Source organism: Mustela nigripes, chromosome 2, assembly GCF_022355385.1.
Source record: "Mustela nigripes isolate SB6536 chromosome 2, MUSNIG.SB6536, whole genome shotgun sequence".
Lineage (NCBI taxonomy): Eukaryota > Metazoa > Chordata > Mammalia > Carnivora > Mustelidae > Mustela > Mustela nigripes.
This window is the reverse complement of record NC_081558.1, coordinates 93,415,832-93,487,920: the sequence shown is the minus strand read 5'-3', so window position 1 is coordinate 93,487,920 and position 72,089 is coordinate 93,415,832. Positions and strand designations below refer to the sequence as shown.

The following is a 72,089-nucleotide window of genomic DNA, read 5'->3' as shown; positions in this document are numbered from 1 at the left end:
AATTGCCTATGTACCTATCCATAGAAATCAACAAATAAAGAGCCAATATTTACAGATTTACTTTGAGTATCTACAGATACAAAGGAGCTTTCTGTCAATAATAAAAATAACTGGTCCAAAGTGAGTTCAAAATTAAATTCCTAGCTGCCTCTTATTCTACTGGATAAGGATAGCAAGTCACCTTGGGACCCTCGGGTGACCCTTCTTAGTTATGCAAATTAAGGCTTTATATAATATTTCATATTTTGGAAGAGGACACTGAGGCCCCATAGGGATAAAAGGGATAACTGATGCCCTGGAGGAGTGTAACAGGGCCGTATAGGCCATGAGGTCATGCCTTTGCCGGAGACCCCTAGATCTGCAGAGTTCAGAAGGAAGATGACTCACAGACTAGGTAGAAACACTAAAGCAAGAGGATAACATTTTTATTTCAGGATGGTAATCGGGTGGACCATGAAAGAGGCTTGACATGTGCTGCAAGAGAGAAGTAAGCCTATTTTATTGGCAACCCTTAGGGTGGGGGTCAGCGGTAGAAATGGGGATCCACCAGCTCCCTCAAGAGCTTCCTACCAGCCCTGAACTCACTGTCCTTAGAGGTCTATTGCAGAGAACTTCTAGGGAGACCACATTCCAGAGTGCCAGCCTACTCCTCCGTTTACTCTTATCGCTGCATAAAGACCTGGATTGAAGAGCTACCCTACATAAGTTTAATACTGATTCAGTCAAGATACTGGAGTCCAGAGTAGCCCTCTCTTGGCAGCGCCTCTGCCCCACTGACTTGAGCCAGGACTGAGGTGAAATGCTCCCCGGAGTCTGGCTCCAGTTATGCCCCAGGGAGAGGCCCAGTCCCTGGCTGCTGAGAAGGAACTGAGAGAATTTCTGGCCTTCCATGGCAGTCCTGGTCCCTGGCGGCCCCCATCTCACCCCTCTCTCCCCACCCCACCCCCTCGTCAGCATGTGAAGCGACCATCTCTGCTACGCCAGGCCTCACAATTCACACAGGAATGCACTTCGCAATCCAGCGCACAGCATCCTCGGTCTGCATTACCTCTCCATAATAATCTCATATATCAAAGCTGGGAGAGACCCTCGCTCTGCCTGTGAGCGACTCCGTTAGACGCTGAATATCATTATCAGAGCCCCTCGCTCCCTCGGCTTCGTATGCAAACTCCTGAGCTCCCTGGAGTCCTTCCCGAGGAAAGTGCCCTGCTCCACGGACATTTGTTATTTTGCGAGTGAGGACTCTGAGGGTCCACCGAGACCCAATCAAATTAACAGCGCCGCGAACTGGCCGCAACCAAGACCTACATTGACACCTAGTGGCCTCTCTGGGAACTACAGGCGCTCTCGGAAAAGGAACAATGCCACTGGTCTAGATACTAATATCCAGCAAGAGGACTGAATGGCAAACAAATATTCACTTCGACACTACTTTGGTGATAGACAAACCCACATATCATGTTTAAATATCTTAACTTGACAAGGAGAGAGAGAAGTTGAAGCCCTAACTCTCATTCCATCTCAGGATAAAGCCAGGTCATTGAGAAAGAGAAATGGAGGAATTGAATCAAACTTGTAAATGGAATCCAATTTTACATTGCATAGCCCTCCAACTTGGGAATCTGTCCTACATATACTCACATAAATGTGCAAAGATAATCATTGCAGCAGTGCAATCATTTAAAGTGGACTTTAAAAAGAGGGGTGCTTGGGTGGTTCAGTCCGTTAAGCATCTGCCTTTCAGCAGGGGTCATAATTTCACAGTCCTGGGATGGAGCCCCAAGTCGGGGCTCTGAGGTCTGCAGAGGGCCTACTTCTCTCTCTCTCTCTCTCTCTCTGTAGCTCCCCCTGCTTGGGCTCTTTCTCTCTCTCACTGTCAAAGAAGTAAATAAAATCTTTTTAAAATAAACAAAAACAAAAAAAAAAAGAAAAAAGAACAGAACCTAATAAGGCCATATACATATATAACACAATATGTATGTAACATACATGAATGTGTGTATATGTGTTTGTGTATATACATGTGTATATGTGTGTATATCATGTATACAGTATACATGATATGACTTTTTTGTTATTGTTACATAATTCAATTTTATTTGAAGTTTCCTTTCCTCCCATGCAAAAAATAGAATCGTGGTCTGTCCAGGTTGAAGTCAGGAATTTTTTATTTAAACTTAGTCAATGCATAAGTTTTCTTTCCTTACCTCGGCCCTTAGATTTAGGGGCCTATCTCATATCACATTTTATTTTTTTTTAAGATTTTATTCATTTATTTGACACAGAGAGAGAGAGAGAAATATCACAAGGAGGTAGAGCAGCAGGCAGAGAAAGAGAGAGGGGAAAGCACCTGAGCTTAAGGCAGAGGCTTAAACCACTGAGCCACCCAGGCACCCCTCGTATCACGTTTTAAAGGGAAGGTGCCCGTTCTTCACATCTCCAAACGAAGGTTTATCACTGATTCCTTCGTTCCTAAGTCCCCAAACTTTATCTCAAGAGTTCTATAACAACTTGATATTTGATATCTAACCCCCCTGTTCATATTTAATAATCTCTTGGTATCATTGTAAAGATGCTATTCCCTCTTTTTCTCTTCAATATGAAACATGATGTAAACTTAAAAGTAATATCCAAATATTACAACTGTCACCCATCGAGAGCCTATTAATTTTGTTAGACATTCCAAAGGATTTGTGAGGAGGATGTCTCTGGAGAGTTGCTGGAGTGCTCTGAGTTTCCCTGCTGGGGAAAAGTGAAGTGAGGGCTTTAGGGTTCCATGCAGAGAGCCCAAAATGTGCTTCCTGCTGTGGGGAATGAAGAGGGTAGGTGTCTGGCTCACTCTGGAGACAAAAGGGCCTGTGAAAGCAGATTAAATGGCAACATCTGGGAACACTAGATGCTAAAGAAGAAAGTAGAGCTATGTACTAGTTTGGGTTCTCCAGAGAAACAGAACTAGATAGATGATAGATAGATAGATAGATAGATAGATAGATAACAAGGAAATCAGTTCTCGTAATTATGGAGGAAATAAAGTCCCAAGATCTGCAGTTGGCAGGAGAGCAGTGGTGTCATTTGTAGTCTGAATCCCAGCCTGAAGGCAAGAGGAGACTGGCATCCCCACTTCAAGACAGGTAAAGAGAGAATGCTTTCTTACTCAGCTTTCTTATTCTATTCAGGCCTACAGTGGATTAGGTAAGGCTCACATACTCTGGAGAGGGCAATCTGCCTTCTCCAGCTGGAGATGAAACACCTTCACAAACACACCCAGAATAATGTTTATCAAAATATCTGGGTACCCCATGGCCCAGCCAAGTTGACACAAAATTAACCATCACAAGACCACTCCTTGTCAATTTGGCATTCATATGCCTCTCCTTAAAACACATTCTATCTCCAAATAAAGATAATAACAAGGTCATAATGCCACCCAACATGATATAACTATCCTGCATACAATTAAAACTGCACTCTTTCCCCAGAAGAGGAGATAAGGTCCTTGAATACTGTTTACTTCTGATATCCCATAACTGAAATACTATGATGTAAAGTTAACAATGTTTAAATACTATGATATAAAGTCAATATATCTTATGTTGCATGATAATGGAATAAGAGAGAGAAGAAAACAAAGATACTTGCTTTATATACTCACACACACCTATAAACAATTCCTATCACAATAAGGAGGAATACCTGTGACAGACTCCTCATTTCTGTATCTGGTCTTATGATATTTATAACCATCTTCTGTCTTTGCCTTCAACAAGCACCTCAGCTGGTTCTTTGCCTGCTGAGGTGACTTAAACCTTCATTCTGAAAGGTCTGGGCCATTAGTGGTCCTGCCTGGGTTGGACTATTATAATTTTCCATTGAACTTAATCACAGCACATGGTAATAGTAGGAGATGCCCTAAGGGATCTCCTATATTCCATATATAGGATATATATACTTTGTTACCTCCACTGTGGAGTAGGAGTCTAGTTTCCCTTATTGGTCAAGATCAATCACCCCATCCAGCACAGTCACTCCTTTCTCTGCCTATTGATTCAGAGACATGAGGACTATAAAGTAGCCACATGGCTACTGGTCTTAAGTTCCAGTTCAGTGGAATGTGTCTCTTGATGGAGGCTTTCTTCCCTCTGTAACTAAGACCTCTAGGCCAGCAGAGCATAAGTTCATGAGAACAGGAAGCCCAAAAATTTTGCTAGTGGGTCACTAGAGGTAATAACGAGTTGTGCCATTCCCATTTCCACCTCTTGACTCTTGGACCCATGAATCTTGGTTTGGGGAAAAGGGTACTATGTTATTTGCACCTTTGATTCAGAGCATAAACAGTCTTATGAAGAGCCTTGCCCTAGTCCTGAAAAGGTACTGCCATCTAAGTGGTACCATAAATGGTCTTCAAAAGACCATTCCATAGTTCCATCAAGCCATGTGCTTTGGGATGTTGTGGAATATGGTAAGATCAATGAATTCCACATAAGCATGGGTTCATTGCAACACTTCCTTTGCTGTAAAGTTCCTTGATCAGAAGCAGTTCTGGGGGCACCTGGGTGACTCAGTCTATTAAGTGTCTGACTCTTTATTTCAGCTCAGGTCATGATCTCAGGGAAGTGAGATGGATCTCCAAGTCAGGCTCCTCACTCAGCACAGAGTCTGCTTGAGATTCTCTCTCTCCTTCTCCTCTGACCCTCCCCTGCTCATTCTCTCTCTCAAATAGATAAATAAATAAAATATTTAAAGAAGAAGAAGAAGAGAAGAATCAACAACACAGTGTGGAATACCATGACCGTGGATAAAGCATTCTGTAGGCCCATGGGTGGTGGTTTTCGCAGAAGCTCTGTATACAGGGAAGGCAAATCCATAAGCAGAATAAGAGTCTATTTCGGGGGGGGAGGGGGAACACCTCTGCCCCTTCCATCATGGAAGTGATCTGATGTAATCAACCTGCCAACCTGCCACCAGGTCACAAGCTAATCACCCCAGGGAATAGTGCTATACGGGGATCCAGTGTTGGTCTCTGCTGGAAGACTGAGCACTAGCAGTGGCTACAGCAAGGTTGACCTTGGTGAGAGAAATCCATGTTACTGAGTCTATGCATAACCTCTATCCCTGCCACCATGACCACCTTATACATGAGTCAACTGAATGATGAGAGGAATGACTGGGGAAAGAGGCTAAACTGAATCAACCTAATGGATAGTCCTATCAACTTGATTATTAAAATCCTCCTTTTCTAAAGTCACCATTTAGTGAGCATTCAATGGGACACAAATATCTTCATGTTTCTTACCCATTCAGAGGCAGGAAACACATATCCACATATCTCTTCCCCAAATTTTTTGTCACCAATTTTTCAATCATATTTCTTCCAAGTCCCTAACCATCCAGCCAAACCATTGGCCACAGCCCATGAGTTAGCATATAATTGCACATCTAGCCTTTCCTCCTTTCCAAGGAAAGTGAACCACAAGGCATACTGCTCAAAGTTCTGCCCCCTGGGAGGGTTTCCCTTCACCACTGTCCATCAGGGATGTCCCAGAGAAGAGCTATTTCCCACCCTCTGGCACACACATATTTTACCAATACATCTAGAGTAGTTGCTTCTTCTTGTTCACTGTAGCCAATTGGCATAATGTCATCAGTGTAACGGACCAGTGTGATACATTATAGAAGAGAAAAGTGATCAAGATTGCTGTGAATTAAATTATGACACAGGGCTAGAGAGTTCATATACCCCTGAGGTAGGACAGTGAAGGTGTATTGCTGGCCTTCCCAGACAAAAGCAACCTGCTTTGGTGATCTTTACTAACAGGTATTGAGGAAAAGGCAATAGGAAGATCAATAGCTGCATGCTAGGCACCAGAGGATGGGTTGGTTTGCCCAAGCAATGAAACCATATCTGTTACAGCAGCTGCAACTGGAGTCACCGCCTGGTTAAGCTTACAGTAATCCATAATCCACTGTCATTCTCCAAGATCCATCTGTCTTCCAAATGGGTCAAATAGATGAGTAAAATGGGGATATAGTAGGAATCACTACCCCTGCTTCTTTCAAGTCCTTGATGGTAGCACTAACCTCTGCAATCCCTTCAGGAACTTCAGGTATTGCTTTTGAACTGCTCCTTCCTATGTAGGAGCAGTTCTACTTGACCTTTCCCATCCTGATAGTCTTCATTCCACCAATCAGGGAACCAGTATGGGGATTCTGCCAGCTGCTAAGTATATCTATTCCAATTATTCATTCTAGAACAAGGGAGATAAACACAGGATGTGTTCAGAGTCCCAGTGGACCCCATATGAGTCAAAACTAAATTAAAACTCCATTAATCACCTGACCTCCAGGGATGCCTGAGTGGCTCGGTTGGTTAAGCATCTGCCTTCAGCTCAGGTTAGGTTCTAGGATTGAGTTTCACATGCTGCTCCTTGCTTATTGGGGAGCCTGCTGCTCCCTCTGCCTGCTGCTCCCTCTGCTTGTGCTCATTATTTCTTTCAGTCTCTCTCTCTCTATCTCTATCTCTATCTCTATCTCTATCTGACAAATAAATAAATAAATAAAATCTTAAAAAAAAAAAAATCAACTGACCTCCATAACTGACCACTCTTGACTGGTGGACCACCATGACATTTTGGGGCCCCTGGAGTTAATGTCAATTCAGAGTCAGTGTCCTGTAGTCCCTAATGACTCTATTTCTTTCACCCCAGTGTACAGCTACCCTCAAAAAGGCTATAAGTCTCCTTGGGGAAGAAGAGGGGAAGATTAATAGTGTAAATTTTTGGCTGTGTACCAGAGTCCTTCCTAAAGGGGATCTAGCCTTCACTTCATTCAAGGGGTTCTGGGTTTATAATTTGGCTCAAGCTTTGGAATTGATTGAGGAGCTATGACTCTGTTTTTTGATTCAGGTTAAACTTGTTCACTTGACTTAGAACTTCTCTTATACAAATCAATGAAAAATTTAGTAGGATTCCTATCTACTTTCACTTCTAGGAACACCATGAGCAACTAGCCAATGCCACAGATCAGCTGAATGCCACCACTTTACCCCTGTCAACCCAAGAGCCAATTATTCCTATTGTATTTTGGTTTCCCAATTCAATGACTGCAGCTCTCACTATAAGGTCTGGTCTACAGAGAAGAGCAATCATAGTCTCTTCAAGTATATTGGGACTCCCCTCTCAAATTTACTTCTCACAGCAACAGTAAAGTGTATGTCTTCTGTACTTTCCCAGTATAGGTGAGTAAATCTTAAATGATAAATTCATTCCAACATTCTAGTTTCCCTAAGCCTTTGAATCCCTTCCTCTACATGAAGCCAAGGCAGGTCTATCATTTCTAATTTGCTCACTCTAATTTGCTCACCTTTTAGTCCATGCTTGTGTTAACCAAACAAATTGTTAAAGCCCTTCCTAACTCCTTGAGCTTGCAACATAAATGCAGAATCTCTGCTTAGTGAGCCTATATCAATAAATTCAACATGATCCAAATTAATGTTCCTTCCACTATTACCTCACACCCTCAATATCCATTCCCAAGTCTTCCCAAGATTTCTGTCTACACAAATTAGAAAATTCAAGTAATCTTTTAGAGTATAGTGCATCTCTTCATGGGTCACACTTGGTACTTCACCTTTAGGGACTGCTGGGATTTGAGTCTAGTTATAGGTCTGGAGGGAAAGATGGCTATGGGACTCGAAGAAATGCACCTTTGTCCTGCATGGAAGTGCGGGGCTGGGGTGCATTATAGCTTCCTCAGCCAAAACAGAGTTAATTCTCTCATTAAGGAATCACTACCACTGGGATGGGAAGGCAGCTTCTACTGGGGGTAAGGACGCCTCTTCCACAGTGAAAAAAGATTCATCAACATTTGGGGGCTCAAGGTCCCCAGCTTCATCAGGAACTTCCTACACACCTCCAGTTCAACCTACAGGGTCCCATTCTTTCCCAATCTATGACCTTACTGTAATACCCTGCAAGGCTGGGTATTCAATTTACATGATAATTCAGCCAATTGCAGGGTAAGATTCTGCATTTGATTTTCAGCAATTTGAACTCTTCAGCTATAGTAGATAAGAGCCTCTCCTTCAGGGCACACATAGAAGCTTTCAGGTGATTTATGTGGCATTTGAGATGGGAATTCAAATCCCTGAGCTCATCCTTTTCTTTTCACACTTTGTCCAGCAACATTAGAAGCAACCAGCCAACTTCATTAGATTTGTTATTTTTCAAAAAATGTTAGAAAATATTAAATACACAGTTACCCAACTCCTTGCTTATTAGTGGTTGAATAAGAATGTCCAATAATGATATTTTGCACATCTTTATTGCCAAATTTTGCCATGGATTATCATTGTTCTCTTTACTATAAGAAATAAAAGTCATTAGCATGTTTAAATTTAATTAGAGAACCAATTCCAGAAACCCCAAACCAATTCAGAAAATTCATCCTTAAAATTCTGCTCCTCTAGAACCACTCTTAGCACCAAAATCTGTATTAGTCTGGGAGTTAGAAATGGATGGATAGATGGATAATAAGGAATTGGCTCATGTGATTATGGAGAATAAGAAGTCCCAGGATCTGTACTTGGCAAACTAGAGACCCAGGAGAGCAATGGTATAAGTTCTAGTCGGAGTCTGAAGTCAGGAGAAGACTGATATCCCAACTTGAAAACAGTCAAGCAGAAAGAGAATTCTTTCTCACTCGGTCTTCTTATTCTGTTCAGGACTTCACTGGATTGGATGAGGCTCACCCACATTGGAGAGGGCAATCTGCTTTACTCTGTCTACCAATTCAAATGCTAATCTCAGGGGGTATAGCTCCATGGTAGAGCATTTGACTGCAAATGCTAATCTCATTCAGAAAAACCCTCATTGACACAACCGGAATAATTTTTTTTTTTAAGATTTTATTTATTTATTTGACAGACAGAGATCACAAGTAGGCAGAGAGGCAGGCAGAGAGAGAAGGGGAAGCAGGCTCCCCACTGAGCAGAGAGCCTGATGCGGGGCTCGATCCCAGGACCCTGGGATCATGACCTATGCCGAAGGCAGAGGCTTTAAGCCACTGAGCCACCTAGGTGCCCCAAAGTTTATCCAAATATCTGGGCATTCCCATGTCCCAGTCAAGTTGACACACAAAACCATCAAAAGCGTTGCCTACATCATGGACTTAAATTCTGAGAATTTCAACAGAAAAGCTTACAAAGAGCTCATGAAAGTATCCATAGGAGAAGAAAATCAGCTTTAAACCTCAGCCAGCGCCAGGGAAGCCAAACTGAGCTTTCAAGTGTTCCAGTCAAGAAAGTCCCTTCCTGAGCCACCTTTCCACTCTATCCTTCTTGAAATCCAATCTCAAATGGGCCCACAATGGCAACAGGTGAAGGAGGAGGAGGTAAAAAAAGAGATGGGAACAGATCACATACTTCCCTGAATTAAGGAAGCCAATCTGCTAAAGACAGAAGAAGCTTTCTTATAAGAGTTCAATGTTTTTATTACTATCTGGGAATATGCAGTTTTAATTATGAACTGAATTAAGGTGACTGAGTTAAAGTGACTACAGAGCTTTCCATCACCTAGGAGTGATCTGAAAAGTCATCAACTGAAAAGGAGAAAAACTGCTCCATCAGGTAAATTTTAAGGGAGGATGGAGACACCCTATGAGTCAGTAGACTTTCAAAGTATCCATTATTTCCATCTCTTGTGTTACAAATTTTTCTAGTTGCTGAGTCTGAAATATGTCCTTTGTCATTTTTCTTTTATAGAGAGTTTTCCATGAACAAGTCCTTCTCTGGTAGATACTTTTGCAGCTGTCTTAGCCTAGGCCTCCTAGTTTACATACTCAGGACTATGTCTTATGGAGTTTCAAGCATCTTCTCTAAGCCAACAAAACTCCTGATGCTGTCTCCCTGTGCAGGACCAACCCAGACAAAGATGCCTATTTCTCTTCTGCACCGTGGGCAAACAGCACACTTCTGGAGTATTTTCTGTCCCCATTCATGAAATGGACAAGACAACCAGCCCAACGCCAGCTTCATGCAGTGAGCATGGGTCCATTCTCTTGCCAGGCTTGGTATACACTCATTTCCATTCCCACATGAGCTTTGAAGCCATGTGTGTGTTGGGGCGGGGGGTGTCTCCAGTTCCTTTTACCCTTGGGCTACCCTTCATCAGCTTACTCTATAGGTTTAGTCTTCACTATTGTTCCACAAAGATTGTGTGTGTGTGTCTATGTGAGTGTGATCTACCATTCCTCTGTGTTTGGAGGAGGTTAGAGAGGGTTTGATGTGTGCTCACTCCATCATCTTGGTCAGATTCTTCCAGTTATGCTTCAGACACTACTGAGCTAGACAAGCAGGATATATACCCCAGCCCCACGTCACCTCAGTTTTGCAAGCCCATCTCTACAGTTAACTACATTTTCCCTTAGTGATGGGAAGAACTTGCTTGATTATTACTGGATTTGGCAGAAATTCCTCCCTCTCTTGTCCTGCCTGCCCAGAAGAGGGGACACCTCTTCATAAGAGCTGATGTAGGACAGAGTATTCCACATTCTGGAGAGCCCCAGTGCCAAAGCTTCCCTAAGCCCTCCCTCTCACAGTAAGGACTTCAGAGGTGATTCAGGACTTTCAGATGAAATCTCAGATGCTGATATCACATAGGTCAGCCTCCTACTCCAACAGTCTCAGAGACCCAAAACTGCCAATGTGCTGCTCAGGCTCTTGTTCTTGCCTGGGGCAGCATCATCAGCTGAGCCTGGCTGATCAGCCCATACCCTGAATCTCCAACAACCAATTAAGGTAAGAAAAACAAGAAGAGGGGCTTGAGCTCTCCCACTGGGGCAGTGGAGAGTCCAGACCCAGAGAGGCAACATGGATGGCTCAGGAACTACATTTGCTTAGCATATAGAAACATCCCATACAGCCACACCCCTCAGACCTCAGCAGCCATACATCACCTTCTCCAAGAGCTGAGTAACTGACCAATCAGCAAGAAGTTCAGTTGACTAGAACCATCGCATGCCAACTGTGCACCAGACACTGCACCAAAAACTTCACTTTTCTCATTTACTCATCTACTCATCCTGATGTGGGAAATAATGTCACCCCATTTCTCACATAAGTAACTGAAGCTCAGAGAGGTTAAGTAATTTGCCAAAGATCACATAGCTATTAAGTGATAGAGTCATAATTCAAACCCAGCCAGTCTGAAGGCAGAAGGAGCCTCTGGCAGTGGGGTTCTCCAGGATGTTAAGCTGGTCCATCCCACATCAGCTATCACAGAGTGGAGTCCACCTTTCTGGGAGGGATAAGAAGAGCACGGACCTCAGTCCAGGCATTAGGGAGTGAAGGTAGGCTGTACCATGGAAGGAGAGAGCAATCCCCCAACCCCACAGAGCCAGAACAAGAGGACCCTCAAGGACTCCCTTTGGACTTGCTGTCTGATGGGTTCCCAGAGTTCACCTAAAATCAAAGTTCCCAGGCGGCTCTTATTGGAGGGCAGCCCAACGGTCAAGTACAGCACCACTCTGGAAAGGCAGTCCTGATGCCTTCAACTCTGTCGTCAGGGAGAATATAGGCATTTGTGTCATTTATGGTTTGGCATTAGGCAGATACAAAGTAACCCCAGTAGCATGCTTCTGTGACCCAGCCTCTCCTTACAGTGGCCTGGTTGCAGGTCCCTCACTCCTCTGACCTGCAGTGGTATATGCACAGCCTGCACTGGGCCAGACAGCCTCTGGGTGCTGAGGCCTCCAGGCCTTTTGGGTTCAGACCAGTCCCAAAGAGGAAGGCGTGGCTGTAAGGGCTATTTCTGTGCCAAGCAAATGTCGTTCCTGAGCCACCCATGTTGCCTGCATAGCCCTGGGTGTAGAGAGTGCCCGCTCCCCAAAAATCTTTGCTCGGTAGTAGCTTTATACCAGCAACAGTCAGTCCCCACTCAGAATGGCTACCTGATGTGGTTACGGCTTCTCCAGAAAACAAGGCTCCCAGGTGTCTGTCATTGAAGGGTCCCTAACCAGCCGGTATGGGGCCCCACCCTGGCAAAGCAGCCTACATGCCTTCAGCTCCACGCCCCAGGGAAATATTCACATTTGTGTAGGTGAAGGCGTGAAATCAGGCAGATGCTATGGAGTCTATGAAATCCATTCCTGTAAGCAGACCTCACCTGATATTTTTCTGTACCAGGGCCCTGGCTCCCGTTCTGTCCCCACATGCACGGTCCCAAGCTCACACAGTACACCTTGTCAGCAGGCCTTGGGCTACAGGGGGCACCCCCAGGCCCTTGGGACAGTGGCAGGACCCCACCAACTTAATGGCCCCAGGGTGTAGAAGGCCCATACCCCGAAGATATTTCTGACACTCCATTTAAAACTGGGGACTGCCAGGCTCTGTTTGGACCAGCTGCCTGATGGTGTCCCGGGCTCTCAGTCAAGGTGCCCAGGTGTCTCTTATTGGAAGATATACTGACTTTCCCCACCCAGCCACACCCTGATAAGGCAGCCCATACTCCTCCAGCCCTGCCCCAGGGGAATATGTGCATTTGTGTAGGTGAGAACTTGGAGCCCTGAACCGCCCCCCACACCTCACCACAACTTTGTAGGGCATCTCTGGGCACATTCCCGGACCAGGTCCCTGGCTCCCCTGACATGCCCGGCTCATACATGTCCAGCATACACCCTGTCAGCCTGCCCGGGGCAGCCTGGGCCCTCCAGGCCTATGAGCTCAGTTCAATCCCAAATCACCTGCACAGCCTCCTGGGTGAAGGAAGTCCAAACCCCAAAGTTTCTCTGAGTCAGCTTCTTTAAAGGGGCGATAGTCAGTCCTCATTTGGACAGCTGCCTGCTTGGGTCCCCAGCTTACCCGTCATTGGAGCTCCCAGATGTCTCTTAGGTAACAGTAGTAGCTGGGCAGCCCAGCAGGTCTCATCCTGGCCAGGCAGTCCAGATTCCCCCAGCTTCTCTTTGGCAGGGCGAAGTCGGGGTGCGGGGGAGGGTGGAATATGTGCATTTCTGTAGCTAGGGCTTGGAATTTGGCAGATACCAGATAACCCAGGAGTTGCCTCATGGAACCCAGCCTCTTCCTACAGCTGCTGTGTTTGCAGCACAGGCTCCCAGGACCTGTGCAGCTAACGCCTGTGCAGTGCTCGCCCCATCAGCCCACCCGATGCAGCTGGGGCCCTGCAGGCCTGTGGAGCCCAGTCAGGACCCAAACCACCTGGACAGCTTCCTGCATGGGTGGATCCCACCCTCAAACAGCTTTCAGAGGCAGTAGCCTTTAACTTGCAACAGTTAGACCCCGTTTGGTCTGCCTGATGGGGCCCAATGGTTTTCCCACATTCAAGGCTTGCCCCTAACCTACACATGACCCTAAGTACCTGCTCCTGTGATCCAGCCTCTCCCTGCAGCCGCCCTGTTCCGGAGGCCTGGCTTCCCGCACCTGCAAGGCCTTGCCTGCTCATTCCAACCCCATCAGCTTTGGGTAGCCTGGGCACTCTAGGCCTGTGGCACTAGGGCCAGTCCTCAACCCCTGTGTCCAAGGTCATAGCAAGGAAGCAGCTACATTAGGACAAAAATGTACCTCTAAAGAGGAGCAGGCTTCAGCTCATTGTTCTGAATCACAGCGAGCTTCTGAAAAACTGCAGCGTTTTGTTCTCCTTTTCTTTTGTGGTTGTTGCATCTGCCCTTCATTCAGGTCATGATCCCAGGGTCCTGGAATTGAGCCCCATATCAGGCTCCATGCTCAGTGGAGAGCCTGCCTCTCCCTCTCCCTCTGCCTGCTGCTCCCCCTGCTTGTGCTCTCTTTCTCTATCAAATAAATAAATAAAATCTTTTTTAAAAAAATAAATAAATAAAATCTTTTAAAAGAGGCTTCTGTTGTTATTTGTTCATTTGTTTCCTGAACAGCGGATTACCACCACCCCCCAACCTGTTCCAGGAGATCCTTCTTCAAGTAGTCTGAGGACCACAAATGTGTCCTTGTTAGCATTCCCCAAGTGACCCTGGCATGCTGGCATCTGCTATACTCCAGACTTTCTTTCCTTGATTCTTTCCTCCTAGACCCATACTTTTGGAAGGAGTAGGCTGCCTCTTCCACTCCTTCCAGTTCCATTCAAATCTCTGGGCAGTGGAAAGCTCAACCCCCATATTTGACACAGCCCTCCTGCCAAACCCAATGGCCTCTTCTCTGCACAGCACAGGATACTGAAGCTCAAACCCCCCCCCCCCCCCCCCCCAGCCCTTGCAGTTCAGCTCCATTGAGTTCCAGGAAACCGCAAAGATAAAGAGACAGAACAAACTGATTGACTTCAATTCTCTGTGCACACCTTCAGACCTCCCTCCACACAGCCAGCCCCTCATGCTCTGGGACTGCAGCTCCCACTGCCTTCTGGACATGTGGCACCCCAAACCTCACACATTCCAAAACAAAATCATTATCCTTGCCCCAACCACAGGCCACTCTGCCCTCCCAGTCTGTCATTCTCCCAGTTTCTCAGGCCCAGGACTCCAGAGTAATTCCCCACCTCCTCTGTCTCCTTCATCGGCTATGCACACTGACTACAAACAGGGTCAACTGCATAATTTGTGGGGTCCCTTGTGCATGAAGAAGAAAAAATGTCATTAAAGACACATAATAATCTTTTCCCTTACTTCTGTGATCTTCTTCTATGCTTGTCAGGGTGGTTTTTATTTGCTGTTCAATGTGTTCTAAGTAAAAAAGAAAAAAAAGTCAAAATTTAAATCAGTACAAATTTTACCTCTCATTTTTACGTTGCAAATATCAGAACATGTAGCTGTTCCATGGAGTCAACAGAATTACATAATGCCTATTTCCTGCCTTGTTCCCAGAGGGACCCAAGAGTTGGCCAGAAAAGGCAAACTCAATCCAGACTCAGGAAGTTTGGAAGGCCAGAAGCCATTAAAGCTTAACTCCTAAGCCTCAACTTTATGGGTTTTCTTAATACATGAGTATCATCAAAGATACTTCCATTGAATTTTGATATTTTTATGTGACCCTGTCTGACTCCAGCTTACAATTTACAGGGTGAATCCACTTCCATTCCCTTGAAACAGAAAAATTCCTTCTGACTGAGGTACTCCTGTTTACTAGTTTCTGTTTACTACATCTGTGCAATCAAGAAGACAGTAATCCAACAAAACATACTTTTTTTTGAACCTTCTCTTAGTCTACATGATTTAGATGCACTCTGCATTCCATTTTAGACTTAAGACTTCAGGTTTACTATGTGTCAATAGACCCCTGGCAATAATACTTAAGTTCAAGTTGTCTCAACTTTGTTGGTGGGAACCCCTTCTAAATTGGCTCCTATGTTCTTTTGATTCCATTAATCTGTTTAAATTCTCCTGCTTCCTGACTTATTTAGTTGTTCAGGTTCATTTTGAACTTTCAGCTCAAAATACGGAACCTGCCATTTCTCCCAAGGTGCTTTCAGTAGGAAAAGAGAACTACAGACCAGAATGAGCAAGCTGATGTGCTGTCAGGTGACAGACACATCTCTCTGGCCACTTCAAAAGACGAAGGGACAAAACATGTTTTCAGATTACTATTTTTGTTCTTTTAAAAGCATGAGTTCATATGGATGTTTCCAGTTCAGTACTAACAATACAGAATTCCTACTCAAATTCTTGATTCTACAATGGTATTTCCTTTTCTCCTATGCGAAAAAAAAAAAAATCTAGATTCCTAACAAAATAAATATAATTACTTATTTTCTTTGTCTGAAAAGAAAATAATTCTAAAATAGCTTTATAACATTAATGCAAACTATCTAATTACCTAACAAAGTCCAGTTTTTCTAATGTTTTTTTTTTTTTCTTCTTAGGCTGCATTCCACTAAGGATTTGCAAAACAAACGAACAAAAAAAAAGTCTTTGCTCAAGAGTCACTTATAATCTCTCACTCTGGCTCTATGAGTCCTTAACTGGCATAGAGTTTTGCTTCAACCATTTTCCTTCATTTTCAGTCTGAGAGCCATAGCATTTCAACAGCCGACCAACCAAAGCTCTTAGGAGCTGAAGACTGGCAGCCACTAGAAGAAAAAAGTTCCTGGGGCACCTGGGTGGCTCAGTGGGTTAAAGCCTCTGCCTTCGGCTCAGGTCATGATCTCAGGGTTCTGGGATCGAGCCCTACATAGGGCTCTCGCAGAGAGCCTGCTTCTTCCCTTCTCTCTCTGCCTGCCTATCTGCCTACTTGTGATCTCTGTCTGTCAAATAAATAAATAAAATCTTTTAAAAAAAAAAGAAAAAAAAAAGAAAGAAGTTCCTCTCTGACACAAGATGATGGAGAGACCTCCAACAGTATAGTGGCCGAAATTCTGCACCATGGTTGCATTTCACCATTATCTGCTCATCTACAGTGGCTTAGCCCATAGGTATAATATCAAGATTTGTACACAGGATTTCTGGCTGAAAGAACCAGTTCTGCCTGCTATTAACCAACCTATCCAGTCTCGATTACTTTCACACATTCAGGGTTTTTTCTTTTTTTTGTAAAATCCTGTTCTGATCTAAGCTTTTTATTTATCTTGCTCCTCTTATGAACTATGAATCCGCCCTTCTTTTATAATGTTCAGCATTCCCTTACCAGCTTAATATACCGTGTTATGTATTGTTACCTCAAGTTGGCAGTGAAGAATCAAAATCAATTAGCAGTATCTTAAGTCCAGTCAAAGCTTTTAATTTTCTCACAAGGGGGTCAAATTCTTTACAATTATCCAAGAACAGTACCTATAAATACATTATCTTTAGAGTTTAACTGAAATCTCTATTGATTCATGGGTCAAAATTCAGACTTTGCTTCATGTACATTATTATTGCCCTTATTTTAATTATGGATCAACAGAGAGTAAAACTCCAAGTTCTCTGAAGTCTTTGGAAAACACAATTACCAATTCCCTTCATTCTATACAAAATTCAAACTTGCCAAAGCCAAATAAGTATGTCATAAAATACAAGATATACTTCAATACATTTTCAGTTAAAAATACATGTATGTGTGTATATATATATATATATATCCACTTTATATATATATCCACTTTATATACATATCCACTTTAAATACGGGATGCCTGGATGGCTCAGTGGGTTAAGCCTCTGTCTTCGGCTCCTGGGATCGAGCCGCGAGTCGGGGTGGAGGAACCTGCTTCCTCCTCTCTCTCTGCCTACTGCTCTGCTTACTTGTGATCTCTCTTTCTCTCTGTGTCCAATAAATAAATAAAATCTTCTAAAAAAAAAAAAAAAAGAGGACAACCACTCAGAATGCTTTATAAAATTAAATTAAGTTGAAATAATTAAATAATATTAAATTAAATAATTTAATATTAATATTAAATTAAATAAAGTTGAAACAATCAGAGTCTTCAAAAAAAAGAAAGATAATTTAGGTGTGCCTGGGTGGCTCAGTGGGTTAAATCCTCTGCCTTCGGCTCGGGTCATGATCCCAGGGTGCCTGGATTGAGCCTCGCATAGGCTCTCTGCTCAGCAGGGAGCCTGCTTCCCTTCCTCTCTCTCTGCCTGCCTCTCTGCCTACTTGTGATCTCTCTCTCTCTCTGTCAAATAAATAAATAAAATCTTTTAAAAAAGAGAGAGAGAGAGAATTTAAATACATATCCACCCATGGATGTCTGGGTGGCACAGTCAGTTAAGCATCTGACTCTTGGTTTAGGCTCACGTCACCATCTCAGGGTTGGGAGATCCAGCACTGTGCCTGGCTCTGTGTTCAGCGTGGCAATGCTCAGGACTTCACTCTCTCCCTCTGCCTTCCCCCACGTCCCCACTTTCTCTCTCTCTAAAATAAATTTTAAAATCTTTAAAAAGTTAAAAATATATTACCAGATATATCAAATAATATTATAACCTTTTAATAACTGAAAAAATGTTATCAGATTATTTCACCTTTAAAAAGAAAGTTAAAGAAGAAAATTTTACAAATTCATAAAATTTCCAGATTTTGTGGGTTCTCATAGAATCCGTTCATAAAATCTATCAGTGTTTAGAAACCATAGCATACTGCCTCATGGGGCACAACTAGTTAATGTTAGAGGAGATATCTGGATTCTGTCCCAGAATCAAAAAAGCTGTGCCCTAAATCCCTGACTTTGCATTCCGTAGGAATCACATTTATGACTTCAAGATAATTTTAAAAACTACATTCTTTGAATTTAAGATAAAAAGATACATTATCTGGTTTGAATTATCAATATAATTAATACCTTTTTAAAGTTTTAAATGGTATCTAATTCAAAAGCTCTGATTTGGGAATAAATGTTTTTTTGGGGGGATGTGATTTTTTTTTAAACAAGTCATTAGCCAAAGGAAAGAGTGGGCCCCAGCTCTAGCCCACGTCCTGCTGGTACTGTCCACATCCCCAGCACCTGCACAGTTAGAACCACACCTCAGACCCAAATGCTGACTGTCAGTTCTTCAACTTGCAGCTTGTCTATGCCAACCCCAAACTAAACATCTCCTTTAGAGTTTAAAACTTTGTTAGAAAAAAGAATAAAAGAAAAAAGAGGGAGGGAGGGAAGGAAGGAAGGAAGGAAGAAAGAAAGAAAGAAAGAAAGAAGAGAAAAAAATGAGGGGAAAGGAAGAAAAGAGACAAATCCTTTTTTCTGACAAACATTTTCTCTCAGGGACTGAAACAGAACTGCTTACAATTACACATATTTAAACTGCAATATCTGCTTGCTGCCATCTGCTAACTTAAGACTCTTCATTTAAAATACAGTAATTCTTCACCCCATTGGCCATGCTCCACAATCTAGGATTAATCTGAGAAGGCACTATTCCATTTTGATCTGTTTCCAATTGGCAAGACTCAAACGTGAAGATGAGAGAGTGGAGAATTAACTTCATGACCTGAGCCTCACCTGCGAAGGCCCTTCAGCCTCAATAATGTAAGTGGGATGACATCAGATGGCCCTAGTTCTGGGGTAGGATTTCCTAAGGCTAGAAACCCAAGATGATGTCTGTAGGCTTCATCTTACACCAAGGCAGCTTGGCAGAGACAGGCTGGCATCTCCAGGAAATGAGGCATGGGGCCACTTCAGAGAGGAGTGGCTTAAAATCCAGAAGCAAAATGTAGCAGTTACTGAGGCTTGTACAGACACTCATTTTTCTAACAGCCAGGATTTTTTAAGTAGCTTTTTAAAATTTCCCCAATGGAGGGACCAGGGACAAGTGCCGCCTTCACAGTTACAGGGTTTGTGCTTTTGCTCTTGAGACTTCCTGCAGGCACCCAGGAATGCTCCTGCTCAGTTTTTCCTCCAGAATCTTTAATGGGGCTTTGCAGCCTCTCCTGGGCTTGCAGATTCTCACTGAGGGAGGCTGGAAGGGCTGTGTCTTCATTTTGGGAGCTTCCTACTTCCACATGTGCCTGCTCCCACTTTAGGCAAGAATGGGTTTTTCCAAGCTTTTTTGTTAGGTTCTTGAGGACTTGGGGGTCCCTGGAACCCACAAGACAAAACTGTAATTTGGGGTCAACTCTTGTATGCCAGGTTCAAATTTCAGAGTAGGTGCCACAGTGGTTTGATATGACTGCCCTCTCATGAACCATGACTGAGGAACACCCCAGAAAGTCGGTCTAGTCCAAGAATAGCCTAGAAATAGAACACGCAGAAAAAATAAAAAGCCCCTAATATGCGGTGGAGGCAGAGTCCGCGTGAGGATATGGCGGCCACTAAATTCTAAATCCACTAATGACAGTGGAGGTTTGTTAGGGGCCACGCCCGCGGAAGTTTTGTAATTGGGTTCTCATCCTAGGAAAACTTGTGGGAGTTTTCCTTTCTCCATCAAGGAAACTTGGCTCAGGGGAAACGGGACTTTTTCCAGTACTCAACACAAGGTGGCGCCAGACACCCGTGGACTTAATGAGGTCCCCTTCCAAGTAGGCTCCAGAAGCTTTGCGAAGGTTCCCTGAAGGGATGGATCAAGTCAGGCCAGATTCAAAGGACACTGAGACCTCTGCATCCACAGAGAATTAGCCTATGGATAAAATAGGGCACACGGAAAATAAGAAAATAAATATTATATTTAAGATATATACATTATACGCACAGTACATATGTAAAAGATGAGGAAGAATAGCACAGAGGCTAGACAGACAAACTGAACCTACAAAGCCTCTGTAAAAGAAAAATAAAGGCACGTCCCTGGGACTCCCTGGCATGATAGGAGACAGGCAAGTGTGGAAGGACTGGAGTGGAGAGCAGCCAGTAAAGGGACTACTGCAGGTATCCAGTGGGGAGAAGGCTGCAGCCTGGGCCAGGGATTGGTGGCAGTAGAGAACCAACCCTTCTGACTGAGGTATTTACACTTACCAGTATTCTTCATTGACATGGTGAGTCAATAACCCAACATGACTGCATAACAAGACTCAATTGAAATGCATTCTATTCATCTTTTCTGAGAAGTCACTGTACTAGTGTTGCTCTTTTTATGTGTTATTATGGACTTGTGACATTTCAAATGTACTGACATCAGCCAATATTCTCTCTCTCTCTTTTTTAAAAGATTTTATTTATTTATTTGACAGACAGAGATCACAAATAGGCAGAGAAGTAGGCAGAGAGAGACAGGGGGAAGCAGGCTCCCTGCTGAGCAGAGACACCCCCCTCCCCGCCACGTGGGGCTCGATCCTAAGACCATGACAGCTGAAGGCAGAGGCTTTAACCCACTGAGCCACCCAAGCGCCCCAATATTCTCATTTTGATGCTCACACTCTCCCAACCTTGACCGGTGGGGACCTTTTAGCTTTCAAAAGCTTTGCTTCTGGCCCAGCATGTTAGGTGTTCTGAGATCGCCTCATATTCTTCTGCCCCAGACTAGACATGGAATCAGACATTGTTTAAGAAATCCTGGTTCCTTTGGGGAAAGAAATAGCATTAGAAACCATAATGTATCCATCAGGATGCATTATGTGCATTATGGGGTAACATTGCTACTCGGCCATTTTTTGGGGGGCAGGGAGCCAGAAAAGAAATATATTTTTAATTACATGTTTTACAAAGGCATGACTTCATTTTGATATGCTCTGTTCAGTTCTAACAATACACTGCTCCCACTCAAATTTGTGAGTTAATTAGCCTTCTTTAACCAATCCTGAAATCTATGCTCCTATCAAACATAATTATTTACTTGTACTGAAAACTTAAGAGAATAGCTCCAAAAACAAACAAAAATACATTATCGATACAAACCGGACAAATACTAAATGAAGTTTTTGTTTTAGGCTGCAGACTCCTAAAGATTTGGTGCCAAATTATTTTGTTCTAGAGCCACTCCTAATGTCCCCACCCTATGTGGCTGTGTAAGGATGGAACTGAGGGGAGAGCTGTGGTCTGGGAGTTTTCATTCACTTTCATTTAGAGGAGGCTGCAACCTGCCCCCACTCCTCATTTTCTGCTCTACCTTTGCCTTTTTCATAGGATTTATATACTCCCAATATACCAGATAATTCACCTTAAAAAAAGTAATTACTATCACTATTTGGTTTTGTATTATTTTGTTATTATTCTTTCTGCTTTCCCCAGTGGAAATGTAAACCTCATGGAGCAGAAGGTTTTGTTCAACTGGACTCTGGCAGCTTTCCCTGAGGACAGGGCTGAGAGGTGGGCTTGGTTCTGGGGGCAGGGGCTCTCTATGGGCATTGAGTGCAAAGATGTGTGGTCTTCCTGTTCTGTTGTAGTTATTGACTGTGCCCCTTTCACTCCTTAAAGTGTCATAATTTAAAGAGCCAGGTGATGGGGGCAAAAAGAGAGGAGGCCTGGGGAGTCAGGATATAAGCACTCCAGGAGGGAATAACCAGCTACAGAGGAGGGAGCCCCCTCTATGAGGAACTAGGTCAATGTCTTTGCATGGTTGGACCCCAGTAAATGCTTGTTTGGGAACTGGGATGACAATAGAATAATTGAGATAATTTTTTATATACATATATATATGCCAGGAGAAATGGATGAGCACTGGGACAAATTGTGAGAGGGATTCAGGCAGGGGGAAATCAAGGGTGATTTCTGGGTTCTAGTCCTGGATAGGTGACAGAGGGACAACAGCCCCAGGGGGGAGGAGCAAGAAGTGGGACAAGGGAGAGTGATGACCGGTACAGTAGTATAGCCTTTATTTTTGCACATTGAAAATATGTCCAGTTTAGGCTAAATATAAAATTAACACATACTTTTCATGAAGAAATCCAACAACACGGAAGCATACAAATTATACAAAGGAAAGATCTTAGACAGTATCACCCTCCTGCAGAGTGCACCCTCTGGCTCCTTGAGACCCCACTGGGGTAGAGAGGGGGGTTGTAGGCCTCTCTTTTGTAGGAGAAACACCTGGTTGAAGTAGTTACATTGTCCCCAACTCTGGGCTGGCTGGAAGGGGTCCTGGAAGTTGGTGTGGAGACAAACCAACTCAGAGGCTCCAAAGCTGGGGGTTAAGAAGGAACGCACAGGCCTTGCCCATTAATCCCTTCACTTCTCAAGAGACTTACCTCTCCATTCCTTCCCTAGCCCTGACTCTTCCTCACCTGGTTGGGAGAGGGGCAGGAAGAGGCTTCCAAAAGTGGGTCCCGGATGACCATGCTAGAAGGCACTGAGGACACCCTGAGTGAGCTGTCTTAGGGAGGAGAAGTACCCCCAAGGGACTTCCTGTGGAGCACCCTGACCAGGTGAGGCTTTGGCCAGCTGCACCGGTCAGGGTTCTCCTTCCCTGCCGCATCCCCTACCTGGAGTCACCTCCACAACTCCTGGCCAATGGTGGCCTTCAGGAGCCTCCCTGGACACAAGGTTGATGATGTAACTAGAATCCCAAAGACCGCTTTTTTGGAAGAAACCAAAAGGATTACCGAAGGTGACCCCTTTTTATTTTTAATTCTATACTTTAACACCTCTACAGGTAAAAGGAACACAGCAAACACCACGTTTATTATCAACATCCTTCTGCATTCTCCTCTCCTCATACACATACATTCTACCTGCTGCCCTCAGTGTGCGTGTGTTATTTACCCTTTACAATATCTCTTGTATGCACAGCACTGCCCATTTTCCATGGGCCTGTGACCTCCTTCTAGGTCATGTGTTGTAGCGCTGGCTGAGCCATTGACCTCTGCACAGACATGTGGTTTGAAGTGAAGTCAACACTGTTGTACTCATCCTTCATTTCCCCATCAAGGTTTCCTTTAGGAAAGTGGCTCTCCAAGCCAACTGGGGTAAAGAGTTTTTATCATTCTTGTTGCAATTTATATACTGCTCTGCCGAAAAGTTGAACCAATCCCAATGTACAACGCTGCCAATTTCCCAAATCTCTGCAAGGGCCAGAGAGATACAGTGGATTGACGGTTGTATGTTTAATTCTCCCTTTCTAGATGAGAAAACTGAGGACCAGAGAAACCAAGCCACTTTCTCTAGTGTCATTCAGTCAGTGAATGGCAGACAGTTCTAGAGGTCACATCTCCTGACCCCCACTTCTTGCTTTGTCTGCCAAACCAGTCTGCTTCAGACAGTTGCCTCTAGACATGGACACATCAGGCTCCTCTTGCTTTTCTTGTCCTCTGTCCATGGAGGAAAACAGATACAGCGTCTCTCCCCTCATGGCTGTTGTGTTATGCCAACCGGAGTCTCAGTTTCTGCTGGGCCCTCCCCAAGGCTGCTAAAGCCAGGCCCTGAAGGGTTCCTCAGAAGACAGCACAGCTATGGCACAGGGTTCCACCTCTTCCCTTCTGCAGCTGATTAACTTCTGTGGTGAATTGGTTATTTTCTGAAAAAATCATTTCCATTAATATTCATTAGAGGAATGGTAGTACTATATGATGGTAGAGTAGTAGCCACAATGACAGAGAGTGTTGCAAAAATCCCAGATACCTGATCAACTTTCAAGCAGCAAAAAACCACAAAGACGATTCTAACCCCTGTTTCAGGAGGAGTGTCAGTGTGGAGCCCACCATCAATTCCCAGCTGCTGGTCCAGTCAGATCCTTAGGATACCAGCTACCTAAATCTTCAGTGGTTATATCTGATTATTTTCTTTAACTCTAGAGAAGTACTTTCCAGTGGAAACCTAATTCGAGCTACATATGTAAATTAAAATTCTCCAGTAGCACATTTTAAAAAGTAAAAAGAAACAGGTAAAATTAATTTTAATAATGCATTTTATTATTAAAATATTATTTTAACTTATGATCCATATAAAAATATTAAGGAGTTTTTCAAAATCCATTGTGTATTTTATATTTACAGTGCATCTCAATTTGGACTAGCTACATTTCAAGTGCTTAATGGTCACATGTGGAGAGTAGCTACCATACTGGACAGTGTAGATCTAGAACAGGAAAATAAAACATAAGCTCAGAAGTTCAGAAGGTGTGCAACTGCTGTCCCATAGGTTAGAATAAACTTTCAAGCAAGGTTCTGTTGATATTATTTGAAATATTTTCAACATTTAAAAATTAGGAGATTTCTCATAAACGTTTTGATTTCTGGTTTCTCACTTAAAACTTGGGTGCCTGGGTGGCTTGGTCAGTTGGGTATCTGACTCTTGACTTCCACTCAGGCCATGATCTCGGGGTCAGGAGATTGAGCCCCACATCAGGCTCTGTGCTCAGTGGGGAGTCTGCTTGCAATTCTCTCTACCTCTGCCCCTCCCCAACACACACATACACTCTCTCTCTTTCTCCTTATAAAATAAATAAGTCTTTAAAAAAAAAAAAAAAACCACCTTACAGATCTGGTAGCATTGGCTCACATTTCCTCTCAGCAACAACATGCTGAAACTGAAAAACAGCTGCCTTTTTAGCTGAAACATGTTCACCATGGTCCCCACCATCTCTCCCTATCCAATTATGCTCACTGCAGTGCACTTTTTTTTTTTTTTTTTTTTGTACCTGTCTGGGCCCCAGAGGCATCTGAGCTCACAAACTCTACCTTCTATGAAGTACACAAAGCCAAACTTCAAACGACCCACTGAAGAATGACTAACGTGGGGCCATCTTTATGCTTGCTACCTACGTTACAGTGGACTGTGACAGCAAAAAGAGAAAGAATAAAGTGAGTCACAGAAAAGAAAGGAAAACCCCTTAGCACCAAAGCCTCTATCCCCATCAAGAAATTATGGATGAAAGACAAGGAAAATAAATAATGCTTTAAAATAGAGGCTATACACTGAGCATTCTCGATATGATTTTCTTTGCATATATATTTTTGCTTTAGAGTGTTACTTGGTGATATAAATTTGAATGGATAGAAAATCTTAATGGTGTATTTCAGAGTGCAACCATCATCAACCATGAAATTATAGATGTAGACATGAAATGTTTAATCCAAACAGATAAATTAAACACTTAAAAACTCAATAAGGGATTTTCAAAGAATTGTCAAGGATTTCCACTTGGTAATTTCCCATGGTTTAATCGGAAAGATGCGTGGGTTTTTGCAAGGAAGGCTGGAAGTTACCTTAGAGAGAGGAAAAATGCAAGAGAGTGTTAGGAATGGAACACACTGTGAACAGAGGGTAAGCTTGAGTAACTGAGTTGAGAGGAAAACGACAAAAGGTGACTAACTGATGGAGTTAGGCTGAATTTTTTCACCACATGTGGAAAAGAAGGGCTTGTGACCACCTTAGCCATGGATGCCTCCCTCCCATGATCATTTTGGGTTGGTCCAGGACTGCTGCAGTGGAGGAGTCCCAATCAGACCAATCCTCCTACAGATAATAATTTTAAAAACTGTTCAAGGATCACCTTGGTGACTCAGTCGTTAAGTGACTACCTTTGGCTCAGGTCATGATTCCAAGGTCCTGGGGTCGAGCCCCACGTCGGCTCCTTGCTCAATGGGAAGCCTGCTTCTCCCCCTCCTCAGACTTGTGCTCTCTCTCAATATCTCTGTCCCTCTCAAATAAATAAATAAAATATTTTTTAAGAACAAAATTAAATATTGGTGAGTGCTGTGAAGCGTGTAAACCTGGCGATTCACAGACCTGTACCCCTGGGGCTAATAATAAATTATATGTTAATAAAAAAATAAAAAATAAATAAAATAAAAACTGATTAGAATATAACATCAACTTCCTTAAGGCGCTGCCAAGCAACCAAAAGTTGACAGTTGGAAGGCGGTAACGTCAGTGGATGAGTTTCACAGTTCCTTGTCCGAGGGCAAGTCTCTCTCTTCATGCCACAACACTGACAAATACTGGTACAAACACAAAAGTCAGAAAGTGAGAGGTTCAGGGTTAACTGTTAATGGACTAAACATTCCAATTAAATGGCAGAGATTATTGGAATGGATTAATTTTTAAAAAAAATTTTTAAGACCAACATATGCTGCTACAAGAGATATACTTTAAATATGAGGACACAGATACATGTAGAAGAAAAATATGGAAAGAATATATGTCACACAAACAGTAAACAGTGGAGATCAATATTGTTAGCAGGGTAAGGAATAGTGCCAGAGATAAAGAGGGACATTTCGTGATGATAAAAGCACTGAAGAAGACCTGAGAAAATCCATGCAACCGAAACAGAATCGAAACACATGAAGGGAAAATGGACAAACATAGAAACAGACACATCCACACACCTGGCTAGAGATTATGTGTTTTCCCTCCCAATGACTAATAGAGGTCTACCAAAATCACTGAACAGGATCATCAAACACTTTGACCCAACTGATACTTATAAAACACTACTCCAACAAATGGTGAATACACACCCTTTAATGGTCCTGGCAACTTTGAACCCCGGGGGTTCTTGAAGAAGGGGAAAAGGCCCACTGTGCCCCGCTGTGTTCACCACAGCACGGTGCCTTCCCGGTTAGCAGTGAACACTGAATCTTTCAGAGAGGCTGGCAGGGTGCTGATGAAATGCACATTGGTAAGCAATGATGGAAGAGGAAAAACGAAATGAGTCGATGTACGTCAAGCCTTAGAACAATGCCGGGTGAGAGGGTGGTGGGGTTATGGACACTGGGGAGGGTATGTGCTATGGTGAGTGCTGTGAAATGTGTAAACCTGGAGATTCACAGACCTGTACCCCTGGGGATATAAATACATTATATGTTTATTAAAAAGTTTAAAAATTAATTTAAAAAAAAAAAAGAGAACAATGCCTGGTGCTTAACTCTGCACTAGCATCAGCTAAAGGTAGGACTCCATACAAGTGCCGGAAAGAGAGAGTGGGCGTTAGGATAGCAAGGTGAAGGGGTGTCCTGAGAGAGGGTCACGGGGAGGATTCCTCCCCCTGTGCAGGGAGAACACAGCCTGTACTCCTCAGGGCCATGAAGATACCACAAGAGTGACTCCTTCCAGAGTGACCCCAGGCTGATAAGGAACTGGGGGACGTTCTGATTCTAGCTGCCTCTGAGAAGCCAACTACAAACTCCTCTTCCCAGGAGAAAACTGTAAGAAATCCCTGCCTGAGAGGGATGGGATGGGTTTTATTTGTTGTTCCTTTGTTTTCTTTTGTCCTGCTTTAAGTATTGAGGTCTGGGGATGGATAGAGGGCACAGGAGGTAGGAAAATGGAACAAAAGGAGCTGTTGGAAGCCTGCTTTTGCTTTTCTTCCACCCTGGGGTGGGCATAGGACCTGTCTGCACTGGGGACTCAAACCTGTGGCCCAGTGTCCTTGGTGCATGTTTCACACACATGCACTTTGCCCATGGGAACCAATGAGGGACCAATGGTTGGCTGGCATGCAGAGCATAACTGAGTATGCTGGGTTGGAACATACTACTGGATGTAGCTGCTGTTTTACTTACTGCAAGAGACAGAATCCTTGCAGGCCAGTCGAGAAGAGGAAGGCTGTGCATGACTCTTGAAATGCCAAGCATCCTGGCTGGTGTAACATACCTGCCATCTTGGCAGTGCCTGGTCCTAAGGGTAAGTACCAGTGGCCTGACGGGAGCCTGAGGAAGGTCACCACTCCCAGAGAAGGGGCTTCTCTCCCAGCCCCACTGATTAGAAGTGAATCCCTATAAATCCTCTTCCCTTCTCTTTGTGCAAATGCTTGTAAAGCCTCACAAAGTGCGTGCCCATACCAGACTAAGGCTCGAACTACAGCTGGTCAGCGTCATGCTGAAAGGAAAAAAGAAGAGCATTACCAAGGTGTCGGGGAGCACCACCACGGGACAACAGGAGTACCGGAGCAGCCGGCCCATTTTCCAGATGGAAAGGGGCACCACCACAAGGATGAGCATGAAGCCAACAAATGCAAACAGGGCCAGTGCCAGGGGGAGGGTCTCTCCTGGAAATGAAAAGATAAGGGAGGCTTAGGAGACCATAGTAAAGATGAAGTTACCCATCCCGGCCTCTCTTGCTCTCCTGGAGTTGGCTCTGCATGCCAGCCAAGATGGCAGATGCCAACATCCTGAGATTTGATATATGCCTTAGTGACGAAAATTATCGCCATTAAAACCATTTTTTTTAGAATCCAGATGAAGGCGCTGCTTCCAGAAAGCCTCAGGGAAGACTGCAATCTTTTTCTTGGGAAGGGAAAGGGAGGAGCATCGTGTGTTGAGCCACTCCTTGTGTTAGCACGTTGGCGCAGCTGGCGGGAGGAAGGCAGAGTGCCAGGACCCAGGCAGGATGAAGGGGAGGTGCCGGAAGAGAACAGCCCAGAAGGGAGCTGGGTGGTAACTGAAAACAAAATGTGTTTCACAATTTTCTCTTGGCACTGATTCACGTTGTGGAGGAAAATCCTGACTTCAGACACCAGTCACATTGTAACTGCGATATATTGAGCCCCGGTTATCATTATGTTTCCCCAAGATCACAGAGGTCACGCTGGCTCCAAAACCCAGGGTCAGCCTACTAAGTCAAAGTATCAGAAAGTGCCAAGTGTGAGCATCTGGAGATGCAGAAGGGGTGACAGGTTATGTTCCCATCTCTCTGCTCTATGTAATGTGGAACAACTCCTGCAGTCCCCCCGGTCAGATAGCTCACCCACCATGTGAAGGGCGGCACAGCCCAGGAGGCCACAGAAGATGGTGACATCACACAGGTGGCGGGGACCCTGTACTCCATTTCAGTGCTTTTGGACAATACTTTGGCAGTACACACCAAGAGATAAACAAATGTCCATACCCTTTCATTTACTTCTCTGAATGGCTTCCAAAAAGTAATTGCGAGGAGCGAAAAAATTATATGCATAAAGCAGTTCCTAGCAACATGTGGACTAAGGCGACAGCCTCACAAGCAACCTGTCTCTCCACCCAAAGTGGCAGACCTCCCCCTCCAGGTGTGCTCTGGTGTGCATTGTTCATAGCACAGACCACTAGAAAAAACCATCTTTGTTTGTTTACTGGTTTGTATCCTATCTCCCCAGCTAGAGGATAAGCTCCTATGAGGCCAGGGACTTCCCTTCTGCATCCCAGTGACTAGGCCAGCATTTGGCACAGAGTCAATGATCAGTAAGTAGTCACTGAGTGAATGAATGAATCAATCAATAAACATCATCATCAAAAGCAAGCAAAAATAACCTAAAACATAGAAATGATCTAAATACCCCCAGATAGATGGTTTAACATATTATGAGATATCGGCACAGCAATTTAAGAAGTCATCTATTGAAACAGGAATGGGGATATACACTAATTTGTTCACGATGTAGTGGTAAGACTGGAAAGCAGAGAGTATATCTATTAGTAGGAGGATGGCTACATAAATTTTGGCACATTGATAAATTCACTTATCATGCATCTTCTTTAAAAATGAGGTGGTAGGGGCTCCTGGGTGGCTCAGTGGGTTAAGCCGCTGCCTTCAGCTTGGGGCATGATCTCAGGGTCCTGGAATCAAGTCCCACATCGGGCTCTCTGCTCAGCAGGGAGCCTGCTTCCTTCCCTCTCTATCTCTGCCTGCCTGCCTCTCTGCCTACTTGCGATCTCTCCCTGTCAAATAAATAAATAAATAATCTTAGGGAAAAAAATGAAGTTGTAAAAAAAAAAATGAGGTTGATTCACATATACTAACGTGAAAGGATGTTCACAATGTACTTCTAAGTGAAGACAAGCAAGCTGCAGAATGGTAAGCCCAGTCCAGTCCCATTTGTGCCTGTGAGCATTGGTATCACACAACAATGGGAAGATTAAATGTCAAACCTGCCAGAGGAAACCTCCTGAGTGGTGTGGGAGAGAATGGAGAACATGGACCTCTCACTTTACATACTTCTGTGTTATTTGAATTCTTACTTTTTTTTTTAAGATTTTATTTTTTTATTTGACAGAGAGAGAGCACAAGCAGAGGGAGTGGCAGACAGAGGGAGAGGGAGAAGTAGGCTCTCCGCTGAACAGGGAGCCTGACCATGGGACTCGATCCCAGGACCCCAGGATGGTGACCTGAGCTCAAGGCAGATGCTTAACGACCAAGCCACTCAGGCACCTCTGTGTAGTTTGAATTCTTTAACAAACTTGGCTTAAAAAGTAGTATAAAATAGTAATCAGAAAACCCATGTGGAAATGGAATGAATGTGATATTTGTAAAAAAAAAAAAAAAAAAGCAAGCACAATGTGTGTGTGCAACATGACTACAACGTGTGTCTACACATGGACAGTGATAGAACAATCATACTGCCTTGCAGAGCAATTTGGGAACAGCAGTCCAAATTCAAATGTGAATGCCTCTGACCAGCAAGCAGCTCTACTTCCAGGAATTTATCCTCTAAATATACATACACCGGCAAAATGATCCATGTACACGGTAATTAGTTAAAGCATTGGCTATAAGAGCAAAATATTGGGAAAAATGAAACACCCATCAATAAAGGACTTGTTAAATTTGTTATCTATCCACACAACTATATACTATGAGGTTGCAAAGAAGGATGAGAAAGTTCTTTATCCATATTGAAAAATCTATAAGATATATAAAGCAAAAAGGATAACATCCAGAACAATTGCAGAGAATATGCTACCATTTGTGCTAAAGAGAAGGGAAATACATATAGAAATATTCTCATTTACCTGCTATGCATTTAAAAATCTTTAGAAGGATGTGGTGCCTGAGTGGCTCAGTCAGTTAAGCACCTGCCTTCTGCTCAGATTATGCTCTCAGGGTCCTCGGATTGAACCCTGCATGGAGCCCATATCTGGCTCCCTGCTCATTGGGGGGCCCGCTTCTCCCACTCCCTCTTAGCTCTCCCTACTTGTGACCTCTTATTCTCTCTCAAATAAATAAATAAAATCTTTATTTAAAAAAAATAGAAATCTTTTGGAGTATATACAAGAAGGTAATACCAAGTGGGGAGAGGCTGGAATTGCAAAGATGGGGAAGAATAGAAAGGAGAGTTTCCACAGGCTTCTTAGATATGTTTTGAATCATATGAAAGTACTAAATTTTTTAAATAATAATTTCTTAAAGATGAAAAGTTTACACACAAAAATGTCAGTGGTATTTGAGCACATCGTAGTTATAGGGTTTGGTTTTGTTTCTTTTCAAGGGACTTTTGAACACTGTGGGGTCTTAGACTATAAAAAATTCAAGGGATGGGGCCCCTGGGTGGCTCAGTCGGTTGCACATCTGACTCTTGCTTTCAGCTCAGGTCATGATCTCGGGGTACTGGGATTGATCCTTGTGTCAGGCTCCACTCTGAGCATGGAGTCTGTTTTGGATTCTCTCTCCCTCTCCCTCTGCCCCTCCTGTTCAGGCCCTCTCTCTGTCTCTCTCCAAAATAAATAAATCTTATAAATGAGTGAATGAATGAATGAATGAATGAGTATTAAAAATTGAAGGGAGAAAAATGAAGTCAAACAGGAGGTCTCTGTAGACTTTGCACCTAGTCCCTTCCAGCAGAAAGCAGCAGTGACATACAGCGGTGGGTGGGGGTGAGGTACCTAGGAGGGGACCTTAGCCTTCCTTGCAAGGTCTGACTCTCAGACCCCTGGCTGCTTCTCTGGCACCCTAGCCCAGTCAGGTTCCCAGGCCACTGCCATCAGGGTAAACCAGTCTTACAATATCTGGCCTCAGGCCTAGTGAACTTTCAGAAGGAAAGTGTTCCACACAGCTGCTCAAGGGACCCCAGCCAGTCCTAGGGTGAACTCTCCCCTTGAGGGTAATTAGAGGAAAGCACACTTTTATCACAGACACCCTCCCGGCTGGGGAGCAGGTAAGTGAATCCTAGGGGAAACTCAGAACCAAAGGTCCCCAGCAGGTAGCCAACCATCCACCAGGAGGGGCTGTGGCCTGTGCAGGTCTCCAGGAAACTGGCAGGCCATACGTACCTTGCACCCTGACACACTCCACCTGGCTGAAAGGGCTGTGCCTCCCAATGGCCTTCACCAACGTCCGGACCTTCACGCAGTATGGGACTCCAGGTTCCATGGTTTCCAGGTGCACTGGAATGCCCCTGCTCCTCACCACTTTGACATGTTCCTTGAGGAAACCAGAAAACAGTTACAGCCTGGGGGAAGCAGGACAGGAAAGGGCAGAAAGAGCCAAGGAAGGGAAGTTCTAGGTATTCCTTTCTGGGATGCATAGTGAATGTTCCCTCTCATTCCTACATTCATTCATTCATTCACTCACTCTTATTTATTTATTAAGCACCTCCTCCATGCCAGTTTCTACTGTAGGCCCTGAGGTATACAGCACTGAACAAAGCAAAGTCCTGGCTCTGATGGAGCTTACCTGTGGGGAGACAGACCCTGTGTGACACACGGCAGAGGGTGATGGGGCTGTGAAACAAAAGACGGCCCCGCAAAGGGTAGGATGAGGCGGAGGCAAGAAGCAGAATGGTTAGGGAAGTCCTCTCTGATGGGTCACATTGGCACAAACACCTGAAGGTCAGAGCTCTGATGAGCCTGAGGGCTTGGCGTGGCCAGTGCTGCCACAAAGATCAGTGCACAGTAGCAATGCGGCTAGTGGGGTTTGTTTCCTCCCGCATTCATCCATTTACCCACCTGTCCATCCATCTGTACTCCCCTCTACCTCTACCCACCCATGGAAGCCTGTGCTCCACATCTGAACCTGTGGAGGCTTGTCTGGGCTGAGCCCCAGTGACTCAGGGTACATGCTCCTCTCTCAGCACTGGCCCTGCCTGTTACCAAGGGTGGGGAGTGGGCTCCATTCCAAGAATCTAAGCGAGCTGCATGCTCCCTCCTGCCCATGTCCTGATCTGCCCCCCACACTGCCCCTCCATCTGGCTGGCTGGCAATGTCCTGTCCTACTGCTGGGCCCTGACCCCGCAGGAGTAAATACCGGAAACCCTTGTTATCGCTTGCCCCAGCTACATATTTCACCTTTCAAGGGAAGCTACCCAAACCATTGTCCCTGTTGAGGAGATGGTGGCATGTGTTTTGTCCCCCGCATAGTGCTTATGAGGTCAGGGGGTAACCTAGGCCTGCTCTGTTCATAGATTCCATGAAAGCCCCCTACTGCATCCTATCTAGACTCTTAATAAAGCCTATTTTCCTTGGGCTGACGGGAGTAGTCTTTGCAAATCACCTTGGACTGGGTCTCCGATCAGTCTGGTATCCCTCAGTTCCTGCTCAAGCCCTAGCCCTTCTGTTTGTTTGGCCATTCACTCCGGGAGTGTGGACATCCCAGCCTGTAGCCAGCTACCCCACAGGAGGTTGGGGCAGTGCCCCATCAAGGCATTTTGGGTGACCAGCTGGCTGATAATTCAATTTATTCACAAGCCAGCTCTGGCTATCCACCCCCCCTTCTGCACCCTACCCAGACACACACCCTCAAGAGGTTTGTGCCAGTTTCACATGCTTTTGAAATCATCTAGCTGATCTGGAACACCCTGGTCTGCTGCACCTAAAGCTGCCAGGGAGAATGGCTGAGAAGCCAGGCTGAGGAGGAAGAAATAACTGAAAGATACTAAAGATACTGTGGGTCATACCATGTTCGAGTTTAGAACAAAGAGGCAACCCCCATACTTCAGCAAATCTGGCCTGAGACTGGGGTGGACCCAGGCAATTCTCTGAATAGGAGGCTCTAGGATTGTCAGTGTGCTCCCATCTCTTCTTTCCCACCCTGCACCCAGGCCTGCCTGTGCTCAGCCCACCCCTAGTCAGTGAGCACTTCAGGGGACAGCTTTCCTCACCCACCTCTCAGAGGTCTGTGACTCCTTCCCTGAGACCTGACTCCAAGGCCAAGGTTGGAAGTCTCACCTTGGCACCGGGCTCCCTCCTCCAGTAAGCCACGAGGAACTCAAACTGGGGCCCCAGGTCTTCCAGCTTAATAACCAGGTGGAAGCCGTCCTTGGTGACCTCCATCACAGGTGGTGTGAGGATAGCTGTTGGTAAGACAGGGGGAGAATCAAAGCTGGTTGCAGACAGGACTGGTTTCTGTCCTGAGAGATTAGAACCAAGTCATCAATAGAAATAGGCAGGGGTGGTAGGGAAGTCAGGGGCGGTGGATGTAACTTCCCAGCATGCAGAAGCTATATCATCCTCCTCCTTATCTGAGGTTTTGCTTGCTGGGGTTTTAGTTATCTAAAATCAGGAGGGAATCAGATGGTTCTCCTTCTGATATATGATCAGAAGGTCAGTACACAGTGCCTGCATCATTCCTCCGACTCCTGCCGTAGGCATTTTACCATTTTACCATTATCACAAGGAGGAGGACAGCCAGTACAGCACAGTAAGATAACTTGTAGAAAGGAGACCACATTCATGTAACTTTTCTTACAGTGCATTGTTATAACTGTTCTTCTATTATTAGCTATTATTATTAATCTCTTCCTGTGACTAAGTTATAAATTCAACGTTATCATAAGTATATATGTATAAGAAAAAACAATAGGATATATGGGATTTGGTACTATTTTCAATTTCAGCCATCCCCTGGGGGTCTTGGAATGAATCCCCTGTAAATAAGGGGGACTACTGTATACCAATACTCTCTCGTATTCAGCAGGTGTTCAGTAAATGCTTTTTGAATGATGAGCAAAATTTTTTTAATGATAAAGACTTAGTACAATTCTCTTTTTTCACTCCTTGACCATAATAAAGTCCTCTGCTCCTTCTTCAGGAGGCACATATACTTAAGAAAAGTGACTGAACACTCAGGTAAACATCTCTTTTTGTCTTAAAATTTTATAACCCACGCTTCTCTTTTTACTTTTTGGCAGAGATTGTTCCTCACCTTGACTCATCTAAGTGAGCAGATGCTATTTCTTAATGCTTGCCAAACACCTGCATGAGCTCAGGTCTCTACTGAACAGTTGGGTCCTTTCTTCGCCCCTTAGGAATGAACATACCTGCAGGGACATGTGTATCACTGTAGCTCAAAGAGATCAGTGACATATACTGGCTGCTGATAATTCTCCAGCATTAGGAAATCAGCAGCCTGAGAATGGGTTGGCCATTCTATCCTTGGTCCAGTAATTCTTCACTTCATATTTCTAATGGGGATGTTGGAAAGTCAGAGGGCTTTAGAAATTCTAATAATCAACTCTAGAAATTAAAGCTTCAGATAAACACCCATATTTCACATTATTGGAATCCCAAACAGGGAGACCAGCAGTCCCTGTGGATTCTTTCCCTTCAGCAGACCATGAACAGAAGGGCACACACAGGCAGCCTCCAGTCCCTGGCTACTGAGGATGGGTCCATACTTGCCTGTCAGATCTAAGCACTGCGGGACCAGAAGGGCCACCCCAATGGTTGGCCTTGGCTTGGGAAGTACAGTGGGCTTCGTTCTGGGCTAAATCCCCTGCACTGGAGTCAGTGGATACTCAGAGGAAAAGCAGTTCCTGGAGGGAGTTTTTGGAGAGCAAAGCATTTCCTGGCATTTGAAGAGCTGCCTGGACAGGAGACAGGAGAACTGGAAAAGTCAGGGACCAACTGTGCCAAACATAACCAGGTCAGAAGCTTCAGTTTTAAGTAAGCATGACTAAAACCAGATCCTCTCTTCTCCAAATGTATTGAGAATAGAATTAAGGAAAATGGCCTAAAGTCATTCCAGTTCAGAGGAAAATTTTTGACACTGTTAGGGCAGGAACCTCTGTTCCTGCAAGCTTGGGAAGGCACACACTATTCCTGTTGTTCACATGATGTAACTGAGCCTCAGAGAAGTTATGTGACTTGCCCAGAGTCACACAGTGAACGGCCAGAATTTAAGCCCGTCTTTCCACATTTCCAGACTCTGCTGCATGGGGAATTTAGCCTCCATGGGAGGCTAAATAGGAGCAGATCTCAAAGCCAGCTATCCATGAGAACCATCTCAGGAAATTTGCAAACTCCCGGTCACAGAATGCACATGGATCATTTACAATAGAATCCCTGGGGATGAGTCCCAGACAGGTGGTTCTAGACTCTGCTGTGCCTGGGAGGTATAACCAAGGTGAGGAAACTCTGCTCTCAACAAGGCTTCCCCTGAAGAGGAGGAGAGCCTTTTCAGAAGAGCCTTAAAACAAGATTTTTCACATGCCTGTGGAGAAGTTGGGGTGGCCTTTTTCACAGACAAAAGAACAGATGCAAAGCCCTTTTAGGAGTCGCAACTCCATCCTCACTCTGTAGCTAACTCTGTCTGCACCAGGATCCCACAGAGTATCTTCTACCTTCTGGTGCAGGTGCAGAGGCTCCTTCCTGTTCCCCAGCTTCTCATGCAGTGAGACCCCTTCCTGTTTATACTGGTCTTCTCAAGCACACGCCCTGCCCATGTAGTTTTATAAGCACTTTATCTCCAACTAACCTGTACCTTCCTTTTCAACAATGGCTGCCCATTCCCAGCAGTGGTCTGGGCTGGAGCCCCAGGCTCCCAGGAGCTGGAGACAGGTGATGCTGGAAGCTGCTGGGGCACCGCACCCTCCAGTGCCCCCCCAGCCTCCCCTGGTGCCTCACACTGAGATCCCACTGCCTCCACTCTACCCTCTCAGTGTCTGGGGAAAGAAGTCTGGGCAGAGAAACCCACATTTAGCACCCAAATTCCCCTTGGTAACTCATTCTAGTGGTCCTACCCCTGCCCCCACCTCTTCTCTCCTCTGCTCTCTGGCTCTTGGTTCCAAGCATCCCTTGGGCAATAATAAGAGAACACTTACCAATAGCTGAGAGCTATGCTAGGACAGCACTGCCCTGAACAGTTACACATTTCACCTTTTATAGTGCCCGCAACCACCCAGCGAGGGTCTTCCTACAGGTGAGGAGGCAGGGAGTCAGCTATCAAGTGACTGAGCTGGAATTTGGATCATACCTGTCTGACTCCAGGGGATCAACTTCCCCTTCAGATCTGTCTTCACCTTACTCAGCCCCTTCCATCTTGGGCTCCCTAACCTTCTGAATCTTCCTGGTTTCTACCCAATCTTATACAGTGTTCAGTAACCTTTGACTTACCCTATTACTATAAATGCTGTCCCAAACCTTCCTTTGTCCTCACTCACAGCAGAAGACCTTCAGCTGCATCAAGAAAACAGAGATCATCAAAGGCCTCTCCCTTGCCTTTCCCAGAACTCCAACCTGGTCACATTTTTGTCTGTACCTGTCTCAGAATAGGACCTGCTTTACCCCTTCCCCTCTCCACTCAATATTCCACCTCGCAGCCTCACCACCGTCCCCCTAACATTCCATGAAGTCATTCTCCCAAAGTCCCGTTCAGGACCCTCCTTCAGACCTATCAGCAACCTCTCTCCCCTCCATGCTGCTACTTGCTGGGCCACCAATGGGTGCCCTTCCCTCCATTCACTTTTTAAACCCTGAGTTTTCTCAGGATTCTGTCCTGAGTTCTCTTTGTCCTCATAACTTGCCCTCGACAATCTCATATGCTCCCAAGCCTTTAGCTGTTAATTTAGTGTTGTATCTGATCTTGGCAAGTCTGAGCTCCAGGGCCTGATTTCCAGCTGCCAAACAGACATCCACAGCATGCTACCTTGTAGGAGTCTCGATTGTAAAGAGCCCAAAGCCAGGAGTGTCTCCTATTCCTCCGGGGTTCTCTGTCTTGGATGACATTCTCACCGACCACAACTAGAAGCTAGGCACCATCACTGTCTCTCCCCACTCCATCTCCCAAAACTTGTTCCCAAGCTCTGTCCTTTCTGACTCAGCCATGTCTCTCAAATGTGCCCTCTCCTTCTTGTCCTGTCCCTCACTTCTAGGATCAAGACCAGTCTTGCCTCAGCTGGAATGACAATGCCCTCCTCACTCTTCCTCTGCCTTGCAGACTTGTCCTACTTCGGTTCACTTTCCACACAGCATTCAGAGTGATCGGTGCAGAAGACAGACCAGAGGGCCTAAACCCTCTCTTCTTCCATGACTACCCTCTACTGATTTCAACAAGTTTCATGTCAAAGCCCTTCACCATGGGACTAGCCCTTACTCCTGCTCTTCCCCAAACACACCTTTTTACACACTGACCATTGCTTGCACTCTGCCAGATTTGGCCACGCCAAATTCTTCCCATGGATTCTTCCCATACTTTTTTCCTCAATCATTTTCCAGGTACTATTACTGTAGAAAAGTTATTTATTTCCCAGTGACTGTTTCTGATGAGTCTAATAAAGATATAGATCCTATTGCACAAAGAAGCTGCTCACACAGGCAACAAATATGAGGTTAATGAGGCACCAGATGGGAGGCAATGTAAGACTTATCGAGGGACTATAAAGGTAGGAAGAAGCAGTCCTAGCTCCACCTCCCTACCTCAGAACAGCTTTCCTTCCATGTTCCCCACCACCTGCAGACCCCGACAGAGAGAGTCAGGTTTGACTTCCAAAGTCTCTTTCAAAATGAGAGGGCATGTGGGAAGCAGCTGGTAAATTTTTAAATGGACCAGTTAGGATTGTGTGTGTTTATGGTACACTGGGTTTACAAGGCCAGTTTGACGCTAAGAAGAATCCTGAAAGCCTCAGTGAATTTGATTCCTGAAGGTGAGGCCAGTGGGGGTGGGGGAGTAAAAAGAGTAAAAAGCAAAAAAAGTAAAAAGTAAAAAAGTAAAAAGCAGCTTACTTGAGTTTCGGTTAAAAGGATGCTGCAGGGTGCTCCAGGCTGAGGTCTGTGAGCCGAGGCTGGCCCTGACACGGAGGTTGTATGGCACAGTAGCAGTGATGTCATCAGTGATGTCACATTCAGGATCTTCAGTGGGTGAGCCCCAGCTGCTGGGGATCCAGATGTGACTCATGTACAGGCTCTCATACTCTCTGGCCAAGGAAAGGAGGGCACAGCATCACACCAGTCCCTTTTACCCAGGCTCAGTGACAGGAGCAAGTAACTGCCTCATTCACCCACTTTTTATGAGTCAGCAAAACAAGCATTTGCTCCACACTCCAGTTCCTCCACTTCTTCCCTCAACAACCATCCATTCTTTCTTAGTCCTTTTAATACTGAACAAGGGAATGTAGGTGAAAACGCCGGTCTGTCCTGGCCTCTCACTGTGCAGCACCCCCTCAGCTGCTGCTCTCAGCTGCTGTCATCCCTGGCCCTGTTGTGGTCTCCTCACTGATCTTCCAGCTTTGACTCCTGCCATTCTTCAAACCATTCATCACTCAACAGACAGTGACATTTCTCTCCTTAGTGGCTTCCAAAGCACTCAAAATGGAATACAGACTCTTTCTTGTGGACTGTAAGGCTCTCTGGCCTTCTTTCTCACTCTTCCCCTAAACACGATATTCCCTCTCCATGGCCTCCTTGCCATTCCTCCCACATGCCGAGCTCTTGTTCCCTTGGGAACTTTGATGGCCTGTTCACTTTTCAAATGTTCCACCCCTGCTGTTGCACATTTGTTGGCTCCTCCTGTCCTTCAGACACCAGCTGAAACATTAGCTCCTCAGAAAGACCTTCCCTGACCACCTAATTTTTTTAATTTAAATTCAATTACCCAAGGTATAGTATGTCATTAGATTTTGATATAATGTTCAGTGATTCAGTATAACACCCACTGCTCATCACACCTGATCACCTAATTAAAAGGAGCCTCGGCGTCGACCCTCTATCTCATCAGCCTTTAGCTTCCTCTGGCACAGAATACTATCTGAAGCCAATTAGAACAGGGCTGCCCAATAGAACCTGTTCTATATTACAGTTGTTCACTATGGTATCACTAGCCACACGTGGCTATCAAGAACTTGAAATGTGACTAGTATGACTGAGAAACAGACACTTTAATGTAATTGTAATTAATTTAAATTTAAATAGCTATCTGTGTCTAGTGCTGCCACACTGGAGAGTGCAAACCTAGTGTATTTATTTCTTTCCCTTTTTACTGTCTGTCTTCTCTTCTAAATGTAAGCTTCCTATAGCTAAGAACCTTGTCTACTCTACCCCTGAGCCCAGAGGAATGTCTACACACATAACTGCTCAGTTTGTATTTACTGTTCATGAAACAGATTGAGCACCTTCTGTGTCCCTGTCCCTTCTCAACAGCTCTCAGAACCTGGACACCTGGAAAAGAGCAGAGCCTGCTTAGCCCCAGGTCCAGCTGACCTTTAAGGTCATGATTTATTTTGGTTCCTACGGGCATGCTCCGATTCAGGAAAACTGGTCTCCCTCCACCTCCAAAGGATCTGCATCTCCAGTGATCTATCCACCTCAAGTCAGAGTCAAACTCATAGCATTTTCTTTAGGATTAGACGGTTGGCTCACTGTTGAAAAGAACCTGTACCAAAATGTGTTTATACACACTTACATTCCCAGAGAGTTCAGTGTCAAATCCACAGGACAGCTTTCCTTGCTTCTTCAACTGTCTCAACGCCCATGCAGACAGAGGAGGCAGATCATGGGAAATAACCTGTCCCTGGCCTCACAAAGTCCCCTTGAGCTCTGCAATGAGGACTATACCTCTAGGAATCAAATATTCTTTAAAGGGAGAATAGTTAGAAACAAAAAAACTCACCCCTGGTACTCGACAAAATAGTGTATTATTTCTCCAGGCACAACCACTGGGCTCCACATCAAGAGATGCTTCATGTTGGTTGAGTGTACAGAGAGGTTCTGAGGGGCAGGCAGGATGGCCACTCCATCTGGGATTGAAGCATTTAGACAGGCTGACATGTGGGCTCATATCAGAGGAATGACACAGCTTCAAATCAGTTTCTATTAAAAGGCCTCACATGTTAATGAATCAGAAACAATTCTAATTTCATCATACTTGTGTTGATGCTAAATTTTTGCTATCATCATTTTAACTCTGCCTTTGGTGATTAATGGCATATTAACATCAATAATAATAATGACTAATATTATGAGTACTTACTATGTTCTATCTAGGCCATGTGTTGGATTGGTAAATGACTATCTCATTTAATCTTCATGATCACACTGGGAGGTAAGGACCATTGGTTTCCCCATTGTACAAATGAGAAAACTGAAGCACATTATTTAAACTTTTATGTCAGACCCACCTAGATGCAGGCCTTGACTCTGCCACTTGCTATCCATGTGACCAAAGCCATGCAGTCTCCTGCCACTTTCTCATTACCTCCTTCTCCTGCTATTGCCATCCTCAGATACCAAAACACATCCCTTCACATCCCCCAAGAAGCCAAATGGAGCATCAGCTGCCAGCCGGGAAGTGCAGGCTCAGGTCTTCTGTGGAAGGAGTCCAATCCAGAAGGGCACCACCCCCAGTAGACCGCAGGACCCTAAGCCAGCTGGGCCCCACGCATCTCCTCACACAGGTGTATGTGGTCTGCCCTGAGTGTGCCCCAGAGTGGTCTACGGTTTTCATGCAGTATCAAAGAGAACTATAAAAGTGAACCTGCCCTCCTAAGGAGGTGGGCAGTCCTGGGGTCCATCCTTGCATGCATCCCAGGGTGTAGCCTGGATCTTCTGTTATGGTCCTTCTCCTCCCACTTTTACAAACTTCTCTTTTAATGCCTAACACCTGCCTTCCTTTGCTGTTACAACTGTAGCGATAACATTGATAAGAGTGTGGGAAGAACGGGGGCACTCACCCGGGTTTTTTCATCTCTGTGCCTGTCTCCAGATTGGCACCTGTTGTTCGTTATCAAGCCCTGTGACCATGAGGAGATGGGGGGTCCTGGGGACTTCCCGCCTAATGCCCTTGATTCTCTGATGTAGGACCCTGGTGATCTACCTCCATCTTACTCTCAGCATCCACAGCCTGCCCTGCAAGGAAACACCTGGGGTACCCACAGGGTGGCTTCCTGTCATCCCCACTCAACTTTGCAATCACTTAAGAGATGAAAAGGAGAAGAGCCAGCTGCAGGAGGGTGAGACATGGTCCTCTCCAACATCCTTCCTCTGGCAAAGTATATGTGTTGTATAACACATTTCTCTAGTCAGATATATGGGTATTATATAGCTATGTAAATATACAACTATAATTAGTAATTTTTATTTATTTTTTTAAAGATTTTATTTATTTATTTGACAGAGAGAGATTACAAGTAGGCAGAGAGGCAGGCAGAGAGAGAGAGAGGAGGAAGCAGACTCCCTGCCGAGAGAGAGAGAGAGAGAGAAAGAGAGAGAGAGAGCATGCACGCACACACAGGGGGAGTGGCAGAGGCAGAGGGAGAGGGAGAATCTCAAACAGACTCCACGCTGAGGGTGGAGCCTGACTCAGGGCTTGATCCCAGGACACTAAGATCATGACCTGAGCCAAAATCAAGAGTCCAGTGCTTAACAGACTGAGCCACCCAGGCAGTCCTGTTAAGTTTTGTTTTAAAATAATTTCAGACTTAGGTGCACCTGGATGGCTCAGTCAGCTGGGCATCTGGCTCTTGGTTTCAGCTAGGGTCATGATCTCAGGGTCGTGAGACTACCTAAATAGGTAGTCCACGTGAAAAATTCTCTCCCTCTGCCCCTCCCCCACTCACTCAAGTGCTCTCTCTCTCTCTCTCTCTCAAATAAATAAATCTTAGAAAAAATAATTTCAGACAGAGAGAAGAGCTACCAAAATAGTAGAGAAATCTCCTATATACACTCTAATTTAGCCTTCCATATGTATATAACCATAACATAATTATGAAAATTAAGATATTAGCATTAGTACAGTATCATTAATGAAGCTTCAGTCTTTATTTAAATGTGACCAGTTCTTCTCCTAATATCCTTCCTTTTTCCCAGGAACCAATTCAGGATCCTGCATTTAGTCTCCACCAAACTGTTTTCAGTCTTTGTCTTTATGACCTCACCTTTAAAAGTACTACTCAGGGAGAGGAGTCCAAGATGGTGGAGGAGCAAGAGACCTAAATTTCATCTGGTTAAAGGGAATTCAGAGAGAAAGCTATAATATTATTCTGAACACCTGCAAACTCAACCAGAGATGGAAGAAAAGAATTGCTGCAACTCTACAAATAGAAAAGTGACCACTTTCTGCAAGGTAGGAGGTGCACAGAAGTGAATCTGAGGTAATATTTGGGAAGCCAGACAGCAGGGGGAGGGAACCTCTATCAGCTGGGAACCAGCAAGTGAGAGACCAGTGGAGCATGAAATCGAAATTTTCAAAAGTTTGCTCCGGTGAGGGATATCACTCAGGCAGCTAAGCAGGGAGTGATCCTCTAGGTCTCAGGAAGACCAGGGATGCCTGAGTGGCAGAGCTCCCAAGCATCAGACTGCGGAAGTCAGCTGCAAAGAGTGAGCCCAGGAGTGGGCTCTCAATTCATGGTTGCCATAAACCCTGGTCTGTGGCAGAACTGGCAAGACCCCCTTTCCTCCCCTGGGAGGAGGGGTAGGGGTCTAGAAGCAGGCCACAGGAATCTGCTGCGTTTGGAGACTCGAAAGCAGGTTGTGTGCCTGAGATAGAAATGTTCAGCCACAAACTGGGTGAGCTCAGAGTCCAGCTGGAGACCAGGGAGTCAAAAGTGATTGACTGCTTTTATCTGAGGGCTCACAGGAGAAGTGGGGCCCCGAGTTTCGGCTCTGGGGCGAGAGACTGAGAGGCCGCCATTTTCATTCTCATCCTCTAAAGCTGCACAAAAGCCTCCAGGGAACAAAAGGTGCATAGAGGGCGCCTGGATGGCTCAGTGGGTTAAGCCTCTGCCTTTGGCTCAGGTCATGATCTCATCTTGGGATCAAGTCCCACATCGGGCTCTCAGCGTGGCAGGGAGCGTGCTTCCTTCTCTCTCTCTCTCTCTCTCCCCCCCCCGCCTGCCTCTCTGCCTACTTGTGATCTCTCTCTGTCAAATAAATAAATAAAATCTTTTTTTTTTTTTTTTTTAAAGGGTGCATAGAGCAAACCTGAGCAGATTACTTTGTCTGGCCCCGGGCAAGGGCAGTGTCACTCAGCCCCTGGCAAAGACAACTGAGAATCAATCCAACAGGTCCCTCCCCCAGATCAACAAGAACATCTAGCCAAGACCAAGTTTACTGATCAAAGTGAACTACAGAACACCAGCACTAAGGGAATATAGCCCATAGAATTCATGACTTTTTCCCCATGATTCTTTAGTCTTCAAGTTTAATCTTTTTAATGGTCTTCTTTTTTTTTTAGATTTTTCTTCCTTCCTTTTTCAAGCAACTTATCTTATCAAATTCTTTTTTAAAATATTTTTTAATTTTCATTTTTGCATTGACATTCTACCACTTCGCTGTATTTAATCTGATTTGTGTGTATATACATATATATATATATACACACACATACACACACATACTGGGATAGATAGATAGATATCTATATCTATACATATATATATAACTGGCATGCAGTTTCTTCTAACAGATCAAAATATGGTATATGGCTCTGTTCTAGTCACGTGCCTGATCATATTCTCTCTCTCCCTATTTTTTTTTTGGGGGGGGGTCTTCTGTTTTGTTACATTTTTAAAAATTTTCATCATTATAGTTACATTCTATCCTTTCAATGTGTTCAATGTATTTCATTTTATTTTTATATATATGTTTCTTTCTTTACAATCTTGGGTATAATTTCCTCTAATTAACTGACCAAAATACACTCAAGAGATAATGTATTTCTATTCTGTTCACCTGTCTGTTTATATCCCTTCCTTTTTTTCTTTATTATTGTTTTTGTTTTTCTTTTTTTTTCTTGTCTTTTAATTTCCATTTTTATAGTTATATTCTATCCTTTCATTATATTTCATTTTATTTTTGTACATATGTAAGTTTTTCTTTCTTTACAACTTTGGGGTCTAGTTTTCTAAAAAAAAAAAAACAGACCAAAATACACAGAATCAGGTGTATTGCTCTATTCTGCTCACCTGTCTGATTATATTCTTTTTTTCCCCCCTCTTAGTTTTGGGTCTCTTCCTATTTGTTTAGTGTATATTTCTCTGGAGTCATTGTTGCCATTTTAACATTTTGTTCTCTCATCCATCTATTCTTCTCTGGACAGAACACAAGACAGAAAAACTCACTTCAGAAAAGAGAACAAGAGGCAGTACTGACTGCCAGGGACCTAATCTATGGACAATAGTAAGATGTCAGAACCAAAGTTCAGAATAATGATTACAAAGATACTAGGTGGGCTTGTAAAAAGCATAAAAGACACTAGAGAATCCTTTTCTGGAGAATTTAAAGAACTAAAATCTAACCAAATTGAAATAAAAAAGGCTATCAGTGAGAGGCTATCAAGAATGGAGGCTCTAGGGACGCCTGGGTGGCTCAGTTGGTTGGACGACTGCCTTCGGCTCAGGTCATGATCCCGGAGTCCTGCGATCAAGTCCCGCATCGGGCTCCCAGCTCCATGGGGAGTCTGCTTCGCTCTCTGACCTTCTCCTCGCTCATGCTCTCTCTCACTGTCTCTCTCTCAAATAAATAAATAAAATCTTTAAAAAAAAAAAAAAAGAATGGAGGCTCTAACTGCTAGGATAAATGAGGCAGAAGAGAGAATTAGTGATATAGGAGAGCAATTAATGGAGAAAAAAGAAGCTGAGAAAAAGAGAGATAAACAACTACTGGATCACAAGAGGAGAATTCAAGACATAAGTGATACCATAAAGCAAAACAATATTAGAATAATTAGGATCCCAGAAGAAGAGGAAAGAAAGAGGGGGGCAGAAGATATATTGGAGCAAATTACACCTGAGAACTTCCCTAATCTGGGAAGGAAACAGGCATCAAAATCTAGGAGGCACAGAGAATCCCCCTCAAAAATCAATAAAAATGGATATATATATCCAACACATAATAGTGAAACTTATAAATCTTAGAGACAAAGAGAAAATCCTGAAAGCATCTTGTAACTTACAAGGGTAGAAACATTAGATTGGCAGCAGATCTATCCATAGAGACCTGGCAGGCCAGAAGAAAATGGCATGATATATTCAGGGTGCTAAATGAGAAAAGTATGTAACCAAGAATGCTCTATTCAGCTAGGATGTCATTCAAAATGGAGAGATAAAAAACTACCGGGACAAATAGAAGAAAAGAATTTGTCGGGGCACCTGGGTGGCTCAGTGGGTTAAGCCTCTGCCTTCAGCTCAGGTCATGATCCCAGGGTCCTCGGATCGAGCCCCCATCAGCTCTCTGCTCAACAGGGAGCCTGCTTCCTTCTCTCTCTCTCTGCCTGCCTCTCTGCCTATTTGTGATCTGTCAAATAAATAAATAAAATCTTTAAATTAAATAAATAAATAAATAAATAAAATCTTAAAAAAAGAATTTGTCATCTCCAGACCAGCCCTATAATAAATATTGAAAGGAACCCTCTAAGCAAAGAGAAAGACAAAAAGTAACATAGACCCAAAAGGAATAGAGACAATATACAGTAACAGTCACCTTACAGGCAAAACAGTCAATACAACAGCATTAAATTCATATCTCTCAATAGTTATTCTGAATGTAAACAGGCTAAAATGTCCCAATCAAAAGACACAGGGTATCAGAATAGATAAAAAAGCAAGAACCATTGCTATGCTCTCTGCCAGAGACTCGTTTTAGACTCAAAGACACCTCCAGATTTAAAGTGGGGGAGTAGAGGAGGGCCTGAGTGGCTCAGTGGTTAAGCCTCTGCCTTCTGCTCAGATCATGATCTCAGAGTCCTGGGATCAAGCCCTGCATCAGGCTCTCTGCTCAGCCCCAATCTCTCTGCCTCCCTCTCTGCCCACTTGTGATCTCCCTCTCTGTCAAATAAAAAAGTAAAATCTTTAAGTCTAAAATCTTTAAAAAACAATTAAAAATAAAGTGAGGGAGTGGAAAATCATTTGTCATGGTAATGGACATCAAAAGAAAGCTGTGGTGGCCATCCTTATATCAGACAAATTAGATTTTAAACTAAAGACTGTAATAAGAGATGAGGAAGGACACTAGATCACAATTAAAATGTCTATTCAACAAGATCTAAGAATTATAAATATTTATGCCCCTAACATGTGTGCAGCCAATTATATAAGCCAATTAATAACAAAATCAAAGAAATATATTGATAATAATACAATAACAATAGGGAACTTCAATACCCCACTCACTGAAATGGACAGATCACCTAAGCAGAAGATTAACAAGGAAATTAGGGCTTTGAATGACACACTGGACCAGATGGGATGTCACAGATATATTCAGAGCATTCCATACTAAAGCAACAGAATATACATTCTTCTTGAGGGCACATGAAATAGATCACATCCTGGGTCAGAAATCAGGTCTCAACCAGTATCAAAAGACTGGGATTGTTCCCGCATGTTTTTGGATCACGATGCTTTGGAACTGGAACTCAATCATAAGAAGAAAGTTGGAAAGAACGCAAATACATGGAGGTTAAAGAACATCCTATTAATGAATGAATGGGTCAACCAGGAAATTAAAGAAGACTAAAAAAAAAATTAATGGAAACAAATGAAAATGAAAACGCAACTCTTCAAAATCTTTGGGATGCAGCAAAAAGGGTCCTAAAAGGGAAGTATATAGCAATACAAGCCTTTCCCAAGAAACAAGAAAGGTCTCAAATACACAACCTAATGCTACATGCAAAGGAGCTGGGAAAGAAAGGCAAATAAAGCCTAACCCCAGCAGAAGAGAAATAATTTAGAGCAGAAATCATTGAAATAGAAACCAAAAGAACAGTAGAAGAAATAAAACAACAACAACAAAAAGAACAAAGAACTGGGTCTTTGAAAGAATTAATAAGATTGATAAACCCCTGGACAGACTTATCAAAAAGAAAAGAGAAAGACCTCAAATAAATAAAATAATGAATGAAAGAGATCACAACCAATACCAAAGAAATATAAACAATTGTAAGAACATATTATGAGCAACTATATGCCAACAAACTAGACAATCTGGAAGAAACTGTTGCTTTCCTAGAAATATACAGACTACCAAACTGAACCACAAATAAATAGAAAACCTGAAGAGACTATAACCAGGAAGGAAATTGAAACAGTAATCAAAAATCTTCCAATAAACAAGAGCCCATGGCCAGATGGCTTCCCAGGGGAATTTTACCAAACATTTAAAGAAGAATTAATACCTATTCTCCTGAAAGTGTTCAAAAAAAAAAAAAGAAAGAAATAGAAGGAAAACTTCCAAACTCCTTTTATGAGGCCAGCATTACCTTGATCCCAAAACCAGATAAAGACCCCACCAAAAAGGAGAATTACAAACCAATATCATGGTTACAAAAATTCTCACCAAGATACTAGTCAAAAAGATTCAACAGAACATTAAGAGGATTATTCACCACAACCAAGTGAGATTTATTCCTGGGCTGCAAGGCTGGTTCAACATCTGCAAATCAATCAATGCAATACACTACATAAATAAAAGAAAGTACAAGAACCAAATGATCCTCTCAACTGATGCAGTAAAAACATTTGTCCAAGTACAGCATCCTTTCTTGATTAAAACTCTTCATAGTGTACATACCTCAATATCATAAAAGCCATCTAATGAAAAACCCACAGCAAATATCATTCTCAATGGGGGAAAAGCTGACAGCCTTTCCCCTAAGGTCAAACATAGCAGGAATGTCCACTATCACCACTGCTATTCAATATTGTACTAGAAGTCTTAACCTCAGCAATCAGACAAAGCAACAAAAAAAATAGAAGGCATCTGAACTAACAAAAAAGAAGTCAAACTCTTACTCTTTGCAGATGGCATGTGGAAAACCCAAAAGACTCCACTCCAAAACTACTAGAACTCATACAGTAATTCAGTAAAGTATCAGGATATAAAATCAATGCACAGAAATCAGTTGCATTTCTATAAACCAACAAGAAGACAAAAGAAAGAGAAATTAAGGAGTTGATCCCATTTACAATTGCACCCAAAACTATAAGATACCTATGAATAAACTTAACTAAAGAGGCAAAGGATCTGTACTCAGAAAACTATAAAGTACTCATGAAAGAAATTGAGAAGGACACAACAAAATGGAAAAATGTTCCATGCTCATGGACTGGAAGACAAATATTGTTACCTAGAGCAATGTACACATTTAATGCAATCCCTATCAAAATACCTTCGACTTTTTGGGGTGCCTGGGTGGCTCAGTGGGTTAAGACTCTGCCTTAGGCTCAGGTCATGATCTCAGGGTCCTGGGATAGAGCCCCACATTGGGCTCTCTGCTCAGCAGGGAGCCTGCTTCCTCCTCTCTCTCTCTCTGCCTGCCTCTCTGCCTACTTGTGATCTCTGTCAAATAAATAAATAAAATCTTAAAAAAAAATACCTTTGACTTTTTTCACAGAAATGGAACAAATTATCCTAAAATTTGTGTGGAACCAGAAAAGACCCTGAATAGAAGAGGAATATTGAAAAAGAAAGCCAAAGTTGGCAGCATCACAATTCCAGACTTCAAGCTTGATTACAAAGCTGTCATCATCAAGACAGTATGGTACTGGCACAAAAACAGACACATAGATCAATGGGACAGAATAGAGAGCCCAGAAATAGGCCCGAAACAATATGGTCAACTAATCTTCGACAAAGTACAGAAGAATGTCTAATGGAAAAAAGACAGTCTCTTCAATAAATGGTGTTGGGAAAATTGGACAGCCACATGCCGAAGAATGAAAATGGACCATTTCCTTACACCACACACAAAAATTGACTCAAAATGGTTGAAAACCTTCAATGTGAGAACAGGAACCCATCAAAATCCTTGAGGAGGGGCACCTGGGTGGCTCAGTGGGTTAAGCCACTGCCTTCAGTTCAGGTCATGATCTCAGGGTCCTGGGATCAAGTCCCGCATCAGGCTCTCTGCTTAGCAGGGAGCCTGCTTCCCTCTCTCTCTCTCTCTGCCTGCCTCTCTGTCTACTGTGATCTATCTCTGTCAAATAACTAAATAAAATCTTTAAAAAAACAAAATAAAATTTAAAAAATAAATTAAAAAAAAATCCTTGAGGAGAGGGACGCCTGGGTGGCTCAGTGGGTTTGGCCTCTGCCTTCAGCTCAGGTCAGGATCTCAGGGTCCTGGGATCAAGTCCCGCATAGGGCTCTCTGCTTGGGTCGGGGGGGGGCCTGCTTCCCCCCCCCCCCCCCCGCTTCTCTGCCTACTTGTGACCCCCCTCTGCCCATGAAAAAATAAAAATCTTTAAAAAAAAAAATCCTTGAGGAGAACACAGGCACCAACCTCTTAACCTCAGCTGCAGCAACTTCTTCCTAGAAACATAGCCAAAGGCAAGGGAAGCAAGGGCAAAAATGAACTATTGGGACTTCATCAATATAAAAGCTTTTGCACAGCAAAGGAAACAGTCAACAAAACCAAAATACAATCAACAGAATGGAGAAGATATTTGCAAATGACATATCAGACAATGGGCTACTACCCTAAATCTATAAAGAACTTATCAAACTCAACACCCAAGAAACAAAAAATCCAATCAAGAAACAGGCAGAAGACATGAACAGACATTTCTGCAAAGAAAACATCCAGATGGCCAACAGACACATGAAAAAGTACTCAACATCACTTAGCATCAGGAAAATACAGATTAAAACCACAATGAGATCTACCCCCTCATTCCAGTCAGAGTGGCTAAAATTAACAAGTCAGGAAACAACAGATGTTGGCAAGGATGTAGAGAATGGGGAACACTCCTATACTGTTGGTGGGAATGCAAGCTGGTATAGCCAATCACTCTGGAAAACAGTATGGAGTTTCCTCAGAAAGTTGAAAGTAGAGCTACCCTATGACCCAGAAATTGTATTACTGGAGTAAATTTGTATTTACCCCAAAGATACAAATGTAGTGATCTCAAGGGGCACGTGCACCACAATGTTTATAATAGCAATGTCCAAAATAGCCAAACTATGGAAAGAGCCCAGATGTCCATCAACAGATGAATGGATAAAGAAAATGTGGTAGGGATGCTTGAGTGGCTCAGTCGGTTAAGCATCTGCCTTCAGCTCAGGTCATGATCCCGGGGTCCTGGAATTGAGTCCGGCATTGGGCTCCATCATCAGTGGGAAGTCTGTTTCCGCCTCTGCCTGTTGCTCCTCCTGCTCGTGCTCTCTCTCTCTGTCTTATAGATAAATAAAATCTTTTTAAAAATGTGATAAGTACATGTGTGTATGTGCACGCATACACACACAATGGAATATTACACAGCCATCAAAAAATGAAATCTTGTCATTTGCAATGACATGGATGGAACTAGAGGGTATTATGCTAAGAGAATTAAGTCAATCAGAGAAAGACAATTATCACATGATCTCACTGATATGTGGGATTTGAGAAACAAGGCAGAGGATCATAGGAGAAGAGAGCAAAAAATGAAACAAGATGAAACCAGAGAGAGAGAGACAAACCATAGGAGACTGTTAATCATAGGAAACAAACATGGTTGCTGGAGGTGGGGGGATGGGATAACTTGGTGATAGACATTGGAGAGGGCACATGATTTAAGATTGATGAATCACAGGTCTGTACCACTGAAACAAATAATGCATTATATGTTAATTTTAAAAGAGTACTTGTCAGTTGTTTTGTAGAATATTCCTCAATTTGAGTTTATCTGATTTTTTCCCATAATTTGACTGAGGTAATATATTTTTAGCATGTATTCACAGGGAGTTCATGATGTAAGTGTCTTATGGGTGATGTTAACCTTCGTGACTTGGTTAAGGTGGTATCTCTACTATAAAAGTTATCATTTCTCCCTTTATAATTAATAAATAACTTAGAGGACATACTTTGACACTATGTGACTATTCCCCTTCTCAAACTTTTATCCATTAGTTTTAGTACTTACTAGTGGCTATTATTTGTAACAATTATTGCTCTGATGTTCTAATTCACCATGATTTACTGTTTATTAATTGGAATTCTGTAAGGAAGAGCTGTTCTTTCTCCACTATTCATTCATTCATTCATTCATTCATTCATTTAACTATTTACATTAGTATGGGGTCATGAATATGAATAACACAGAGTTTCTACATATCTTTCACCCAGCTTCCTCTAATACTAACATCTTACATAACCATGATGTATTTGTCAAAACTAAGAAACCAACAACATTGGTACATTACCATTAACCAAACTCTACACTTGCTTGAATTTTGTTAGGTTTTTCACTAATGTTCTTTTTTCCAATCCAGGATCCAATCCAGGATACTCGTTTCACTTAGGGCTCCATCCTTTTTTGAGTACTTTCTTACTCACTACAAATGCTCCAGACTTGTATTTCATTTTCTCTGCCCAGTCCTGGAATAAACCACTTCTCTAAGGAGCCCCAGATAGGGAGTTTTGAAAAATTCCAATGCCCAGAAAGCACCCTAGATTAATTAAGTCAGAATCTCTGGCTCTTGAAACCCGGGCATTTATAGTTTTAAAAGCTCCCCAGATGATTGCAATGTGCATTTGAGACTGAGTACCACTAATGCAGATCTTACCTCTTATTGCCAAAGAATAGTTGAAACTATAATGGTCAATTCTCTAATGCCAAAGACTTAAATATATTTCCCAGCAGGCTGTTATGTTCCCTGAAGACAAGGGATTCCAATTTATTCTTCTATAATCAGCACCTAGCCCAGAACCTAGCACACAGAAGGTAAGAGAAATGTCATTTAATGAAAATTAAGTAAGTGAATTAGGTGTTGGCTCCCTTAATGAAATTAGCCTCAGCCTTACTTCCTTTTTCCTAATCTCCTATTTTATATAGGATGTTTTTGCTACTAAGTAAGGCTGCCCACCACAAAGCCCTTGGGCAAATTTTCCAGACAGAAATCCTTGTATCTCCTCCTTAGAATGATGCCAATGCTGGCTTCCTACCACTGAGTCTACTGCCAGCTCCCCTCACTTGGGTTCCTTTCTGCCACTTCTACCCTCCAACAGCCTTTATAGCAAATGCTCAGAAAAGGTAGCAGCATCTTTATTCCCCTTTATTTGTCTGTCCTCCCTTTTCCCTTCCTGCTTCAGTGTCTCAGCTTCTTTTTGAGAGAGATACAGAGGGCACAGGCTCTGGAACTAGCCAAACCAGAGTCAAATCCCAATTCTCTGACTTACTATATGTAAATACTTAGGCAAATTACTGAACCTCTCTGAGTCTGTTTCATGGTATAAAGTGGGTGTAATACCACCTACTTTGCAGGATTTTGAGAAGTCAAGAGAACATTTTTGCTAAACTAGAGCACTGTGTGAGCTCAGAAACAGCCACTATGATTGTTGTTGCTGCTATTGCTATTAATATTGTTGGTAGTAGTAGTAGTGGCAGTAGTAGTAGGAGGAGTGGTGGTGATGGTGGTGGTAGTAGTAGTAGTACTAGGAGGAATCAGTAGTAGTAGTAGTAGTAGTAGTGATCAGTTTCCTGAATCACACACTATTATTTGGAAGGGACAGCGCAAGGCAAATGAATTCTATAAAGGTGAGCAAGAATTTCTACCCACCTGTCCTGGGATCTAGAGTAATAGAAGTTCATTTAGAATTTGCAGAATTCTTTGCAATCACCTACACCATCCAGAGGAAATGGTCAAAATTGTATAAAGGCAACCTCAACTAAAGCAATTATTTGCTGAGAACACCATCTGTTTACGTAACCCACAGATAATAATAATTAACCGGGAGGTGGCACACATGGACATCTTCAGAGTGCTTTGGTTTGCATCATCTCATTTAATTAAAACACCTCCCAATCTCAAGGTGACTATTTTTTTTTTAACCATTTCACTGATGAGGAAAATGAAGTTGTATGATACAGTCACTGAGCTAGCAAGTGATGGAGTCAAAACTCACACAGGTGTCTCTGATTGGGACATCCTTGTGGTTTCCATTACTGTTTTTTTTTTTTTTTTTGGTTTTTGGTTTTCTGTATAGGTTTAGAGGTGGCAGAAGACCACACTCATTTCCAGCTCTGTTTGAAACAGGAGTTTTCAGGAAAGGCTTAAAAGACTTGGGACGCCTGGGTGGCTCAGTTGGTTAAGCAGCTGCCTTCGGCTCAGGTCATGATCCCAGCGTCCTGGGATCTAGTCCCACATCGGGCTCCTTGCTAGGCAGGGAGCCTGCTTCTCCCTCTGCCTCTGCCTGCTTCTTTGTCTGCCTGTGCTCACTCGCTCTCTCTCCCTCTGTCTCTGGCAAATAAATAAATAAAATCTTTAAAAACAAAACAAAAAAAGACTGGACTGCCTCACTGAAGAAAATGCCAAATTTAAAAATGGGTGAAGCGGAGCGCCTGGGTGGCTCAGTTGGTTAAGCCTCTGCCTTCGGCTCAGGTCATGATCTCAGGGTCCTGGGATCGAGTCTCACATCGCGCTCTCCGCTGAGCGGGGAGCCTGCTTCCCCCTTTCTCTCTGTCTGACTCTCTGCCTGCTTGTGATCTCTCTGTCAAATAAATAAATAAAATCTTTAAAAAAATAAAATAAAAATAAAAATGGGCGAAGGGAGTCAAAAGGTACAAATTTCCAGTTTTAAGTGAAAAAGGTAAGTCCTGGGGATGTAATGTACAGCATGGTATCTATAGTTATTAATACTGCTTGCAGATTTTAAGGTATTTAAATAGCACTGTATTGCATCACAAGAAAAAAAAAAAGATGTGTAACTCACCAACTAGACTCCAAGACCTGACCTTCACTGCCCACCTGCTTGTACTCACTAACCTTTGTCCTATATTTTTCCTTAAGCTCTTCTTTTTGGCTTACCTCTTAACTCAGGCAAATGAAACCCAAACCTACCCCCAGGGGATGGCGATGGCCCTGACACCACCTCCTACTATCCCAGATGACCCAGACTGCTTGAGCTAAACCTAGGCTAAGGCCTATGCAGATGGACCATGGAGTGACCTGTGGAATGACCAGCAATTACCTTTATCTCATGGTAAAGGAGAAGCACAAGTCTCATTTACATAATGTACAATGTGTGCCTAGGCATGTTTCCTTACAGCACATGTGCAAAGTTATGTCCCCCTCTACATACCATGACAGGGTTTTCCTATCTAAAATATTCATTCTAACTCTAAACAAAAGGAACCCATCCACCCTGGGGGAGTTACCGCTTTGGAAGCCATTTGCCATCTCCTTATTTGTTGCAAATAGAAGTTTTCCTTGTGCAACAAATTAACTTGCAGTTTCTGACTCATCAAGGAGCCAACTCGCATTGGTTCGGTTACATAACTATGTATGGTGATGGATGTTAACCATCATCATACATAACCATGATGGATGTTAATCATTCTGCAATAAATACAAATACCAAATCATTATGGTGTATATCTGGAAGTAATACAATGTTAAATGTCAACAATACCTTAGTGAAGGAAAAAGAATTTGGAAAAAATTGCTGAGCCTTCCCCTTCTCATTTGGCCTCCTCATCTTTTCCCTCTGGCTTAGTGGGGGCTTGTTTTTCTGGCAACTTGTTTCCACCAACTAATCAATCAGCTAACTAACCAAATAACCAACATGATTAGCCTACGCTAGGAGCTGTGAGGACACCAGAAAAGATGTCCAGGCCCTTTCCTCTGGCCAGCACAGGAAACAGAAGTAACCCACTGAAGCTGAGTATGTGCGGTCAAGGGTCAAAGGAGAGAGAAGTCTGGGAAGAGTCTAAAGGTAGAAGGAATGACAAGGGGAGTATGGGCTTGAGTTGAGGAAAGGAACAGAGTGCTTCTGGTAGGAAATAACGATCATAAAAGCTGGGAGGAGGAAATGAGGGTATTATAGGTGAAAACAGCAGCTACCCGTGGTTCATACCATTGTCAAAGAAAAATGGGGAACAGAGTTGAGGCCTGAATAGCAGGATCATGAAACAAACAGTGGATCTGAATGCCCTGAGCATTCATGCACTGAGCAATTGGGAGTTGTGAAGGTTTTTGAGCTAGGAAGAGACACTGTAAATTTGATGTTAAAAAGCCAATTCTAAACATCTGCAAATCACTTTAGAATAATTTGTTGCCTGATTTAAACTAAAACAATTAGTTCTCAGAGGAAGGAAGGAAGGAAGAGGGGAGAGAAGGAAAGCAAGGGAGGGAGGGAGAGAGGGAAGGAAGGAAGGAAGGAAGGAAGGAAGGAAGGAAGGAAGGAAGGAAGGAAAGACAGAAAGAACTCAGGGCTCCCACCAACACTGCAAAGTGCCCAGTACCTCAGAGTATTAAAATTTTAAATTTCCCTTAAATGTGTTTTGGCATGAAGAAACAGCAAAGACTAAGGAGCTTCAATTTTGGAACAACAAAGCATGTAGGTACAAGCAGCCAGGAGTGGAGCAGAGAAAATTATGTAATCTTACTGGTAGAGAAAATGCCCCAAACCAATTATTTTAAGATGCTATGGAGTACCTAACTGCTACTTTTTCTGCAGTGACCAGGAGAAATTCAATTTTTATAGGTCTTATACCCAATATTAAGGTTGCAAATTAAGCCTTTTTATTCATGTATATATTATTAGAATCTTTATTTTACTATACCGTCTTTACAGTTAACATCCCAAGGCACACACAGAAAGACCCAGATAACCATGTTTTGCCTTTTAAATCCAGATGAGACAAATTTTTTTGAAGGTTTTATTTATTTGTCAGAGAGACAGAGAGAGAGCACAAGTAGGGGAGTAGCAGGCAGAGGGATAAGCAGGAGAAGCAGGCTCCCCACTGAGCAAGGAGTCTGATGCAGGACTCGATCCCTGTACCCTGGGATCATGACCGGAGCCGAAGGCAGACGCTTAACCAACAGAGCAACCCACGTGTCCCAGATGAGATTAATAATAAAATGCATGGAGCTCTGCTAATCTATCTGCTTTGATACTTTATCTTTCCAAATTGTTCTGTGATCATTAGGAAAGAGATTTCCAAACAGAATGCAGGCTGTTGCTTTGTGAATGGGGATGAAGGTTTAAGATTTGAGAAACCTTTTTAAAAACAGACACAATATGTTCTATATATATATTGCAACTCCAAACTCTGCTAAAGTATTTTTCACCTTCTTAACCTATATTTGAATCCCAAGCTACTGGCTATATTCTAATTCATACTTACCTACGAGTAAACAAGGAATCAAGGCGTAGAAAAACCACATGATAAGATTTGTCAAGACTTCTTCTAAAACCACAGAGAGGGTCTGTGTTTGGCAGATTCAGCTTGACCTGGAATATTGTTTCCTTCCAGAATGAAGCATTCTGTCCATCTCAGCCATCCTTGCTTCAGAATGCAGGTGTTGGAGCTGAGGTTTGAATTGCTGTGAAGACTGAATTGTTCTAGAAAGAGGAGTCAGCCCAGTCAGCTCAGAAGGGGCGGGCTGTGCAGTTCCCTCCTTTCTGTCCAAACCCAGATATTGCATCAGAGGGAGTGGCCTAGAAGAGTTCCCGAGAAAAGGTAACTCTGAAGAGCTTGAGAATCTGCCTAGGAGAGATACCTAAAGCTCTGTCCTGGAGGACTCTGGCTGTCCCTAAAGGCCTCACTCGTGGTGAGCAAGCAAGATTACTTTACCCTCTCCTCAAATAGCTATTGTCTTCCAAGTCTCCATCTTGTGAGTTCATTCAAGCTGGGTACTTACTAGCTCCTTTTGCTACATACTCCAGAAAAGGTGAAGTTGTTAAAAAAAAATTTTTTTTAATATCTTTTAAGAAGTCAGAAGGTGAAGAATATAGCTTTATATTTGCTTATATTTGCAAAAAGAAAACCTGGAAGGAGATACAGAAACCAACAAGATTGGTTGCCTTGGAGCAGAGAGAGTGGGAATCAGCAAGATGGAGGAGAAAAATGGGACCAAGACTCCTTGCAGGACATCTTTGTTTGGGGACTTTTTTTTGAAGGTTTTTTTTTTTTTTTGTAAATATACATAACATAAAGTTGACCTTCTTAACAATTTAAAAATCATTTTATTTAAATTCAATTTAATTAACATATACTGTATTATTTTCAGAGTAGAATTTAGTGATTCGTTAGTTGAATATAACACCAAGTGCTCATGACTTCAAGTGCCTTCCTTAATCCCCATCACCCAGTTACCCCATGCCCCCACCCATGCCCCCTCCAGCAACCCTCAGTTTGTTTCCTGGAATTGAGTCTCTTATGGTTTGCCTCCCTCTCTGTTGTCATTGTATTATATATTTCCTTCCCTTCCCCTATGTTCATCTGTTTTGTTTCTTAAATTCCACCCATAGTGAAATCATATGCTATTTGTCTTTCTGAGTTCCTTCTTAACCATTTTTAAGTGTACAGTTCAGTGGTATTAATATATTCAAATTGTTATGCAACCATCACCACCATCCATCCCTATAAATCTTTTCATCTTATAAAACTGAAACTCTATACCAGTTAAACAGTTACTCCCCATTTCTCCCTCCCCTTAGCCCCTGATAGCCACCATTGTACTCTCTGCCTTTATGATTCTGACTACACTATCTCATATAAATGGAATCATGCAATTACTTGTCTATGACTTATTTCACTCATAATGTCCTCAGGATTCACCCATATTGTAGTATAGTATAGAGTTTCCTTCCTTTCTAAAGCTAAATAATATTCCATTGTATGTACATAACACATTTTGCTTATCCTTCATTCATCCATCAATGGCCATTTGAGTTGCTTCCATTTCTTAGCTATTGTGCATAATGCTGCTATGAACATGAGTATACAAACATCATTTCAAGACCCTGTTTTCAATTCTTTTGGGTGCTGTATATCTTTTTGTTACTGTTTGATGTAAGCATTAGTGGGATGCATTAGTGGGCCAATATGGGTTTTAGAGTGCCACAGATTTTGGTTCCACTTTCAGAACTTATTTGCATTATAACCTTTGGGAAAGTTAATCACCTATTTTTTATGCATTCAACAAATATTCACCAAGGGCCTACTGTACCCTAGAATCTGGGAATTCAATAGCCCCTGCCCTAATCCAAGAACTTTTCAACTAGTGGAGAAGACAGATATGGAAATAGTCATAAATCAATATTGAAGATAAAGTGACAGAAATATCCACAAGGGAATATAGGAGAGCAAGACTGGGTGGCAAGGAACGAGGCTCATAGATCCAAGATTCCAGACAGCTCTGAATGCTTTGTTGAGGAGGTTAGAGTTTATCCTGAGAGCAATGAGGGTTAAAAGCTCAAATCTCATCATGTTATTCCCTGCATTGGAGCTTTAAAAAGTTTATGACTGGAGTGGAGAAAAACAGTGGAAGGGACAAAACTGGAGGCAGGAGGGCAATGAATAAACTGTGTCGGTCAGTGAGGTGAGAGACAGTGTTGGCTCCCACTAGACTTTCCCAGGTCTGTAGAGAGAAGTGACTAAATTCAAAAGATGAAAGAGGCAGAACTGATAGCTCTATCATACAGAATGGATTAGCAGGGTGGAGGAAGAAAACAAGACTTTCAGGTCTAGGCATGAGTAACTGGGTGGATGGCAGGTCCTTAATCAAAATAATGGAAAGGAGGAGGAAGAGGTGAGGTCTGACTAGGCAGGGTTGGGGGTGGTACAGAAGGTTCCATGTGTTCACCTTCATACACTTCAATTTGACATGCTTTTATGGGCAGCAGCAGTCTCTAGTATGTTAATGATCTTTGTCCCAAATCTGTGGGTGTCAAGGGCATGGCACCATTTCCCCTACCCTCAGCATTCCAGTGGTAGCAGAGATCAGGAAATGGGTGAGAGCATGCAAGGAGATTGTGTAAATAAAGGAGACATGTGGACAGGCTCCTGGAGAAGACCTACCTATAAAGACCAGCACAAGAAAGAAGAAATGGAGATACAGGGAGAAAAATAGGCCAGAGAGGTAGCCCTGGCAAACTGTGGTCCTGGAAATGATGAAGGATGGGGGAAGTCATTAAGGAGTGCAGAGGAGTCACTAAGTTGATCACAAATTAGCACCTGGAAGGCCATCTGTTAAATCTCAGTAATGGGGTTTCAGTGGAGAGCTTGGCTCATCAGATCGATAGTTGTAGGTTGAGGAGTGGATAGGAAAAGTAGTACTCCTTTGATATGAATGGGAAGAAAGCAACTCCATTTTTTTAAGCAACTCCTTATTTAAGCAAAAATAAGAAACTCCTTATTTTTTTCATTTACAAAATAGGTAATGCCTTACATAATAGTTGTGGGATTAAAGAATACTGACAAAGCACAATTAGCCCAGTTCCAGGAATACAATAGTTTTCACAAATGCTGTATTAACCATTTGCTATATTCATAATGTTAACAATAAATACAGAAGCCCCTGGCTTGCTCAGTCAGTGGAGCATGCAACTCTTGATCTCAGGGTTATAGGTTTGAGTTTTGTGAGGTGTAGAGATCACTTAAAAACAAAATCTTTTAAAAAACAAACCAACCAGTAAATCCATTGGGGATTATTCACTTTGGCTGGTCCTTTGCAGGCTCCCCATCTTATGGTCTGGCCCCTGGACCAGCAAAGAAAGGCTTCCAGTTGAAGATCTCTATCAGAGGGTAGTTTAAAGGTGGCTCTGGAAACAACTGTCTGGGTTGGCATCTGGGCTCTGCCACTTACTAGCTGAATTTTTTAGGCAAGTCATTTAAATAGTCTGTTTTATTGTCTTTACCTGTAAATTGGGAGACCATCCTAATTCATAGGGCTGTTGTGAGGACTAAATGGGATGGTATACTTACAGTGGTATCTGGCAAAATAAGCGTTAATATTAATTGTGTATTTTTTACTACATCATGTTCAAGAGCACTTGGTGCATGTTTTCCATGATCCCAGTACTGAGTCAGTGGCCACATCTGTGCCCCGACTTCTGGTCACCAGCTGCTTGTACATAGTCTCTCACTGCTCTCCTTGCTTCTGATCCTGCCCCCCTCTGCCCTTGGGTCTGGACACAAGCCAACTTGGGAGTGCTTCATACATACCAGCTTTGACACTTATTTTCCCATTCCTGGCTTCCAAATTCCTCTATCCTAAGTCCATTTCTGCCCACAATTTCCATGTGTTAAAAGCTAACAGTCGGGGCACCTGGGTGGCTCAGTTGGTTAAGCAACTGCCTTCAGCTCAGGTCATGATCCTGGAGTCCTGGGATCGAGTCCCACATCGGGCTCCCTGCTCCACGGGGAGTCTGCTTCTCCCGCTGACCTTCCCCTGGTTCACCCTCTCTTTCACTGTCTCTCTCTCAAAAAATAAAAAATGTTAAAAAAAAAAAAGCTAACAGTCAAAGTCAATGCATACTGGGTATCTACTACATGCCAAGAATTGTCCCTAAAGTCTTTCCATAATTATAAAGATTTCCATGTATTATATAACAGACTTACAAGGTAAGAACTGATTTCCAACTTTTCAGATGAGGACATAGGGATCAGAGAAATTTACTATACATCACAGAGCTAGTCCGGGATGGAGACAGGAATTTCAACCGAGGTTTGCCTAACTCCAAGTCTTTTCACTCACCTAACTGTACCACAATGTGTCTGAGGAGCACAGTGGGGTGAGTGATCCTGGAGAGTAGCAAAGGTTTTAGGAAACAGACAAACCTCAATATGGAATCCTAAGGATCTACCAATTAGATCTGGGTAGGAGAGACACATTCAGTTGAGCATTCCAACTGGGCCAGTAGCATGAGCCAAGCTCAAGGACTGCAGAGTTGAAGGGAATATACACTGAGGATGGAAAGGATAAGGTATGTAAACAGAGAATGAGGGAACAACTTATTTACTTATGCTGTGGGGGAAGCAGGAGAGTTGTTCAACAGAACTTGGGTTAAGGTAGTTAGCTCTACTTGGGCATGGGTTCCTGGCAAGATGCCCCGCTGCCATGTTCACAAGGCAGTATTACTGAGCTTTCACAAGCCACCGCAAGGACAGTCTCTGTCATAGCACACCTCAAGGGACACTGAGGGATAATGCCACCTGCCTGCCACAGCTTTTGAACAAGTCCTTGTCAGGACTGGTTCATGACTCAAGGAACTTAGTCCATCACCCCTGCTTGGGCCTGCCATTGAGAGCTTCTGGACAGCTGTGCCTCACCTCCCAGCTCCTACTTTTGCCTTGACTTCCCCCCTCTGATCTATGCCTTCTTCTGACTTTGAGGTACTTCTATACCTTCTTGTTAGCTGGTTGGGGTCTCTTTAAGGCAACATGCCCAAACCAAACTATTCTCAAACATGTTTCCTGCACTTTTCAGGTTAATTTCTACTGCTCTCTGGAGTTGAAGGATCATTTATGTCTGAAGACGAATTGCTGAAGTATGGACCTATTTCCTACTATAAGCAAGTACAGTCTAGAAATAGGAATATTTTTTTCCTATTATATTATTTGCCACTTAGGTATCTGATATTTAATTATGGAAGAAAAAGCAAGGAGAGAAAAGGCTTTTAGGGAAAGGTAAAGAGACAGTGGGGAGGGATAAGGAAATTGATGATCGAAGAAGAGATTCCTAAGCTCTCTGAGTTCTGTAGTGCTGGGACTAGAATTGAACCAAGGGTGGGTGGGGCAGTAGGGCGCAAAATTTGAGGCTACCACTCTTAGGGTTGTGTAAGCGCAGGATAGGTCCTGGTACCTTGGCATGGACTACGTGGTCAATTACTCCATTCCAATAACCATTCTTGCCCTACTTAGCACAGAATTCCCTTTCCTTTACCCAGATTCCTAAATATCTATGTCCTGGGTTTTTAGCACATCTGATAGTTATAATCCAGTCTCAATTTTTCTTTCCTCCCTCCCTTTTTCCCTCCTTTCTTTTTGGAAAAAACACAGGGTATTCCCCTTGTCTTACTCTTCTAACTCCTGCTTCCATGGAGTCTGCTCCAGATATAACTATATAACTTTCAAGCTCTAGTTTTCAGGGTTCTCATAGCCCTTTTTCACCTCCTTTCAATATATTTTATACTTTTCAATTTCCTTCCTAGTTTATTGTCTGACCACCAATGCAGAGCACCAGGAATTTAATTCTCCTTAACCTCAATTTTTCCCTTTAGGTGTGATCAAACAGTTCTTCCTGCTTTTTTTTTCAATTGACATCCCCCAACAACTCCTCTTAAGATGGAGAATCAAGCTTTATTCAGAAAAGCCCTTTGAGTTAAAAGTTCTATACTTAAATACCATTTTATTCAATTTAAAAAAAAAAAAACCTGGAAACCAGAAACAATGCTCTGTAATAGTGAAAATTGTAGTATAATTTTTAAATGGCTATGGCTGCTGTATTTTCACTCAACCACTAGTTTAATCCTGGTCAGTCATCACTGATTCTATTAAGTGGAGTACACAATAAGCTCAAAGGTCAATTTTTTAAAATTAGAAGCATCCTTTGATCACCCTATATTAATTAACACCCCACTTCTCACTCAACCTCCTCAACCTCCTGCTCTGTTCTTTCTTTAGAGCACTTCACCGTTAGGCATCTCATCACTAGCAATATAAATTTTATGACAGCTATGTCTATTTTCTTCAGTATCATATTGCTAGCTCAAAACTCTGACACCTGTGAAGTGAGTTGAGGTGAGTTGACCTCATGGCTGGATGATGGATAAATATCTCCAAAAGCTAAACACTACACATAATCATACATATAGATATAACAGGTCAAATACTATTCTTTTCATCTTGGCACCAAGTGATTAGCATTTGCCCTGAGGAAATCAGTGTTTCTTTTCTGTACCATCCCCCTTTAGAAAACATATCAAAACAAGTAAACTTTGGCATTACATGCTCCTAGAAACAACATGCTTATTCAGGGATTACATATTTCTTTCAGTAAAAGCCCAAGAAAATCAATTCAATAATAGTTCTAAAACAGACAAGAGTTCAGTCTCATTTTGGAACCCAACTGTCTCCGTAATTACCCAAAGGCCATCTGCAACTTTTCTACATAGTCTCAGATAGAAATTTTGTTAGAATCAGCCCAGAAATTTATTTAAAGCAACGAGGGATTTTACCTTAGATGTCTATTTATGTTTGTTTTCCTGTTTGAAAGTCATTACTTTTCTGAAAGGTACCACAAAACATGGAAAAAAGGAAGTTGACTATTCTTTGTCTTCTGCAGTTATAACTACAAATGAAATTTACATTATTCCAAAATACTGAGCCTAGCTTTAACCTAGCCTTAAAAACAGCTTAAAAAGTAATTTGAGCAAAACAGTAGATAAATGTAGACCAGTAGATAAATGTTTGTGCTAAGCCACTATGAGCAACAGGCCAATTCTGAAATATTTGATAATTAAACGTGCTCTGGCCAACAAACATAATCTTAAAAAGACATTTTGGTTTAAAAAATTTACCTCTATGAACATGGCTGATTGAAACTCCTATTCTTTAAAACCTCACAACATTCAATTTAGGTTCTACTCATTAAAAACGTCTCGGCAAACTGTATACTTTCTGATCAATAAACATCTCCATGGTAACTAGAAAAATACATTTCAGTTCCTTGGTCACTTTGTTTAGATCATGTAACAGCAAGAAATTAGGGTGTGGAGTATGAACAGTACGCTGGTCGACACGTGTTTAGATGACAGAGCTGAGTCATATAAACTTGCTAAACCAACAGAACCAGCTTATCAGAGGGGAGAAACTTCCTACCTTGCTTCACAGTAGAATCAAATAATGGTTTTCCCCAGCAGTAAGGTTGCATTTTTTAGAAAGTCCACTGGATGCTGTTCGGAACATAAAATGAAGATGTCATCTCTCTTTTATCAATATCCTTTAAGGAAAAAGTGATTGTAACTGTGAAGCCACTTGGAAACAGTTAAAAAAGATCTATCTCTGTATATGTATCTATATACACAAGAATACAAAGGGCCCCCTTTTCTTGGAGCAAAATATTAAAGTGGAAAGGTTAAATCATGCTGTAATGCTACATTCCTAATTTGTTGATTTGGACATTGCATCTGAGCTGTTTCTGAAAAATAAGTTTCCAGATTCTAAACCAAAACATCCACATTATAAGATAGGAATTAACTACAACTGCATTTGGAGATGTGAACTGGGAGATAAGGGTTGGAAAAGATACTTTTACAATTCTTCTTTTTAACTATGTACATTAGTAACGTAAGGAAACCATTTATATTAGGTTCCATCCAATAGTCACCTTGTGGGAATTCAACTCCAGTACTGTCAGCTTATTATTCAGGGGAAATCAAAACTCTAAATATTTTGTGAAATTCCCCAATTTTTAAATATGAACAATTACTTTTGTACTATGTGGGCTTTACTGTAGTTCTATTTGGTTATACCCTATCCAAGATGTGGGAGAGGGGCAGGGTATGGAGGTTAAGAGGTGCCTTTTCCTAATTCTCACAGAATTATCTACACTGACAGTAGTTCCCACGTGTCTTTGTAATTTCTGGATTAGAAGACAAAACAAGAGCTTGAAGTTGGAGATAATTTTTATGTGCCCTGCACCTAGAAGGATGGTCTTTTTCTGCCAACCCAAGTTGCTCATCTGCCAGCAATAGCAATGGATTAGTTAGCTTTCCTGTTTTTAGTGATATATACGTGACATGGTCTTTAATTGTGCTAGGTATGTTACTGTGATGTAAATGTGTTCATACATATTCAAATGAATCCTAAGGACCTATGACCAATTGATAGATACTGCAACAACAGCCTTTCATTACTAAACTTCAGTTCTCAAATAACTTCTTCCAAGATTTTGGAGAAGTTATTTACACAAGTGGGTTGGGCAGGGTTCTGTGTGTTTTCGGTGTTTAAATTGATGGCTAAGTGTCTTCTCACATATGGAAGAAAAGTTCTGTAAATCCACTCTTCCCAGAACTCTTAGTCTGTTTGTTTTAATGTGAAGACTTATTTTAGACAGTGAGAGAAAGGGAGAAAATGAGAGTGCAAGAGGGAGAGAATCCTAAGCAGAATCCCCGCTGAGTGCATAGCCCAATGCAGGGTTCAAGTGCATGATCCTGAGCGCATGACCTGAGCTGAAATCAAGAGCTGGACACTTAGCTGGGCCACCCAGGCTATCCCCAGAACTCTGAAGTCTAAAACAAGCACAGAGATGGCAGTGTGTACCAGGCTGGGAATAAGGAGACCTGGTTTCTAATACAAGTCCTGCTACTCACTAGCTACGTAGATGCTAAGGTTGTTCTAGCTCTTAAGAAAATTGCTTCAAGTAAAGAAAATTGCCTCAATAAAAAAGTTATTGAGGTAAGGGCTGGTTTAAGACTTTTAAAGATTTGATAAGATGTTTAAGTACCAAATTCCATAGTTGCCAGTGAGATTTTCATCCCAGTATAATAAGAGCACACAATAGGTATTACTGGCTCATCAACTACCTGGCATTTTGCAGCCCAGCTGTGCATGGATAAGAGAGGGACTAAAGGACATGAGAAACTACAGGACACCTGAAAGAAGAAAAATGTGGCAACAGAAAAAGAAAAGATGAGTGATGATACCTTTTATATCTGTTTGCAATACATTTTCTCTTCTCTGATTTAACAAATGGAAGAGTTCTACAGCCTGGTTTGACTGCCTCAACTCCTGCATGCTGTTCAAGCTTTATTTTGTTTAACAATCAGATGGCCCAACTCTTCTGCCTTGTAGAAGATAAGTAAATGCAGTGCTTTTTAAAATGGTTAAGTGGGCTATCTGGAAACTCTCTAGTTATTATAAATCTAATTATAGCACAGAAATGTGTAGTCTACTTCCAATGCTACTCCATTCCTAGCTGCTTTCTCAAAATCCTTAATCCTCAGTGAGGTTTACTATATAGTTCATGCCTGTGATACAAAGATTAATTTTTTTAAAAAGTAATACTGGGGGAAAAAAACAAAAATGGGGGCACCTGTGTGGCTCAGTGGGTTAAGCTTCTGCCTCCAGCTCAGGTCATGATCCCAGGGTCTGGGATAGAGCCCCACATCGGGCTCTCTGCTCAGCAGGGAGCCTTTTTCCCCTTCTCTCTCTGCCTGCTGCTCTGCCTACTTGTAATCTCTCTCTCTCTGTCAAATAAATAAAATCATTAACAAAAAAAAAAAAAATGGAGAAAAGGCATCATCAAATGTTTAAATAAGATGTTTACTACCTAATCATATTTTAACACTGAAATTTTCTTCAACTTACAGTCAAGTGATCTTATAGCAAAAAAGGGAGGCAAACAACTTATTTCTATTGTACTTATCTATTAATAATCATTCAATAAACAAAGGGAGATTGACAAAGATGAGGATATAATGAAAATGAAAAATTATACTTCAATGCCTTAATTATATTTGCTGACCCTGTTGCTTAGTGGGAGAAGCCAGGGCTGCCACCCAGTGGTAATGTAAAGACTTTAAATGATTTTAAGATTTGAAGAATAAAAAAAAATTCATAATTAAAAAAGAAAAAAAAAAACTTCAGGAATTAGACTTCAATTTTTACATCAATAATTTTCATGTTTTAAATACCTGTCTAGAGTATATTAAAGAACAGAAACATTCATTTCCTTAGCATTGGGGAAATTTTTTAAATACCATTTATTTCCTACTAAGTTCTATGGTTTTATTAAGTATTTTAATTAAAATATTGAAGGTTACTTTGCTTAAATTTAAATTCCAGAATTAATGATATGGGGGGAGGGGAGCTCACAAAATACAGTTTTCTTCTGTGACCTGCAGAAGTAGATTCAATACTCCTTAATAGCCTCTTACACCCAAACTTCTGCTTGGTAAACAAAAACGTAACAGAAACCTTTCAAAAGTAAGATTTTAAAAATAACTTCGTCTAATCATTTGGCACATCGTATCTTTCCTTCAGGTATAATCAATTTTTGTGTCTCAGTCAACAAAACTCAAAGCTGACAGGAGGAAATGAAAATAGTAGAAATACTACTGCCTGATAATTACTGATGTGTAGAGGTGGGAGGGAAGCCAAGTATCTCATTGCCTCCTATTTCCCCAACATTTGACCACAGCTTCTTCCACACTGACACAGATATAACATACCCCAATACAAGAGCTTTGGTAAAATAACACTAGGGGAAGAAAATGATATAGAGCACTAGAGCATCCATCTGTAGTCTGAAAAGCTAAATATCTCAGAGACTGCTTTATTTTCTTGAATAACCAGATAAGAAACACCCCCACAAAAATCCTAGAAATTTAGAGATTTTTGTTTCCAACAGGTGTAAATTAGAAGTGTACAAGATACATTTTCAAATGTATGTCCCATTTGTTTTGCTTTACTATGAAGACCATGAATAAATTTTTAAAAATGGCAGATATAACATACTTGATATTTACAATGGCTTGCAACAAATACCTGAAAAAATTTCTAATTTTCCATTTATTATTGCTATTTAGTCACAGAAAAAAACACTGTCCAAGAAATTTATTTTAGCATATGCCATATACTGATATAATAATTTTATATGAAGAGAAACCATTGCAGAAGTGGCTAATATGGTACCCTTACAAGGAAATAAAGAAAATAAACCAATAAATTCTTCCATGTAAAGACTTTTGATCTGCATCATTTCTTCAAAATATAAAACCTTAATATTAGAAGCAAAGAGAAAAAGAGCAAAGAAAACAATAAAACAGAAGATCCAGGATAAGGAACTACTTTGTGCAGATGTTTTGCATATGTAGTATATGTGTATGGGCTGAGTTATAATAAAAATACTTATGTACTATAGTCAATTCTCATGTAGGGTCAGAAAGTGATTTCCAATCAAACATGATTGGACTGACATTTTCTCAGTCTTCAATTACATGACGAATTACAGCTGTGTAGCAGTCACTTCTGATCAGCATTATCATGACAAATGCTTAATAAGATACAGTTTTTCTCCTTGTTCACTTGTAAAAATTGGTGCCTTTTTGTAATGTTCTACAAGTTCTTCCATGGTGCTGAATTTACGCTGCCCAATGCAGTAGACAGTCTCTTTTAGCTGGACTTTGAAATGCTTGTTCTTCCCTTGTGCTTTTAGCGATACAGAGAAATCATTTGGCTAAAAGAGAAAAAAACATGTAGGGTAAACATTTTGAAAGACATCTGTTAGCATTTTTATATTAGACTACTAATAATAAGTGCTTAAATTTTAGCTAAGTACTAGGTACTGTGCTAAATTATTTACACAGATTATCTCCTTTACACCTCCAACCAACCCCATTTTAGAGGTGAGAAAATCGAGGCCAAGAAAAGCTAAGTTGCTCAAAATCATCCATCTAGTTTCCAAGAGAGCCAGAATTCAAACTCAAGCAGTCAGACTCCAAAGTCTCTTAAATAGTATGCTCTAACACTCACGGCAAATCCCTTAGTTTAAAGTTTAACAGCTGAAGCACAACACCTATCTTCTCTCCTGCCAGACAACTGCAGAAACACACGAGAAAACATGAGCTAATGTGAGCTAACAGTAGCTATCTTAAAGACTAGCTGAGATAATGTTCTGAATTCTCCAAGGTGATAGACATTAATGAGAGGTCATAAACTCAAATGCCTGCAAGGGTAAAAAGACACATAAACAAGTGACAGGCTGGCTACACAGAAGGAACAGTGCATGGCCAATCTAAAGGAGGTGGCCACTTAGCTGTGATTGTTGCCTTGAAGAAATATGGGCAATGCTGGCAGGCCTTCCAATTTTAAAAGGAAGTCTGTCATCTGATTTTTTATAATATATTTCCCAGTATCTAAATACTGGTAATAAATTTGAATGCTTAAAAAATATTACTCGGGTGCCTGGGTGGTTCAGTGGGTTGAGCCGCTGCCTTTGGCTCAGGTCGTGATCTTGGGGTCCTGGGATCGAGTCCCGCATCGGGCTCTCCGCTCAGCGGGGAGCCTGCTTCCTCCTCTCTCTCTCCCTCTCTCTGCCTGCCTCTCTGCCTACTTGTGATCTCTCTCTGTCAAATAAATAAATAAATCTTTAAAAAAAATTAAAAAAATTTAAAAAAATAAAAAACATTACTCAATTCAAACAAAATACACCTGTTTGAGACCTTTAAAAATTCTACTGCTAAAAGTAATGGTGTATTTTGGCTAATATCTATGCTCAATTATCCACCACAAGAAAATATAGTGTTCTGTAATCAAGCTTACTTTCTTAGGTTTTTTGTTTTGTTTTATTTTAACCTAACAGTTTTCTGAACAGACTAAAAGTCTCCTTTTATATAGTTACTAACAAAGTTTCAAACAGTGAGCTTCTTGGAAACATCCTATATCTAGGGTTATTCTTACCACCTGCGCTAGGGTCACTCACTTTCTAACCCTACTTGCCCACTACTTGTCCTGGAAAGCAGGGCCAAGACAGATATCAAACAGAAAACAAATCCCACCACTCTTCCCTATCATTGATCCTGCTCTTCCTTAGGGGTTATGTACAGGCCCCGTTTCCTGAACTTCGTATCAAGCAGTTCAATTAACCTCGATTTCTCCTTCTCTCCTTTCTTCCTCCCCTCTTATAAACACATAAACACCATATGTGTGTGTGGGCGGGCGCGCGCACGCACACACACACACACCAGATAGGTTTTCTTCTTTCAACCTTTTGCACAATCACAAATTCACTTTTGTACAACTAAATACACAGAAACAAAACCAATACTAATGATTTGAAAAGTGGAAAACCAGTGGTATCCTTTTAAAAGGAAAAATAAAGACCATTTTAAAGGGAAATGAGTATCATCAAATTCTAATATCCTAAACAGTAACCAAAAGAGCCCACATAACTATTATTCCATTTTTATGATTTTATACTTATTACTGTTTTACTAGTTTTGGAAAAGGTATTTTTTATTGCAAATGCATTTCAAATACAGTGAGTTAAAATAGGTTTTTGAGGTAAATAATTAAAGGGTTTCCAAATTCCAAACAACCAATTTATAGAAGAAAGTTAAATCTTAGTGTTTTTTTTTTTTTTACATTTAGGGATTTCCTTTATTAAGGATGATAGCACATCCAATATGCAATTTAAGAAATGCTTTCCCAGGTGTGCCTGGGTGGCTCAATCACTTAAGCATCTGACTTGTGATTTCATCTCAGGTCATGATCTCAGGGTCATGAGATAACCCCCCCCCCCAATCAGGCTCTGCATTGGGTGTGAAGCCTGCTTGAGATTTTCTACCCCCACCCCTCTCCGCCCTTCCTCCTATTCATGGTCATTCTCCATTCTCTCTCTCAAAAAAAGAAAAAAAAAAGTATTTTCCCAGTTTAGTTCACTATGTTGTTTTATTCTGAATGAAGAGTTGGTTCAGTTTTCTTCATTTTTCAGTTTAATGTGACAGAAGATATTTCAGAAACACAAGACCAACAGAATCAAGACCAAATAATCCAATGTAGTTATCACTGCTATGGCTGTATTTTATTTAAAATAAATATGACTGGAAAGAACACTGACTAGGTTCAGAAGATCTAAATTTATGTCCCAACTTATCACCTGGTTAATTTTAGGGAAGAAACTTAACCTTTCCAATCTTCCATTTTTTTTTTTTTTTAATACTTAAAGCTCTACTTCCATTTATTTGAAAACCAACTTACCGAAGATTCACTATCACGAATGAGGAAATCACCTTCATGCCCTCTTTCATTTAATGCCATTTCTGCTTGATGCCTGGTGACTTTCCCATAGTACCATGGATTGCCAGCAAACTTTCCAATAAGTGAAGGCCTAATGTAATCACACTGCGGAGGTGATGGTTCCAAACCTGAGGTTAATGGATTATTCTGCATAATGGTAACATAGTTTTTTGGCACCAGACCAACCATTCCATTGATCTTCCTGCATTTCCACCATTCAGGGTCATTTTCAGGCTTTTCAATAACATCCATTACATCTCCTTTCTCAAAATTAAGTTCTTCATCATTGGACGAACTGAAGGGGTAAAGAGCCTGTACCACATGCAACACTTGCCCAGTATTTAGGTTACTGACAACTGCTGCTAATTTCTCTGAGAGAGAACCCACATGGTCACCCAAAGGACTGTCACCTTCCTCAGTTACATAGTTTGAAGGGAACCATCCAACTTGTCCATTGTAGCTACCCCGCCACCACCCATCACTGCATTTCTCCATGACGA

General features: G+C 42.4%; 2 protein-coding genes across 6 annotated transcripts in view; both read right to left on the bottom strand.

The window, feature by feature from the left end:
• Window positions 1-22,112: 22,112 nt before the first annotated feature.
• Window positions 22,113-57,265, bottom strand: IL20RB (interleukin 20 receptor subunit beta). The gene is made up of 7 exons (XM_059387980.1): window positions 57,187-57,265; window positions 40,758-40,884; window positions 38,876-39,066; window positions 34,103-34,227; window positions 32,210-32,360; window positions 28,097-28,239; window positions 22,113-23,763 (listed from the first exon to the last, which is right to left on the bottom strand). The coding sequence occupies exons 1-7, from the start codon at window positions 57,224-57,226 to the stop codon at window positions 23,656-23,658; spliced, it is 885 nt and encodes a 294-aa protein (XP_059243963.1). The 5' UTR covers window positions 57,227-57,265; the 3' UTR covers window positions 22,113-23,655.
• Window positions 57,266-68,090: 10,825 nt separating this feature from the next.
• NCK1 (NCK adaptor protein 1) overlaps window positions 68,091-72,089 on the bottom strand; it is an 81,525-nt gene continuing 77,526 nt past the window's right edge. For all 5 annotated transcript variants that reach the window (XM_059390985.1, XM_059390984.1, XM_059390983.1 and 2 more), the window contains 2 exons: window positions 71,551-72,089; window positions 68,091-69,028 (listed from right to left, as the gene is read on the bottom strand). The exon at window positions 71,551-72,089 is cut by the window's right edge and continues 174 nt beyond it. In XM_059390985.1, coding sequence (XP_059246968.1) covers window positions 68,834-69,028; window positions 71,551-72,089 — 734 coding nt within the window. In that variant the 3' untranslated portion in view covers window positions 68,091-68,833. The remainder of the gene's footprint in view (window positions 69,029-71,550) is intronic.

Excerpts from the sequence above, each read along its gene's own strand:
- IL20RB (XM_059387980.1), bottom strand. The coding sequence starts at position 57,226 with ATGTGGTTTTTCTACGCCTTGATTCCTTGTTTACTCGTAG. Across the intron at positions 39,067-40,757 it reads TATTTTGTCGAGTACCAGGG|AGAGTATGAGAGCCTGTACA; the intron begins GTGAGTTTTTTT and ends TTCCTTGGCCAG. Across the intron at positions 28,240-32,209 it reads GGAGTGTGTCAGGGTGCAAG|GAGAGACCCTCCCCCTGGCA; the intron begins GTACGTATGGCC and ends TTTCATTTCCAG.